Genomic DNA, 72,089 nt, shown 5'->3' on the forward strand with positions numbered 1-72,089 from the left:
GAATCTTCGTTATCAAGTTGTTCGATTATCCGATCAATTGACATGGTTACAAAGGATTCTGAATACCCTTCTGATTACGTACAACTTCTGAAAACTGTCCGAATAAGATATGATCCTGATAATTCACATTCTGAATAACTGATGATTCTGTCAGTTAATGAACTCTTCCAATAGTGATTCTAAATTTCAACATTCTATCGGTAAACTAAAGACTTATGTTTCTATGCCCGATAAGATTATCCTGTATCTCTAAATAATATTTGAAAACTCTAGTGTGTCCCTTACTTATATGAATATTTTATCTGATTTCTGATTTGAATTATGTTTTGACATCTGATCTGAAATCTGTTCTGATTCCTAACCTGGATTCTGTTATGATATCTGATCTGAATTATGTTTTGATTTCTGATATCTCCGTTTACCGACGGAGAAATGTTTTTATCTGGGGGTTTATTGTTGGAGGAAGATTATCTGCAGACTCCTCGGCTTTGTGCTCAGGGTCTAAATGGCATGTGCGGTTGGGTGTATGGTTCTGGGGAACCTACACATTTATGATGTGAACGGATGGGGGTATATATATATATATATGTTTTAAAAGATCTGTATCTTTTTACTGAATTTTTCGGGAACACACTAGAAAACCTATTCTGAACTCCTGAACTCAATCATCCGAATTATTTATCTGAACTGAAAGCTCATTGTCCGTTAGCACCTGAAATATCAGTAGAATCCCTGCTCAGTATAAAAATCTGTAAATATCTGAACCAATAAGGAAAATATGTTTATCTGTATCTGCACGTTTTCCAGCATCATATGGTAGTTCTGTATTGCTGAGCTTTTCGAAGCTCATTCTATTACTCACCTTTTCAGGTTAAAAGAATTGTACCAGTGCATCTATCGACTTCTGTAAGGGAGTTTTTCCGGCGTTGTAGCAGAGTATGGTACATGTGATTAGGGGGCATGTAATTGTATTTTGATTTATATACGAGTCTGGAAATATGTTTTATTTTTAAATAGTGACAAATGATTTTATAAGTTTACATGTTCGGATAAAAAAAGATTTAAATTTTCCGCTATTTTTACAGTGGGTCGCTCCGGTGGCCCTAATGTGACTTCCTGGATCAGATCGGGCTACCTGCATCGGTCTGGGGGGTTTCATTTAGTGGTATCAGAGCTATGGTTTGAGTCAAAAATTTTCAAGTTAGACCGGCCGGTCGAATGCCAAAATATGTCTGATCAGTACATGCCCCTAGACTGCAATCGTACCTCTCTGAGCCGGAATTCCAGGGCTGAGTCCCTATCTGTATTGAGTAAACCAAAGTTTCTATCTGCTAAGGCTATACTTGTACAAAAAGGAATACCAGTAACATATGTCTAAACGTTGTAAAGTATCTCATAAGCCGTGTGTGAGTTATTCATCTGAGAAATTCTGACTCGACTCCAGAAATAAAATTGAGATATGTTGCTGCTCTACGAGCCTATTCACGTAACCAAGGCTGAATTGATTTCACAAGGATAAAGTTGTTTTGATTATTTACTTGGACTGAGGGAGAATTCTGAAGAGATTGATTACTCGAGAAAATTTTAGTTCAGATTCTTTTATTGAAATGAGGAAAAGTTCTGATAAGAATGTATACTCAAATGGTTTAGGATTAGTGAAGGATTTGTGTTTCTATAAAAGCTATATGAAAGAACTGATGGAAGTTTCATTTCTGCAATTATGTGACATTAATGAATTTCGAGGACGAAATTCTTTTAACGAGGGGAGAATTGTAACACCCCAATTTAGGGGCTAAATTTTAAGAAATTATAACGTGGTAAATTTAATTGGTATTTGGAAGAAAATGAGGATTAAATTGCAAAATTTCAAAGTTGAAAGACCGTGTCATAAAGTGCAGAAAATTCAGTGGCTAAACTCATGGTTTACCCATTTTTCTTTTTGAGATATTATAAACCCCATCAGACGCATATTTTTCTGGAAAATTCCAGTTTTCCTCTTCCCCTCAACCCTTTTTTCAACTCCGATCTACTCGCCGTCTGACCTCCAAACGACGAGCCGAAACAACCATCGTGTTCGTTGTCAACCGAGGAACAAAACCCCACAAACCTTTCGTCGTGAATCATCACCGTTCGTCGTGAATTTCAGTCGGAAGTATCGTCGGTAATAACTCAGTTTTAGTTGGTTTTTCATCGATTCACAACGATCGGGTCATCCGTTTACGACACCTCCCGCATCATCGTGTTCCTTGTGCCGTTCCGAGTCCACCGGTGTTCTCCTTTTTCTCCGGCGGCGGCGGCGCGTTGGGAGGTGAACCGGTAAAACTTCCCGATTTGTTGAAATCGAGCTCTCCGCCGTTCAAAATTGTGAACCGAGCTTTGTAAGTATCTCGAAATCGCTCAAAATAATTTTTAGAAAATTTTCCGGGATTTTATCACTGTTCACGCGCCCCCACGCGCCGCCACTGCGCGTGGGGAAGGGAAAAGTGACCGGTTTGACCGGTTTTGGAACTGTTTTGACCGGTTTGACCGGTCACAACCCGACCCGACCCGTTGACCCGACCCGTTTACCCGACCCGTTGACCCGACACGACCAGTTGACCCGACCCTTGACCGTTGACCCGTTGACCGGAGTTGACCACTGTTGACCAAACTTTGACTGGCTTTGATCGGGCATTAAACGACCTTTGACTTCGACCGAGTATACCTATCCTGACATTTTTCGACGTTCCAAATCCGATTCCGCTGTCCGTTTTTCGAAATTCGAACCCGAAGGCCTCGAAATTGTCAGTCAAACCCGTTGACTTTGATTTTGACCAAAAATTCCAAATTTCCGAAAAGTCATATTTTATGCTTTCGACGTCCTGAATCCGAATCCGAAGTCCGTTTCGCCAAATTCGAACTCGGTAAGCCGTCTTTCACTGATTTATCACCCGATTCGATCCGTTTATCGTAATTAAGCTCCGTTTCTGATATAATTTATGTTGATATGTATCTGAGGAATTATTGGAAGTTGAATTGAAGATCAAAGGCGTTCGAATGGAATTTTTATGGTCGATCAGTATTGCACGGAAATCGAGGTAATACTTTACTACCTCTTTATGCTTTATAGAACATGTTGGTATTGGTAAATGCATGAATGTAAATGTTTGGTCTCATATGTGTAATTAATGAAGTTCTACACTCGATCTAATACGGTAAAAAGGTTCAGTAATTGATTATGGTTCAGATGACTTTTATAAGAAATTAAGGGATTGCTAGAATTAAATTACAAGTTATGTGCTTAGTGGTAAAGAAATCAACCTGGATCTGTAACTTATAATTTATTTCATCAAGGTTAAATGTTAAAGGCATTTGGATGTGAATTTATGAAAATACTCCGGTAGGGTAAAATTACGAAAATACCCTTGTGTTATAAAAAGACAAGATTAGAATATGGAAGTTAGATAAGAGGATTTTACAGACATATTGATCTGATAAAAATATTGATGTGCATAAGAAATGATAGTTATACGTAGACATTATGGATAACCGGTTTTAACCCCAAGAGGTTTATGCAAGATACTAGAAGTGTGTTAAGGGAATTATTTCAAGATCAGAGATTGTTCAAGAAAGCAATTAATCATAGGATCTCTAAATTATATTATTTTCGTTAAGAGCTAATATCGAACTTATCTGGTTAAGAAATTACGGAAATGCCCTTAAGAGGTAGAATAGTCTGAGATGACTCTGAATGAGAAAATACTTAGAGGATTCGTACTTAACTCGATTAAGTACGGATTTAATTGTTAAGATCCCGACTTAGTGCAGGAAAATTTATGATATTCCGTTTGTAAAGTCTGAGAAGACACTTGACCTGAAAATATTCGAATAATGAGTAAATACTGGAAGAGTAATTTATCGGGGGTATTCTGCTGTCAGAATTGTTCGAAAGGACTGAAGTAAATGATAAGATTGAATTAAATAATAAGATCGGATGGAAGGAAAAGATTGAAATACCGTGAATCTGTAAAATGACCAAAATACCCCTGTAATAGAAATGACCCAAGAATATCACCAAGCTCAGGAATGATTGAATATCCTCGAGCTCTGAAATGAATGGAATAAAACTGAACATCAAAATTACCAAAATACCCTTATGGCCTAAATTAAGTAAATGTCTTGGATTAATTAAGGAATCCAAGTAAGATAAGTATTGGACTACCTTTAAAGGTAAAGGAAAACAATTAGATCAACCCTAAATCTATGTCAATACCTGAATGATATAGATATTACTGGAATGCGTGTTCGTCTTCTTAAGTTTGGCTCGATGATAATTTTGGAAGTATTCAACTCAACTCAACTCTAGATCGCATTCAGTACTATGAATTGGACGTTTGTTAGTCAAATCAACCATGAAGACCAAATCGAATAGAATGGAAGTACAACATGTATCTAAAATTCAGTAACGTCTAAATTACTCTGAAAAACCCTGAAGTAACTGGAATGGATTTGACTGCTAAATAAGCTAAGTAACCTCAATGATCGAGGATTAAGTAAGTGAATTGGATAAGTCTGGAAATTCTGATGAGTTTATAAGATGTACTGTCCTTATGGAACATGAACTACAAATCAAGCACGTCAGTATTTCATGATATCGTGGAAGCTTGGAAATGAAATAAAGATCATTGGAAGATCTATTCAGCGATGATTCTGAAGGTGATCTATGAATAAGAATTTGTGGTATTAAAAAGTAACTACCCTGGAAGGGAAATGAATTGACCAGTGGATATAAATTGTTAAGGTTCTGAATCTTCGTTATCAAGTTGTTCGATTATCCGATCAATTGACATGGATACAAAGGATTCTGAATACCCTTCTGATTACGTACAACTTCTGAAAACTGTCCGAATAAGATATGATCCTGATAATTCACATTCTGAATAACTGATGATTCTGTCAGTTAATGAACTCTTCCAATAGTGATTCTAAATTTCAACATTCTATCGGTAAACTAAAGACTTATGTTTCTATGCCCGATAAGATTATCCTGTATCTCTAAATAATATTTGAAAACTCTAGTGTGTCCCTTACTTATATGAATATTTTATCTGATTTCTGATTTGAATTATGTTTTGACATCTGATCTGAAATCTGTTCTGATTCCTAACCTGGATTCTGTTATGATATCTGATCTGAATTATGTTTTGATTTCTGATATCTCCGTTTACCGACGGAGAAATGTTTTATCTGGGGTTTATTGTTGGAGGAAGATTATCTGCAGACTCCTCGGCTTTGTGCTCAGGGTCTAAATGGCATGTGCGGTTGGGTGTATGGTTCTGGGGAACCTACACATTTATGATGTGAACGGATGGGGGTATATATATATATGTTTTAAAAGATCTGTATCTTTTACTGAATTTTTCGGGAACACACTAGAAAACCTATTCTGAACTCCTGAACTCAATCATCCGAATTATTTATCTGAACTGAAAGCTCATTGTCCGTTAGCACCTGAAATATCAGTAGAATCCCTGCTCAGTATAAAAATCTGTAAATATCTGAACCAATAAGGAAAATATGTTTATCTGTATCTGCACGTTTTCCAGCATCATATGGTAGTTCTGTATTGCTGAGCTTTTCGAAGCTCATTCTATTACTCACCTTTTCAGGTTAAAAGAATTGTACCAGTGCATCTATCGACTTCTGTAAGGGAATTTTTCCGGCGTTGTAGCAGAGTATGGTACATGTGATTAGGGGGCATGTAATTGTATTTTGATTTATATACGAGTCTGGAAATATGTTTTATTTTTAAATAGTGACAAATGATTTTATAAGTTTACATGTTCGGATAAAAAAAGATTTAAATTTTCCGCTATTTTTACAGTGGGTTGCTCCGGTGGCCCTAATGTGACTTCCTGGATCAGATCGGGCTACCTGCATCGGTCTGGGGGGTTTCAAATAACTTGAGCTAATTTAATGAACCCAAAATTCAGTTTTCCTTTAGGGGTGTATCGATGCACTATGGGTGCATCGATACACAGAATAGCTTCGAAATTCCCATGCATCGATGCCTACCTGTGTGCATCGATGCATACCTGTGTGCATCGATGCACACTGAATAATTTATGGAAATTTACCCTTGATGCATCGGTACATGTTGAATGTGTACCGATGCACACTAGTTCAAAATTCTCATTTATTCTCGTAAATTACTTCCTTCTAATTTAATTGTGCCGTATATCAACCCCTTTCATATCCTTAACTCACATACACATTCTTAAACTCATTCATATCCATTTATCTCATCTTAAATCTCAAAATTACATATTTCATATGGAAATCAATAAGCATACCAAATTTTCAAGATGTTCTACATCAAATTCTATCACTTCATATCTCTTAATTAAGTTGATGACAAGTCAAATTTAGTTTCAAATTCAACTTATCATCTCTTTTCCAAAAATTCACTTAAAAAGCCATTTTCTTTAATCTTTCTTAACTTCTTCATCGTTTGATTTTAAGATGACTCAAGCTTTCCTTAAGCTTAGTTATCATCTAATGATCAAAACCCAACTTAAAATTCAGCTAATAATAAAAAATTAAGAAATCTTACCTTTGCTCTTGAAGTCCACGGTGGAGAAAAAGAAAGCAAGAAGAAGAAGAAGTAGATAACTCTTCCCCTCCCCCCCCCCCACATGATTCATTCATATAATAGGAAAAAAATATCTTTCTTGTCAAATGATCATTTTGTCCTTTAATTCATTTGATAATTACTAACAACTTTCATGAAATATTCTTAAATAATTCATTGAACTATTCAACTTTTCCACTTTAATCACCAAATTCTGAAATTTTATAATTTAATCACTAACCCGTAGTTTGTGATGTTACATCACCCCACTCTGTGATGTAAAGAAACATCCAATATTCACATCCAACAAAAATATTATTGTATTACAGGGATGGACCAGGAGATATTGAAGTACAGTCATATTCTTGAAAACTTCAAATCCCTATATAGGAAATGTATTTTTTTTGTCTATTGATGATTTCATTTCGTATTCTCGAAATTTTTAATATAACGTTCTAAGTTTACATTTCTAGTATAAAGTCCTGCGTTGTATCTTATTTTAGAAATATATTGCATTAGCAAGTAATTGCAAAACAAGGAATTGTTGGTAAGGTGGTTGCAGTAGTTGTGCGGTTGGCCTTTCATTTCGGTTAGTCTACTCCTCCTAATTAAAGTTCCGTTTAGTTCCTTAAAATATTTTTATTTTAAAAATTTTTATTTTTTATTTTTTAAAATGAAAAACATAGGGTTAAATAGAAGTAAAATTCTATTTTCTGAAAATGTGTTTAGTTATTTATTTTCTTATAATAAAAATATGATAATTTAAACTAAAAATTTTCTTACATTTGTATGAACTTGAACTAAGTGAGGTTTAATGTATAAAACCATTTCAACGGATTCAAAACATTTTCATTGTTGCTGTAATTTTGAATAATGGAAGTTATTACCGACGGTGGCTTTGCCGGGCCACTTCCCTGTCCTTTTTTTTTATGTTTGATGTTGTTTGATTTTGTTGTTTTCAAGTTATATTTTTCTATATTTTATAATAATATTTTTTTTAATCCTTTCTCTAGTGAAAAGTATTAAGTCTATCGATGCTTTCGGATTTTCGGTGTAAGTTTCTTTCATTAATTTTTTTCTAGATACGTGGTTTTATAGGATTCCTTGATAGGTATTGAATTTTTTCGTTCGCCATGAGTTTATTGCATGGACTGGATATTTCATTGTTTATAAATTTTTGATCTTGTTCTTCCTACGATGCCATCCCTTTGTCATGTTTTACTTTGTCTGCGCCACTATTTCTTTTTGACGATCTGTCCTTTATCCTCTCTCAATTCTTCTCGTTATGGTCGGATAAAATTACAGTTAAGAGGAGATTGATTTTTCATGAGTTTACTTTGGATATTTTTTCTGTTTTCCTCCTTTATGTCTGATATTTGGGATGTCGGAATAATTCGTCTTTGAGTATCGCTGCTTTAATTATTTACGTTGTTATTCATCAGGTTGTCACTAGTCGTTCACCGTTTTATTTTACTTATGTGCCCTGAATATATATCCGATATTATTTTCAGTGATGTCATTTATGGCTAATGCAATCTACATACCATTCAAAAAACATATATAAAAATTATTAAGAAAATATTTTGTGTTTACATATATTTGAACCCGTTTTAGTTCATTAAGTTAAAAAAACCCCTAGTTTTCAACATCTTCAAATTTACAAAATATTTTTAGTGTAATTTTTTTATTCTTTTCTAATTTTTCATATTTTTATTTTCTAAAAAATATTTTAATTTTTTTTAGCTAAACAAGTTTTATTTTATAAGAAAATGAAAACAAGAGTGGACTTTATCTTCTGAAACTAAACAACTAAACGAAAGTCTCTAAAATTTTAAAGACATTAAGTTTATGCACTATTTTTATTTGACAATCTGTCCTTTGTCCACTCTCAATTCTTCTCGTTATGGTTGGATGAAATTGCAGTTAAGAGGAGATTGATTTTTCATGCGTTCACTTTAAATACTCTCTAAACAACTAAACCAAAGTCTCTAAAATTTTAAAGACATTAAGTTTATGCAATATTTTTATTTGTAAATTTCAAATTTTCTTTTAATTTTATATGTTATTGTTGAAAGGACAATAATAAAAGAGGTAAAATAACTTTTTAGTCTTTATATTTATAGTTTATATCAATTTGACCTTTAATCTCTAGAAATAACAATTTTCAACATAGGATTAAAAAGTTATTTTGTATTTTCAGCTGTTAGGTCAGCAATAAACTGAATAGGAATAAGCGGAGGAACTAAGATTTTCATTAAAATTAGAATTAATTGCATCATATGTATTTAATCTATAATTTTTATTTTAAATAGATCCTTAAACTTTTGAACATTTCAACTTTATCTTCAAACTATAACTCTTATTCTAAATTAGTCCTTAACCTTTTGAACATTATAATTTCATCCCTAAACTATGACACTCTTTCTAAATTAGTCCCCAGACTTTTGAATATTCAAATTTCATCCCTGAATTCATCCAAATATGTAATTAGTTTCAATCATACTTAGATCTTGTTTTTTCAAACATATAATAATATAATTTGACCTAACGATTTTATTAACAAGAGATGTGATTAATTTATACATACAACTGATGATAAAATTAGAATGTTCAAAAAGTTTGGGGATCAATTTAAAATAAAGGTTATAGTTTGGGGATAAAATTGAAATATTCAAAAGTTTAAGGACTAATTTAGAATTATAATCATAGTTTATTGATGAAATTGAAACATTTAAAAGTTTATGGACCAATTTAAAATAAGAATTATACTTTGAGGACATGTGATGCAATTAACTCTTAAAAATAATATACTAACTCAATGTTACAAAACTAAAATATAAAGATTAAATTGTAAATAGGATATAAATCTTTACCATATTTAAACCTTTTTCTAAGGTATAAGTCTTACCATATAAATCGATGTTTTATTTTTTATTTTTTATAAATGTATAAATAAAGCATAACCTAGATTAAGGAAAACTCAAGATAGAATTTTCATAAAATAAGATATAAGTCTAAAAAATCCATAGATGTCTAGATGAGAGTGTAATATAGATATTAGAGATCATAGGACCCAATATTGTATGTTTATTGTATTTGTTAAATTTGTGTGTTTATATTGGCAAAAGTGCGCAAATAATGATGTGATAAATTTTAATTCCAAAACTAATGCACTCATCTAATTAATTCTTGATATAAGGTGTTTTTATAGTGTTTTGGGATTTTTCGGCGTCTTTAGGGGTGTTGGATTGTTTCTTGGATCTCTAGGTGTCTTTAATTGAGTTTCAGAAGAAAAAAAATTGACGTTTTTACACAAATATCATCTTAAAATAAATTAATTACTTGTTAGACACTGTTTAAGAATATTTTACAAATTTAGCAAAATTTTAAATATTTTCTATAAAATTATTCTTGCATTAAATTACACAATACAATTATATCTACCAATTACCACTTGACACTTTTTGATGCGTTTTTTATCCTTTCAAAATCATATACGTATAGTATATTCTAGGAAAACTTTGAGGGTAAGTAATTTAAAATATAAATAATTTTATAAAATATTACGGATCATCATCATCATCCATCCCACCGACCCAAATGACTGTTCACACCATCCATCACATCCTATAAATACCCCACTCTCAACTATTTTCACCACACCAAATCCTCTCAAATTCTCTCAAAAACCAAATCTCATTCAAATTTTATTTATAAGGTATATTTTATTATATTTAATATTTTGTTAGTATTTTATTTAATTTTTGTATTATTTAATTTTTGTATTATTTTATTTAAATATTTATTTTTTTACAGTTATAAAATGGAAAGCGGTCCGCTTCGTTATATTTAATATTTTGTTAGTATTTTATTTAATTATTGTATTATTTAATTTTTTATTATTTTATTTAAATATTTTATTTTTTTACAGTTATAAAATGGAAAGCGGTCTGCTTCGTTATATTTAATATTTTGTTAGTATTTTATTTAATTATTGTATTATTTAATTTTTTATTATTTTATTTAAATATTTTTTTACAGTTATAAAATGGAAAGCGGTCTGCTTCGTTTGGATGAAAATATATATAAGTTAACGGAAACAATGATGTTGAATATCTGTACTGAAGCGACGACATTCTCCTAGTTGAGATGATTGCTGTGAATGTTTACGGGTTGAGAGTATATTTATAGCCGAGAAAAAGTTTAAAAGTCGAGAAATACATATATAATTATTCAAGGCACGACCCATGCACCGTGCTTATCTGGTGCGTGTGTCAAAGGGTGTTAGATCGGGAATATTATCTCGAAAGGTGTCTGAAACGTAAATATTTAAGGAAAATATGATTTTTTAGTAAAATATCCAAAAATGCACAGTAAAAAGGAAAAAATTAACTAAAATGTCGAGTAATCTATGAAAATTTTAGTCTGCCGATATATCCTGGGGTCTTTAGGTGATTATTGTAAAAAATACATTAAATAAAAAAATAATATTAAAAATACGTTAATTTGAGAATTAAACACTCCGTGTAACACTAAAGGATACTTTTGCCGTTTATATTAGATAATGGTGTGATGTTTCCACTATTGACAAGTAGTTGAGCGTGGGAACATGAAGAAAAGGGGCACTAGAATGAGTGATAATGTGTAAAAGAGCAACCGACGAACGATCGAGAGTGCCAATGGCCACGGAGAATGATTGGAGGGATCATCATCTTTATCAAAAAATGCGCACTAACTCACAAAAATCTCATCACCCTTTTTGAAAATCTTTGAGCTAAATTCAATCCAATACCCATAACCAACCGGACAACACTCTTCTACTCTCCCTTTTTTTCATCTTCGTGGTCCCATCTCCACCATTTCCATGGCCAAGCAGGCAAGCACTAGCCCCCACCATACTACTTCTCTCACTCTCTCTCCGTTTTCATGATAGGAGAGTCTTTTTCTTCTTCATCGGGTTTTTAGTTTTGTTCTTTGAGGCTACTTTTTTTTCGTGATGGGGAATTGCTTGTGTAAATGGGAGCCTTCCATTTACAAAGTTTCATCAAATCCCAAATCAGGTTTGAAATATGAATTCAGGTGTAGTCATATACTCTGTTTTCTTGTTTTTCTTTTTTGAAAACGTATGTTGGTTTTTCAGATTCATCGAAAGAGCAAGCGAAAGTAAAGAGGGAAGACAGTAAGCTGCCGTCGAATCCGGAAGAAGTAGAAGACCTCCGCGGAGGCGATTCGGCGACGAATCCATTGGTAGCATTCACATTCGAAGAGTTGAAGCTCATCACCGCGAATTTCAGGCAAGACCGGCTATTGGGTGGAGGGGGTTTCGGGAACGTTTATAAAGGCTTCATTACGGAGGACTTGAGGGAAGGTCTTCAGATTCAGTCTCTTGCAGTTGCTGTAAAAGTTCACGATGGTGATAATAGTTATCAAGGTCACCGGGAATGGCTGGTAATTTTCCTTTTTTCTCTTTTTGAGCTTATTTTCCGGGAAAATGGTATCCGATGAGTAAAAGTGCTAGTTTGTTTTGTCGAGGGTTAGGCGGAGGTGATATTTCTGGGGCAGCTTTCGCATCCGAATTTGGTGAAATTAATTGGATACTGCTGTGAAGATGATCATCGAGTGCTTATATACGAGTATATGGCTCGTGGTAGCGTCGAAAATAACCTATTTTCAAGTAAGTTTCTTCTTCCATTATCTGTTATTCGTATCAAAACAATCGCTCTATATTCCGCCTCATATAGTTCGGATACCAACAAATCCAATATTCGCAAAATCTAAATACTCACTAGTTCGAATAAACGGATACCTTTTACCCACATTTTTTAATCAAATTAACATATCAACGAGTCAAGTACCAAAGATGTAATATTTTTGAACACCCTAACCACCTAGTACCTACTCTTTAAACATTTTGCTTTTCTTTCACGTAAAGACTCCATTAATATTAATGAAGTTTATTCCTACTACCACATAGTACCTACTCTTTTTAGAATCCACTAGTTTCTTTTTCTAAAGGAAATTTTCTTTACTAGAACTTAATGAGTGGGACTACTTTAAATGTTTTATGTGTTTATAGTTTTATATATTATAATAAATTTGATAATAATATATCATTATAAAATTTTAATATTATATTCATTTTTAATAGTGTATCATCATATGTTTCATTAACAATATTTAAAATTATGTGTTATTGAGTCAATAATCTTTAGAGCAAATAGTTAAAAACTCTCGTTTGACATTTTTCTTCTTCCCTAAGTTGTGGATTCAACACCTATTATGAACAAATTCTCCTTTTCCCTAAATAGAAATTGTTCAAAAAAAAAATTATGCATCATTGATGGATCAAATATTCACCAATAATATTATATTATATTATATATACGTCATATGTTGTTAATTATATGATTGTGTCTCGTCTAAAAATTCTACATATGCATGTCATTATGTCCTCTCATGACATGTGCATTTATAATTATTATTTACGTTAGATTTTGTTAAATACACGACAATATTATTTTAGACATTTTGAACGAAAACTAAAAATGGATCCTATAAACAATATTCGCACTATCTCGTAAGATATCGTTATTCTTATTTCAAAGGGTGTAGTAATTGGAAAAAGAATCCATTGTGTCAGGAGTATTACTTCCTCTTCCGTGGTCAACTAGAATGAAAATTGCATTGGGTGCTGCCAAAGGACTGGCCTTCCTGCATGAAGCAGACAAGCCCGTGATCTTCCGCGATTTCAAGACTTCTAATATTCTACTTGACCTGGTTCATCACTTGTACCTATTCCCCTTTAATCACATCATTTTGCTTAAATTTATGGATTCCTTTACTGGTTTTGTTTCCAATCAAATAGGATTACAATGCCAAGCTCTCTGATTTTGGCTTAGCCAAAGATGGACCCGAGGGAGACAAATCTCACGTTTCCACTCGAATAATGGGTACATATGGTTATGCAGCTCCCGAGTACATCATGACCGGTATCTTCTTCGATTCTCTGTTGACTGAATCATAGGTACAGTGGTGAAGGACTTGTTTATATTTCGTTTTTATGCAGGACATTTGAGTCCTCGTAGCGATGTGTACAGCTTCGGCATTGTCCTTCTCGAACTTCTCACCGGAAGAAAATCACTCGACAAATCACGGCCGGCTCGCGAACAAAACCTCACTGATTGGGCGCTTCCTCTTCTCAAAGAGAAGAAATTGGACAACATAGTAGACCCCAGATTACAAGGAGATTTCCCCATCAAAGCCTTCCACAAAGCCGCCATGCTAGCTTATCACTGCCTCAACCGCAACCCGAAAGCGAGGCCTCTCATGCGAGACATAGTCGATTCCTTGGACCCTCTTCAGCTTTCTCCCCACCCACTTCCAACGGAAATAACTGTAATCACCGTCTCCACCGAGGTAAAGGATCAGTTGAATGTCAAGACAGTTGCAGGATTTGGTGCTCCTCTATAATAACCTTCTTGTTCCAACATACACATACACATACACATACACACACACATACACATACACATACATATATGTATATGCATATGCATATGTATATGTATATATGTATGTATATGGAGGCAGGTGGTTATTCATTTGTTGCTGACATGGATGAATGTAGTGAGCATATTGTTTGTGGGAAGCCATCTGATGGATACAATAAACTATAATTCTTTTTGATGGTTCTAAATTTCTAATTTGTTGAGTAGTAAACTGAATCAACGATCGAGGAATGTTTAACTTTAGCTCAAGAGTTGGATTTCTTGACACGAGTACTAAATACTGTTTCTAAAGATATTTCATAAAATATTTTTAACGTTGAATATACAATTATTTTCGCAAGACTCATCAGGTATAATTGCTGAAAATTATAGAACCCCTTTAATTTAAAAGATTATTTTTAAATTTTTTATTGACATTTCACCTAAAAAATTATTCATAATTTTTAAATCTCTTTTCATTTTATTCACGCGTCATAAAAATAAAAAAACTTCAAAAATAACTTTTACAAACCCATGTACGATAATCTTACATCTCACAAACCTTAATGATAATAATATTAACACCTTCATTTATTAAAATAAATAAATTCTGAATTTTATTTTCGTGACTAAAGTTTGTAAGACTGAGAGATTATAGATTATCGAAAATAATTAATCTAACAGGGAGAACCTTTCACTTGTTAATTATTTATATCAATTATCTTAATGTATTAAATCATTTCAGCGGACTATCTAAACTACATTAAAACATCTATAAATTAATAATGTTGGGGTCACGTGATTTTATTAATTTAAAGAGATATTAATTAATCGATAAATTAATAATTTAAAGAGACTTTTTTATTCAACAAACCTCTATTATTATTCATGAATAGAATATATACATTGTATTAACTAATTGAATGATGTTCATGTACAATGGATGTCAATCACCTGTTGGGTTATTCAGGTGAAAATTATACATGTTCAGAGGTTCAAAGTTTAGAAGAAATTGTAGCTAGTGTTATCAAAAAATCATATTGAAGATGAAACTGAATATGATACAATGTCTTTGCAACCAATTACGAGGAAGGAAAGTTAGAGATGAAACACAACTATATTTAAATTTTAAGAAGTAAACAACAATAAAATCATTTTTTACTAAGTTGTCCTAGTTATATTTGTAATTTTATAAAATTATTAATTTATAATATTGAAGGGACCATAAGTTTATATATGTAACACCCCTAACCCGTATCCGACCCGAATATGAGTCCGAGGTGTCACATTGACTTTTCAAACTTTGTCACTTAAAGAAAAATAGGGAAATTTTAAACTTTCATTAAAACAAAATACGTTAATTTACATAAAAGAGATCAAGAAATACAAAATCGATCAGAGCATTCGTAATTAACAACTTATTACATGCTAACACTCTATACACAACCCAAAATACCTACTTTGCCAATTACTTCTGATCTGATCTTTTAGTAGTGATGCTATTCTTGCCACTTCTAGTACTGCTCTTCTTGTTTCTTGGTACCTACGTGTAAATCACTTACACGCTAAGTCATAGACTTAGTGAGGCAATAAGTAAACATGTAGCTATAGATTCATGAATATGCATTCTTACAATTTGATCATGACATTTCAATATGCATATATATATTTCACTATAACCGATATAATCATGTCATGTACATATGAAACTTATCTTCTTGTATCACTTTCACCTTAATTTATCTTTCAATTGCCCATGTACATTATTGAGACCAGAGGTATTTGAGTACATTGAGGTTGTGCACTAATACTGTCACCACAGCTCAATAAATTCCCTCGTGGGGCACTGAACATTTGTTCAATATTTGTCCCGAAGGACCACTGGATACGTCCCGAAGGACTAATATACCCTCGACTCTTGGCATGTCAACTATACCTATAGCTCTCGTATCATATAACATGGGCTTTAATATGAATACATTTCTCATTTCATATCTCTTTCATCACTTTTCATATAAACCCATAATCTTTTCCATTATTTCATATACCTGGATTATATTCTCTGGCAATGATATTCGTTCCTTCAATGTCATATGAACATATAATGAATTATGCATGCAATCACTATTACAATAATATATGTATGCATATACATGGGTATGGAATCATTAATTCAACTATCAGAGATAGACTTATCACAAGTCTTGTCTCTATACACTTTAACTATAAAATGCACTCACCTTAGCCTTGCTTTGATTCGATTCTAATCCTTCGATTGTTCTGGAATAAGATTACGCTCTAAATCTACATAGTAATATATTGATACTTATCAGCATACGAATTGATATATTCCAAACTATTAATCCTTAGGCTAAAAGAAAGCTATTTCCATCTCTTACTACTGAAGGTATGCATCGATGCACTACATCATGTATCGATGTATCCCTTGACGGGTGCATCGATGCACTACCCATGCATCGGTGCATAAATCCTATTCAATGTTTGTATTTTAAGCAGGTGCATGCACTAATGGCATTCGATGTTCATTTATTTTAAATGAGTGCATCGATACACTCCATGTGCATCGATTCACTTTCAACAAATTCTGGGATTTTCTCTTGATGCATCGGTACACGTTGAATGTGCACCGATGCACTCTGCCCAAAATTCATTTCTTGAACCCGAAAACTTATCTATTTCAGCTTAAATCTTTCATGTTTCATCCCCTTTTATATTCTTAACTCCATTACACATACTTAAACCAATCTATACTCATTTATTTAATCTTAAACCTCATAATCCTATCCTCCTTGTGAAATCCAAGAATTATACCAACTTTGCAACATGATTTAATTCCACTTTTAACCCTTAATATATCTTAACTAGATTGATGACAAGTCAAATTTAACTTCCAATTCTAGATATGAACTCTATTCCAAGATTTCATTCAAGAACCTCTAATCTTTAATATCTTCTAACTCCATCATCCTTTGATTTTAAGATAACCTAAGATTTCCTTAAGCTTAGTTATCATCTAATAATCAAAAACCAATCTTAAATTTAACAAGAAACTCAATAATCAGAAAACTCACCTTTGTTTTGCTTTACACGTACAATGAAGAAAGAAGAAGAAAAGAACTCTGAAAGCCTTTGTGTTCTCCCCTCTTCAACCCACGTGGATACATATATAACCCTTTTTTTCTTATTTCCTTGTAAATGACCTCTTTGCCCTTCTATTCATTCTTCCTTTCAATTCAATTCTATACAATAATTTACAAATAAATCTTTATATTATTCAATCATTCTATTTTAGATCACCAAATTATGAGACTTTACAATTTAGTCACTAACCCGATATTGAGGATGTTATAAATCTCCCCCTTAAGAAAATTCATCCTCGAATTTTCATTACAAAAAGAGATAGGGGTATTTAATCCTCATGTCCTCTTCAGGCTCTCATGTTGCGTCCTCTACTTTTTGATTCCTCCACAAGACTTTAACCAATGGAATAGTCTTGTTTCTTAGTTGTTTAACCTCATGAGCTAGTATTTGAATAGGTTCCTCTTCATAAGTCAAATTTGGTTGAACCTCGATCTCTTCAGTATTCACGATATGGGATAGATCAGATCTATACTTCTGAAGCATTGAGACATGAAAGACATTGTGTATCTTTTCCATTTTAGATGGCAAAGCTAGCTGATATGCTACTGGTCCTACTCTCTTAATAATCTCATAGGGTCCAATGAACCGAGAACTCAGTTTTCCTTTACGTCCAAATCTCAAAACCTTCTTCCAAGGAGAAACTTTGAGAAACACTTTGTCTCCAACTTGATATTTTATTTCCTTTCTCTTTAAATATGCATACGATTTCTGTCTATCAGCTGTTGTTTTGATGTTACTCTGAATCACTTGAACTTTTTCTTCCATTTCTTAAATCAACTCGAGACCAATAATTTCTTTATCAATAAGCTCAAACCAATTCAAGGGCGTACGATATCTTCTTCCATAAAGAGCTTCATAGGGAGTCATTTTGATGCTTGACTGATAACTATTGTTATATGAAAATTTAGCAAGTGGCAAATACCTTTCCCACGATCCTTTGAATTCGATTACACAAGCTCTAAGCATATCATCCAGAATTTGGATAGTTCGTTCGGATTTTCCATCGGTCTAAGGATGAAATGATGTACTAAAGTTCAACCGAGTTCCCAACGCTCTATGTAATGATTTCCAAAATCGCGATGTGAATCTAGGATCCCGATCAGAAATTATGGAAACAGGTATACCATGTAAATATATAATTTCTCTATCATATAGTTCGGTATATTTATCCATGGAGAAATCAGTTCGTACCGGGATAAAATGGGCTAACTTAGTTAATCTATCTACAATCACCCAGATTGAATCCCTTTTGTTCGGAGTTAAAGGTAACCCTGTCACAAAATCCATTGTTACATTCTCTCATTTCTACTGAGGAATTGATACTGATTGTAATAGTCCAGACGGAACCTGATGCTCAGCTTTGACTTGTTAACAAGTCATACACTTTGATACAAATTCCGCAATCTCTTTCTTCATTCCAGGCCACCAATTTCGACTCTTGAGATCCATATACATTTTGTTTCCTCCTGGATGCAGCGTTAATGGACTACAGTGAGCTTCCGTTAATGGACTACAGTGAGCTTCCGTTAATAGATCAGTCTTTAATTCATTATCATCTGGAATCACTAGCCTCCCTTGATAATATAGGTTCCCATCCATTTTTATCTCATAATTTGTACACTCTTCATTCCTTATTTGATGTAGCTTCTTTGAACACTTTTCATCTCTAGCCTACAATACTCTAATTCGATCTAGCCATGATGGTTTGAGAGCCAATTCCACACATATGTCAATGTCTCCTCTTAACGATAGTCTAGCATCTAAAGCTCATAAGGCTGCAAACGTCTTTCGACTTAAGGCATCTGCTAACACATTCGCTTTCCCTGGATGAAAATCGATCACTACGTCATAATCCTTGAGAAATTCCACCCACATTCTCTGTCTTAAATTCAACTCTTTCTGAGTCATCAAGTACTTTAAACTCTTATGATCTGTATACAAGTAGCACTTTTCACCATACAAATAGTGACGCCAGATCTTAAGAGCAAACACTACTGCCGCCATCTCCAGATCGTGTGTAGGATAATTCTTTTCGTGTGGTTTTAGTTGCCTCGAAGCATAGACCACTACTTTGCCTTCTTGCATTAACACGCATCCCAAACCGTTATGAGACGCATCACTGTACACTATAAAGTTCTTGCTAGACTCGGGTTGAATCAACACTGGAGCTTCTGTCAAAATCTTCTTTAACCTTTCAAAACTCCCTTGACATTCGTGGGTCCATGAAAATTTTATCTCCTTTCTCAACAACTTAGTTAGGGGTAATGCTATTATGGAAAAGTTTTTAACGAACCTTCGATAGTAACCAGCTAATCCCAGAAAACTTCTAACTTTCGATATATTCTTTGGAACTTCCCACTCCAGAATAGCTTTAATCTTTTGAGGATCCACTTGAACTCATTCTGTAGAAATTACATGTCCAAGGAATGTCACTTCACTCAACCAGAATTCACATTTAGACAATTTAGCATAAAGTTTCTCATCTCGTAAAAACTGCAAGACAATTTTCAAATGCGAACTATGCTCTTCCTCTGACTTTGAATATATTAGAATATCATTAATGAAAACCACCATGAACTGATCTAAATAGGGTTGGAATATTCTCTTCATTAAATCCATGAAAGCAGCTGGTGCATCGTAACTCCAAACGACATCACGATAAACTCATAATGACCATACCTCATTCTAAACGTCGTCTTTGGAACATCTTTCTTTTGAATCTTCAATTGGTGATAACCCCAACGTAAATCAACTTTCGAGAATACTGAAACACCCTTTAATTGATCAAATAAGTCGTCGATTCGAGGAAGTGGATATTTATTCTTGATAGTCACTTTATTGAGTTGCATGTAGTCAATGCAGAGACGCATTGAACCATCTTTCTTATTAACAAACAAAACTGGAGCTCCCCATGGTGAGACACTCGGTCTGATAAAACCTTTATCCAATAATTCTTGTAATTGAATCTTTAATTCTTGCAACTCTTTTGGAGCCATTCTGTATGGTGCCATTGCAATAGGTGAAGTTCCCGACATTATTTCAATCTAGAATTTCACTTCTCTATCTGGAGGCAAACCCGGTAACTCTGCAGGAAAAACGTCAGAAAACTCTCTGACTATAGGAATTTTGTCAATCCCTTTCTTCTTGGTTCTAACATCCAATACATTAGCAATAAACTATTGACATCCCTGTAACATTAACTTCTTCGCCGACATTACTGAAATTACATTTGCCAATGGATTCCATCATTCACTAAATACCAGTCAACGTTACTCTTTTCATTCTACATTCAACATTAGCATAATAACGATATAACCAGTCCATTCCCAGTATCACATCGAATTCGTCAAAAGGTAATTCCATCAGATTAGTAGGAAATTCAATTCCCTGAATCCGTATGAGACATCCTCGACTCACCATATTTACATGAGCACTGTGCCTTAATGGATTCGTCACTATCACCTCATTGCTAGTAGTTTCTAACGGAATGTTCAATTCTCTCACTAACTTACTAGTAATGTATGAATATGTAGACCCCGTATCAATCAATACCATAACATATTTATCAAATAATAGAAAGGTACCTATTACAAATCTCTGGGTCATCCCGATCCTCATTGGTCTTGAGATTATACACTCGAGCTGTGGAGTGTATCTCTTGTTGAGCAGAGTACTCTGACTGATTTCTTCCTCTGCCTCTACCACTTCCCCTTTGACCTGCAGAAATAGACCTCTCTAGTTGTGCAGAATCATCGGCTACCATGGGAAAATCCCGAACAAAATATCCGGTCTCCCCACATCTAAAACAAGTTCCATAAATTATCCTACATATCCCTGAATTATTCTTTCCACAATGTGTGTGCATTGTCTGACTTGACTCTGATTAGCTCTCCCAGCTCCAGATCCCACTGACTGAGTTTGCATACCTCTCATTGGATTCGATCCTCTAGCGGAGGATACCACTGACTCTGATCTCCCTTGGGGTCGAGAACCAGTATCTTTGCCCCTTTTTGATGGTGCATAACTTGAAGAAGCACCCGTTCTTTTAACCGTCTGAGCTCTTAAGTGTTCAAATCTCTCATTCTGAGCTCTTTTCAAAGCTTTGGTATGATTGACTACCTCTTAAAATGAGGATAGATTCAATACAATCAGCATTTCCTTCAACCGAGGATGTAGCCCCTATACGAACCATTCACAAGCATCATTCTCTGTAGGAACAAGCTCGGCAGCAAAACGACTCAACTTATTGAATTCACACTCGTACTCATATATAGTGTGATTTCATTGCTTTAAATTCATGAACTCTTGTTTCATCTGTCGAACAAATTGATCTCCGATGTACTTATGCTTGAATTCTTCTGAAAAACAATGACCAAGTTACTGGATTACTAGACATCCTCAATGTAACATTGGTCCACCAAATCCTTGCTTGCCCTCTTAACAAGGAAATTACTCCATCTAGCTTCTCAGCATCGGAACAATGAAGTCCCTCAAGCATGACTTTCACGTCATTAAGCCAAAGGTCCGCTGACCTTCCTTAGCTTCCTCTCTAAACTCGGGAGATCCTAAACCCTTCAACTCTTTCGCAACATTCATTTTCGGAGTTGAAATAGTATGAGGTTGGAAACGCGTCAATACCACGTCTAACATTCTAAAGAATGCATCTTGACCATTCACAGGAACTCCAGAGGGTGTATTCTCTTCACTCTGCCTGGCCAGGGCAGGTGAATTGCTACTTACAGCGGGTCTATCATCTCCCGCTTCATTTCTAGAACTACCATGTCCGGACATCTATTAAGACACAATAATATCATTCTATTAGCAAAACAACATACTTACTATTCTATCAGATCAGAAGTTTTCACTATTTTGTTGGCATGTATACATTATAAGACACTCTAGACTTCAGTTTATACCGAGAATTACTAAACCGTAGCTCTGATACCATTAAATATAACACCTCTAACCCGTATCCGACCCAAATATGAGTCCAATGTGTCACATTGACTTTTCAAACTTTGTCACTTAAAGAAAAACAGGGAAATTTTAAACTTTCATTAAAACAAAATACGTTAATTTACATAAAAGAGATCATGAAATACAAAATCGATTAGATCATTCGTAATTAATAACTTATTACATGCCAATACTCTATACACAACACAAAATACCTACTTTTCCAATTACTTCTGATCTGATCTTTTAGTAATGATGATATTCTTGCCACTTCTAGTACTGCTCTTCTTGTTTCCTGGTACCTACGTATAAATCACTTACACGCTAAGTCATAGACTTAGTGAGGCAATAAGTAAACATGTAGCTATAGATTCATGAATATGCATTCTTACCATTTGATCATGACATTTCAATATGCATGTATATATTTCACTATAACCGATATAATCATGTCATGTACATATGAAACTTATCTTCTTGTATCACTTTCACCTTAATTTATCTTTCAATTGCCCATGTACATTATTGAGAACATAGGTATTTGAGTACATTGAGGTTGTGCACTAATGTTGTCACCACAGCTCAATAAATTCCCTCATGGGGCACTGAACATTTGTTCAGTATTTGTCCCGAATGACTAATGGATACGTCCTGAATGACTAATATACCCTCGACTCTTGGCATGCCAACTATATCTATAGCTCTCGTATCATATAACATGGGCTTTAATATGAATATATTTCTCATTTCATATCTCTTTCATCACTTTTCATATAAACCCATAATCTTTTCCATTATTTCACATACCTGGATTATATTCTCTGGCAATGATATTCGTTCCTTCAATGTCATATGAATATATAATGAATTATGCATGCAATCACTATTACAATAGTATATGTATGCATATACATGGGTATGGAATCATTAATTCAACTATCAGAGATAGGCTTATTAAAAGTCTTGTCTCTATACACTTTAACTATAAAATGCACTCACCTTAGCCTTTCTTTGATTCAATTCTAATCATTCGATTGTTTTGGAATAAGATTACGCTCTAAATCTACATAGTAATACATTGATACTTATCAGCATGCGAATTGATATATTCCAAACTATTAATCCTTAGGCTAAAAGAAAGCTATTTCCATCTCTTACTGAAGGTATGCATCGATGCACTACATCATGTATCGATGCATCCCTTGACGGGTGCTTCGATGCACTACACATGCATCGGTGCATAAATCCTATTCGATGTTTGTATTTTAAGCAGGTGTATCGATGCACTAATGTCATTCGATGTTCATTTATTTTAAATGAGTGCGTCGATACACTCCATGTGCATCGATGCACCTTCAACAAATTCTGGGATTTTCTCTTGATGCATCGGTACACGTTGAATGTGCACCGATGCACTCTGCCCAGAATTCATTTCTTGAACCCAAAAACTTATCCATTTCAGCTTAAATCTTTCATGTTTCATCCTCTTTTATATTCTTAACTCCAGTACACATACTTAAACCAATCTATACTCATTTATTTCATCTTAAACATCATAATCCTATCCTCCTTGTGAAATCCAAGAATTATACCAACTTTGCAACATGATTTAATTCCACTTCTAACCCTTAATATGTCTTAACTAGATTGATGACAAATCAAATTTAACATTCAATTCTAGATATGAACTCTATTTCAAGATTTCATTCAAGAACCTCTAATCTTTAATCTCTTCTAACTCCATCATCCTTTGATTTTAAGACAACCTAAGCTTACCTTAAGCTTAGTTATCATCTAATAATCAAAAACCAATTTTAAATTTAACAAGAAACTCAATAATCAGAAAACTCACCTTTGTTTTGCTTTACACGTACAAGGAAGAAAGAAGAAGAAAAGAACTCTAGAAGCCTTTGTGTTCTCCCCTCTTCAACCCACGTGTATACATATATAACCCTTCTTTTCTTATTTTATTGTAAATAACCTCTTTGCCCTTCTATTCCTTCTTCCTTTCAATTCAATTCCATATAATAATTTACAAATAAATCTTTATACTATTCAATCATTCTATTTTAAATCACCAAATTATGAGACTTTACAATTTAGTCACTAACCCGGTATTGAGAATGTTACAATATAAGGGTATTCCGAAAAATTATTATGTTATTAATTTATCGAAATTATTAATTTATACCTTGGGTCCAAATCGGGACCGAGAAAAAATATTATTTTAAAGAGGTTATTAATTTATCGAGTATTAATTTATATAGATTATACTGTATTTTACAAAAACAAAATCGTTTGAGACAATTTATTTACAAATATTTTAAGGCTAATTTCTGAATGACATATAACATCGTAAAAATTACTACAAAAATTCATATAAGAATAGACATACAATCGAGGTTAAAATAGACATTTAAAGTACTTTTTTCTCAAAATAGGTAACTAAAGTATTTAATATTTATCATCTAAATTTTAAAATGTCGACTCGTTTTATTAATTAAAAAATATATTAAGTACTTAGATGAAAAACTATTTATAATTCACTCAACATTTATTTAAAGATTAAATCGGATCATATATCAATATATTGCGATAGTCATGACACTTTAATATTAAGTATGTACAAGATATTAATTTCTTTTGATAAATTTATATTTTAATCGTTTAACAATGAGTAAATTAAAATCTTTTACACATTTAATAATAAAATGATTTAATTGTTTTAAATGATAAATAAAACAACTCTCTCTCTCGATTTTCTTTTTTTATAAGTTGAGTATATAGTGAACGTTATATACCGATGTATATAAATAAAAAATAAGATAAAATTTACAAATAATTATTAAATTATGATAAAATAATATTTTAATATAATATAATCATTTTAAAAATTATCCTATAAAATTAATAATATATATATCGATGTGTAACATCTATTCTAAAATTTGCTCATCTTCCACTTCTAAGCAATATGTAGTTTACTCGATAAACCATCCTCAACCACATAAATAAGTTAATACAAGGATTTTTTTTAGAAAATATCATTATATTAACCTATATGTTTATATTTTTTTACGAACTTAACGATCCTAATGCAGATATTATATACATAAGTTTATGTAACAAAATGTTAACTTTATGTTTTGACCACCTTAAACTGTAATTCCCTTATTAGCAATAACCAATAATAGAAAAAAATCAAAAGGAAAATAATAATAATTAAAAAAAAGGTTAAAATAGGGCGTAGAAAGAAGAGAGAAACGGGTGTGTTTGGTGAGAAGAAAACATAAAAGCGCCGTATTAGATAAGAGTATTGGACTTGAAAGTTTTGAAGAGCGAGAGATAGTTGCTGCACACAATCACAAATCTCGTGCGTTAAACGTTACGAATGCTTTTGCTGAAGCCATTGTTAAGTTGTATATTCGTTGGCAGATCTTGAGGAAGAGGGAAATGGAAATGCAAGGAGGGGAAATGGAGAAAGATTTCGTGTTGCAATGGGGAAACAGAAAGAGGCTAAGATGTTTCAACAAACTCAAAAAACAGCATCAGCGCCACTTTATCAAAACCAGCAGCGGCGTCGGTGCTGGCGGTGGAGGCGGCAGCAGCTTGACAACGCCACAGTCCTCTCCTTTGGCCAACAAGAAAATGGGCTCCTCGCCTGTTGTCAATCGTCACAAAATGTAAGATAAAAAAGGGGGGAAAACAATTTCTTCACTTTTTTATTTTGTTTATTGATTACCTATAACTACTAAATGAGTTTTGAGTGTAACCATAGATCTGGGATTTGGGGTTTTTTTGGCCAGGAATTCGGATTTGGGAACGAATAAGCCAAGATCGGCATTGACATCACCGGAGAAGGAAGATAGGTACTATGCAACAAGGGGATCGGGTTCCTTGATGTTGGATGATAATAACAATAACACAAAGGGTTTGATGGATCAACAAGTTAAGGAAGATAAGAAGATTGTGTGGCCAAGATTGTTCACCACATTATCTAACAAAGAAAAAGAGCAAGATTTCATGGCTATGAAGGGATGTAAGCTTCCTCAAAGGCCTAAGAAAAGAGCTAAGTTGATCCAAAGAAGCATTCTCGTGAGTTCAAATCTACCCTTTAAATTCCTTTTTGCGGAGATTTAGATCTTCATTTTCGTTTACTCGTTTATGGGGTTTGGTCTTGTGTAGTTGGTGAGTCCAGGGACATGGCTATCAGACCTCTGCCAAGAGAGGTATCAAGTGAGGGAGAAGAAGACTTCAAAGAAGGTATAAATTATTTAGTTTTGGCATTTTGAACAAATCATTTCTGGGTTTTGATGGATGAATTGCTTTTTGTTATAATGCAGAAACCAAGAGGATTGAAGGCCATGGGAGGTATGGAAAGTGATTCTGAAAGAGATTGACTGATAAATTTACAGAAGAATGAATGAATCAAACTCTGTTGCTTTTTGGGCATGAAGAGAGATTATAGCTTTTATTTTTCATCTTTTTTTGTAATATTTTTCTTTCTTTTCTTATATGGTGCCATTGTAGAAAAGAGAAAAGGGGAGAAATAGGGTTTGTTGTTTGTACTTGTTCTTTGTAGGTGGCAAAAATTATGATCAAATTTGGAACTAATTAATTACTCCATTGCAGTTTTTATACAAACCCAAAGGCACAGATTCTATTACTCATGATACTGTCACAGTGATCAATCTATAACTATTTTAAAATTTTATGATTATTTTGTAAAAAGTAATAAAAACGATAAATTTTAACATAACAATTCAGTAACTTATGGTCTACTTTTATCTTAGACTGAAATCATACAAAAGATGGAACATTAAATTATATGAGAAAAAGGATTATAAATAAATAACAAAAGGACTTCAAAACTGCAGCTGAAACTGTCAAAGCACACTCTTCACAGCCGCTATGCTCTTCTACTTCCCTAATTAGTAATTCTTTTATATATGCCTTCTAACTTCATTTATTTACATGAATGGTCCCCTGTACTCCTCAACTCACTCACTCACAAATACTACCTACAATGTATATAGTTAATAATCAATCTGTCATGACTATGAGACCCTCGCCCAATCTCACCATTCTCCAGCGGGAAAATAATCCAAACATTATGCTTCCGGTATTCGAGAATGAATGAACATATTGCTTTCAGTTGTCAAAATTCAAATCAACTGCTAACTCCCAGCATCCTTGCAGCTGAGAGCTCCCGTGGTACGTTTAACTGCTACACAAGACACTTCAATATCAGCTTTGTCTGACTAAGAAAAACACTGGCAAGTCGTTAGCCGAGAAGTCAGGGAAAAAAAGTGTGTTGAATTACCTACCATCTTTAGCTTGATTTGGTCCATTGAGACCTGCCCCACAGGCGCACACAGCTTCATGGACAACACAAGCACCCAAAAGCTTTAGCAGCATGGCCTCAGCCCGAGAGACAAGCAGACTAGAGAAGCCACCACCAATAACTACAAAGGTTCCAAGAATACCGACGCTTTTGTGAATACAGAAACAACAAATGGTGCCTCTTCCCCTGCATGTATGGTTGTAGGAACTATTGTGTAACCCTTGGGTTCAGGCTCTAAAACCATTTCACACGATATATCTCGAGAATTCACATAATCTGTGCCTCCAACAGATTCATGTAGGTAAATATTGTAAGCAGCACGATGGCCGCAGGTTTTGAGTATCCTCATTCCAATATAGAACATCTGTGAGTCATGACTAGATTGATAGTTTCTAAAACCGGCTGCAGTTCTTGAGAAGCTAATGCCCTGAACAATTAATGCCACTGAAGGTCAGAAATTTCTTGAAAGTAGAGAAAAGGTAATAAACTCGATGAAGATCCATTATGTTGTATACCTGAGTTAAGGTGATGAACACGTGAATTGGATAAGAAGCATCTGGACCAGTTGCCCTCAATCGGAACTGGGGATTTTGATGCCACGAATTATAATCCTGACATCCACCAGCACTGTAACCACGCCATTGTCCATGGACAGAATAGCGCATCTCAGGAGGGTAGACCCGACATACATAAATTGATCTGAAGTGAATTTGAAAGTCTTGCCATGACATCCAGAATATACCATCTTTTGACTGTTCAACAGGAATCAATTAAGTCATATAAAAATGAAACTCAGTTGAAGAAAACACGGCCTAAATAAATGCATTTATCAAATATTCAAGCCAGAGCAAAAGGCACCAACCTGAGGAACATGCTTCAGCTTAAGCCTCATCCTATCCATCCATTCTGAAGATGAATCAGACCAGGGACCATTCCATTCAACTAAGTTAGCCCAAGGGTTTCGAATTTGAACAAGCTTGTGTCCATCCACCTCTCTTACCTGGATAATTAATACGAATCATAATCTCTATCAACAGTTCTTTAACAGTTACTTCACTATGCAGAGCAAATTAAGAGGTTGCATTCTAGCATACCTGAAGTAATGAGTATGCATGTCCTTGCACAATGCCACTGGAAGAAACATGCACATCAGAGGACTTCCAGCACCAAGAAGAAATCCTTGTTTAAACCGCAACAATTGAGACCATAGTCTATCACTAGCAAGATCTAACTGGGCCTGAGGACTTCTCATGTCAATCTCCTCGCCAGCACCTTCAGTAAGATCAACAAGTGCATCCTGAACAAGCCCACCTTCTAGGGCTTCATAAGAACCATGGAACTTTGCATATGCCTTCTCCAATATAGAAACCCACAGTTCAATACCCTTCCTGCTGGTTGCAAATGCTGGTTTGCCAGGTGATTCACATGGAACCCAATCATTGACGACAACAGGGACCCACTCACCCTGTAGAGTGCTCATAATCAGAGTATGCCCGATGATCAATATGCTATTTATGTTGACAAGACATAAATACAATACAGTAAACATCAGCAGTGACTAAATTAAAGAATCTGGAAGCAGAAACCCAATAGTGTACAAGATCTGATTAAGAGGTTAATCTTTGGTGTTCTACAATTACATTAATGTTTGGTATTGTTCTTTTTGCTTAGCATATTAAGTCTTGCTTTAAGGTCAAGTTTATTGCTATAAAATTCTATGCCTTTAAACTGTACTGCTTCAAGAATATTTGATAATGTAATTGAAACCAATTGTGCCAGGGTGACACTCCAGTTCCTTTACCATCTGATAGTTTTGTCAATAAAGCTAAAGTACTTCAATTATTTTTAAGACACAATCCCAATAGTTTTATTCCAATTTTCAACTACACATGCATTGCAAGTGTGCACAAATTCAATAATGGAATATGACCTGCAAGAACATTACCAGAATACAGAAGCGAACAGTGTAGATGCCCTCCTCATTGTACTCCGGAGTAATTATCACTTCTGATACTTGTGAAACCTCTGTCAAAACAGCAACAGCACTCAAAAACCAACAATCGCCCAATCGACCCTATTAAATTGGCAGGCAAAGACAAATTACAAAGACTTGAACCACTAAAATAACTCTCAACAGAATTCAGCAGAAAAATGGGACAGAAGAAAACAGTGTGGAATATTAAGCTCATAAAGGATAAACCTGACAAACATCAGAAGGATTTGCGGCCCCAGAAAACAAGCATGGACGAGAATCTGAATGACCTTTAACAATTTCACCGGGTCTCATCCATTCCGAAACAACCTAGGTCAGAAAGCAAAGATAAGTTACTAATAATGAAATAACCATAAGAAACAGCAATGACTTAGTTGGGAAAATACCTGCAATTTTGGTGGTGGTGGACAGTTTATGAAACATAAGACTTACAACGAACCTTCTATCAATGGGGTGTCAGGTTCTTTGGAAAATGGAAAAAATCTCAAATGGGATTTTGCGGGTCTTTTCAGCCCAATCGGATGGCAATTGAGATTCTTTTTCTCTAATTAAAAAAATCTTTGGGTCTACTTTTAATTTCAAGTGGGTTGGTTCTGATAATCAATGTAAGTTTCAGTTAATTCTTAAAAAAACAGCTGGAAGTGATTAGATTGCAGAGGAATCTGTTATAGTTCAAGATAATTAGAGAAGAGTTTGAGAATGAGAAATAGAGAAGAAAGGATTTTAGGAAATGAGAAAACGATTCATTCATAATATGAGGAATCAATCCTTACAGCCAGTCTTATTTTGTTACAAGGATAGAAATGTAAATAGCAAATAATGCCAGTTGGCGTTACAGTTATAACAAACTGATTCTATCTTTCTCTTTCATGTTATTGGGCCACCATTCTTGGGCTGCTTCAACTCTGTTTGGGTCTGGAACTCCACTAAATCCAATGCCTCCTGAACCGGTTCAGCTGTACGCATCATTTGAAAGGGTAAATGCATCCTTCCCTCTTCTTCAATTGCAATCCCTAATTCCCCTCCTCCCATTCTTTCTCTCGCTTCGAATCCCAATTCACCATCCTCAATCCCTAACCCTAGGCCTCATCTTTCCCCAATTCCTTCGTTCTCTTCGCCCTCCTCGTTCTCTTCCCTCTCATCTCCACCAACTGTAACAATACCCGCCGCTGGAATTGATCCTTGTCCCCAAGGATCAAACTCTGGAAACTGTCTTCGAAGAACAATATAGTCCTCCCACGAATCACTGGTTTCATCAAGGTTTCTCCATCGTACCAGCAACTGAGATACAGGTTTGTTATGTCTATTTATTATTCTTCTGCCTATAACCTTATATGGCTCAACGCGAATCTGACCATCATCATCCATTGCAGGAGGTTCCGTAGAAGAAATGACCAAGTCACCCACATGTTTCTTGAGGAGACTGACATGAAAAACTGGATGCATTCTAGAAGAATCGGGTAAGTCCAGTTTATATGCAACTTCACCAATTTTCTCAATAATTTTATAAGGACCATAATACTTTGCTGCTAACTTTAAATTTTTTCTTAGGGCCAGTGAAGTTTGGTGATAGGGTTGCAACTTCAGGTAAACACTATCCCCTACTGCAAATATCCTCTCTGTCCTCTTTTTATCTGATTGTTGTTTCATTCTGCTGCTGGCTTGTTCTAACTGCCACTTTACCAACTGTCTAAGACTCTCTCTGCTAGTCGTTAACTCATTAACAGACTGCACTGTAGTTTCTGTCTGCCAAACTATAGTAGGAGGTTTATAACCATATAAAGCTTGAAATGGTGTCATCTTTAGGGCAGAGTGATATGTAGTGTTATACCACCATTCTGCATGTGGCAACCATTTAGCCCACTACTTTGGTTGAAAAAAACATAGGCCCCTCAAATATTGTTCTAAACACTGATTCACCCTTTCTGTTTGACCATCAGTCTCTGGATGGTAAGCAGTGCTAAACAATGTCTTAGTCCCTAACTGCTTCATCAGTTCTCTCCAGAAGAGACTAGTGAATGTTTTGTCCCTGTCAGAAATGGCCATTTTAGGCTGGCCATGAAGTTTATAAACAGTATCCAAATATAATTTGGCTACATCAGCAGCAGCATAGGGATGTGACAATGCTAGAAAATGACTGTATTTTGTAAATTTGTCAACAACTACCAAAATGCAATTTTTCCTCAAAGATGTAGGTAATCCCTCAATAAAATCCATAGTAATGACCTCCCAAGCTTGGTGAGGAATAGGAATTGGTTGTAAAAGTCCTGGTTTAGCAATATGCTCCACCTTTGTTTGTTGACACACTGTACAAGCCTTAATATAAACTGTGACCATAACTTTCAATCTAGGCCAGTAAAAATAAGCCTTAATTCTCTGATAAGTGGCATGTATACCAGAATGACCCCCATGGGGTGAATCATGTAAGATTTGAATAATCTGCACCCTTGGAGTTCCATTAGCACCAATATAAACTCTATTTTGAAATCTAAGGATGCCCTTAGAATATTTCCACCTAGTATCAACACTAGGAGTAACTGTTAAAATAGATATCCATTCTGCAGCCATTTTATCCTCTTTATAAGTCTCTTCCACATCTTGCACCCAACTAGGAATGATAAGTAGTACTCAAAGATAACCATTGACCTTGATCTTCCCATTGTCTAGAAAGGGCATCAGCAACTACATTTGACTTTCCCTTTCTGTACTGAATAGTGTAATCCAATCCCAGCAGTTTAGTCAAGCCCTTCTTTTGAATAGCAGTAGTTAATTTCTGCTCCAATAAATACTTAAGAGTTTCATGGTCTGTTTTAATAACAAAAGGACTGCCTTCTAAATAATGTCTCAATTTAGAAGCGGCCATTAAAATAGCAAGGTACTCCCTTTCATATATAGAAAGAGCAGCATGTCTAGGACTAAGTGCCTTGCTAAGGTAAGCAATAGGCCTTCCCTCCTGAGATAATACAACCCCTATTCCCCCTGAACTTGCTTCTGTCTCCAAATAAAAACATTTACCAAAGTCTGGTAATGCTAAAACAGGGGCCTCACACATAGCAGACTTTAATTTCTCAAAAGCCAATAAAGCCACCTCAGTCCACTTAAAACTGTCATTCTTGAGCAGTTGTGTCAAGGGTTTACTGATTGTACCATAACCCTTTATAAATCGTCAGTAATAGCCTGTTAATCCCAAAAATCCACGCAAAGAGTTTAGTGATTTTGGCACAGGCCAATCCTTCATAGCTGTAACTTTAGATGGGTCATTAGATACTCCATAAGCTGATATAATATGGCCCAAGTATTCCACTTGAGTCTGCCCAAAGAAGCATTTGGATCTCTTGGTAAATAATTGATTAGTTTTCAAAATTTTCAAAACTAATTGAAGATGAACAACATGATCTGTCATAGAGGTACTGTAAACTAGGATATCATCAAAAAAACCAAGACAAATTTTCTAAGAAATGAAGTAAATAATTCATTCATTAGAGCTTGGAATGTAGCAGGGGCATTAGTAAGCCCAAAGGGCATTACCTTAAATTCATAGTGGCCTTGATGAGTTCTGAATGCTGTCTTGTAGATATCCTCAGGTTTAATTCTGATTTGCCAATAACCAGACCTCAAATCAATTTTGGAAAAATATACTGCTCCATGTAACTCATCCAATAGATCCTCCACCACAGGAATTGGGAATTTATCTTTCAATGTCATGCTGTTTAACTTCCTGTAGTCTACACAAAACCTCCAAGTACCATCCTTCTTTTTTATTAAAAGACATGGAGAAGCAAATAGACTTTTGCTTGGCTGAATAATAGAGGATGATAGCATATTAGCAATATGCTTTTCCACTTCAACTTTCTGATTATGTGGAAATCTATAAGGTCTTAAATTGATAGGAGCAGCTTCAAGCTTAAGGGTAATAGCATGATCATGATTCCTTGTAGGTGGCAGACCTGTAGGCTCAGTAAAAACACAGTGATATTGGTCTAAGATAGATTGAATAGCTGTAGGAACATACTTGGATCCTTCAAACATAGTAAATAGGACTACATGTCCCAAAATAGATGAGTTAGAAGCTGTCATCTTCAATAGAGTAGCTCCTGAAATCTGCTGCAGAGAATTAGATTGTTGCTGACCTTGTATAATAATCTGCTCCCCTTTATGCACAAAACTCAATGTCATATTATTGAAGTCCATCAAAATTGGATTGAACAATTTCATCCAATCCACACCTAATACCATATCACTGCCCCCCAACTGAAGTAGTCTAAAGTCATATATAAAAGAGTGCTCTTGCATCTTCCATTCCACCTCATTACACCTTGTTGAACTATAGAGTTGTTGTCCATTAGCTACTGTAATAGTTAAAGGATAGGGAGTATTAACCTGTTTACCCGCATCAGCCCACTGAGGTGTTAAAAAACTGTGGGTGTTACAACTGTCAATCAATATACTTAGTGGTCTCCCTTGAATTGTTCCTTGTATCCTCAATGTATTATGTCCAATACATCCATTAATAACATTCATTGATATTTCTAAGCTCTCTTCTTTTTGCATACTTGTTTGCTCAAAATCTGCTGGTGAATTTTCTGAAGGTAAAACAGTGTCATCCTCCATCATGTTTAACTGCTTCACTTTACATTGATGACCTGGAAGGAATTTTTCTCCACATTTAAAACAGAGGTTATTCTGCCTTCTGTGCTCAATAAGATTCTGCTTAGAGTTTTGCACTGCTGTAGGTCTTGTATTTACTGGCAATGAAACTGATTTAGAAACAGTAATGGGGTTTGGGTAGGGTGGGAATTTAAAAGAAGGCCTCAACCTTCTGTTCTCAAACTCCACAGACAATTCATAGAGCTTAGCTTGCTTACATGCTTCAAACAAATTCTTAGGATCCAAAGCTTTGACCCTATGCTTAATATCATCCCTGAGTCCACTAATAAAGAGTGACACAAAAAACTCCTCAGTTAAAGTAGGATTCTGCAGCAACATATGGGGTTGTAACTCCTCAAATTTCTCTTGATATTCGTTCACAGACCCTTTCTGAGTCAGTTTAGTAAATTCCTCAACAATATCAGAAAAATTTCTGTCACTGAATCTGTGACAGAGATCAGCCTCAAATTCATGCCAGGTAACATGGTGCTTTTGCATGATATACCCATCAAACCATATTTCAGCCTTGCCTGTTAAATACATAGTAGCTACCTCCATTCTCTGCTCAACAAGAACACCACAAATAGAAAAATACTTATGGCATTTCTGAATCCACCCCTCGGATTAACTCATTCGAAAAAAAAGCAGTTCAATTTTAGGCCTATGCCACATATTCCCTGTACTGCTAAATGAACCCCCTGGTCCCTTATTTTCAGCTACCAACCCCATCATATTAGGTCTAGTGTTACTGTTTTCACCTATCAAATTCACAGACCTAGAATTGTTCTTAATGGCCAAACAATCATCCATATTATCTTTCAAAATCCCAGGTTCATCTGTTTTATAAGTGAATCTTGATTTATCTTTCACTACAGTCACCAAAACTAGATTTTTCTCCCCATCTTTAGATTTACTAGGAGTTTGTACCTGTTCCCCTACAGTCTGCTCTTGTTCACCATTTCTGCCAGTTAAGATCTTCAGTATATCTTCCACATAACTGTGATTCGTGGTCATCCTTGCCTCTAATGCAATAATCATGTTTTCCTGAGCCTCCCACCATTTAGGTGGATTAGTCTCATCTTGGCCTCATTTCACCAAGGCAGCAAGGTCTGCAATTTATTTCTGAATTCCAGCTAAATCATTTTCTACCATAGATTGATTTTTCTTTGGCATGCCCTCAAAAAAACTTTTGCCAGAATCGTAGCTCTGATTACCAAATTGTTATAGTTCAAGAGAATTAGAGAAGAGTTTGAGAATGAGGAAATAGAGAAGAAATGATTTTAGGAAATGAGAAAATGATTCATTCATAATCTAAGGAATCAATCCTTACAGCCAGTCTTATTTTGTTCCAAGGCTAGAAATGTAAATAGCAAATAATGCCGTTGGCGTTACAGTTATAACAAACTGATTCTATCTTTCTCTTTCAGGTTACTGGGCCACCATTCTTGGGCTGCTTCAACTCTGCTTGGGTCTGGAACTCCACTAAATCCAATGCCTCCTGAACCGGTTCAACTGCACGCATCATTTGAAAGGGTAAATGCATCATTCCCTCTTCTTCAATTGCAATCCCTAATTCCCCTCCTCCCATTCTTTCTCTCGCTTCGATTCCCAATTCACCATCCTCAATCCCTAACCCTAGGCCTCCTCTTTCCCCAATTCCTTCGTTCTCTTCACCCTCCTCGATCTCTTCCCTCTTATCTCCACCAACTGTAACAGAATCATGTGAGGGAATTAACGAAGTACAAACATAATTTTCTGAGATAGAAGAAAGAAGAAAAGGGATGAATGAGGATGATTATGAAGGTAATTCAGAAGGTTCTCAGAGAAGGAACCCGTGGAACCATTTCTCTAGTCGTCTATTAATTAGGAGTGCACCTGAAGGAAGAAAAGAGAAAAGAATGTATGCTAGAGTGTACAGTAGGTCCAGAGAAAGGCAAGTATGGTTTCGATCGGGTAATGAAGTAGTTCAGAATCAACCAGAGGTTTCAATGGTACAAGATAAGGAGTTGAGAGGTTTTAAAATTAATCAAATGACCATTACAGCAGATCCGGGTGAAGGTCACGAATTAGTTAAAAATGGGTGTGTCAATTCTCATAATAACACGATAGTTCCTATTCACTCCAGCTTGATGGAAGAGAGTATGTCAGCAGATTGTTATGATGTTTAAGAGTCTGGAAAAAACATCAGAAGGAGGAGAAAAACTTTGATTAGTGAAACTCTTAACTTGGTTAGTAATTCTACAGTTTCTTAATCTCATTTCTCAACATTTTTTTAAGAAACTTTAACAACATGGGAAGTATGTCAGATGTTGGGAATCTCTTTTAAGGAAGAGAAAAAAGCTTTTATAGACAAAATTGTTAAATTGAAGGAAGAACTGGGGGTTACTAGGGAATGATGAAAAGTTGGAAAAAGTGGTTTTTTAGATTCTGGTTTTTTGAGTTTGGAGTTAATTTTTTCCAATGTCTAAACTAAGAATTATATCATGGAATAAAAGAGGCTTAGGAAGAAGAGGGAAGTCCAGAGCAGTGGCAAGGCTTGTCAAGAATATTAAACCGGTCATACTTTTCTTATAAGAAACTAAGCTAAACCAATGCCATTTGATGATTAAAAGGAAGATATAAGGAAATTTACTAAAGGGAGTGAGTCATTCTTTTGTTTGTGGAATGAAAACATGTATCAAGTTACAGGCCATGAGATTAACAGTAGGTTTATAGCAATATTTGGGAATTTTAAGGAGTTCAAAATGAAACGTGCCTTTGTAAATGTATATGATCCTTCAATAGAAGATGATAAAGAAGAGTTTTTCAGGGAGTTGCTAAATTATGTAACTACTGTGAATTTGTCAGTTTGCATAGGGGGTGATTTTAGTGCATATTTAGGTCCAGAAGAAAAATTAGGGAAAACACAAAATTGGCATGCCATTGATTTTTTTCGGTCTTTTGTACAACAAGTTGAGCTCATTGATCTTCCTTTGTCGGGAGGAAATTACACATGGTGCAGTAATAGAGTTTCTTCAACATGGGTTAGACTAGATCAGTTTCTAAATTCTGGTAGTTTCCTAAAAAGTTTTCCTAATATTTTGTAGCGTCTTCTACCGAAATCAATTTTTTATCATAACCCGATAGTGTTGGAGGATAGTAGTTTAAATTGGAGCCCTAAACCGTTTCAATTTTTAATTATCTTTTAGAGGAAGAAGGTTTCGATGAGACAGTGGAATCATTTTTGGCAGATTCGAAGAAGAAGAATATTACTGGTGGAATTTTCACTACGTTACAAGGTACTAAGAAGATGACTAGAAACTGGTCTGGCAGATTTCATCTTGGGTTGGCAGATTCAATTTCAGAGTTGGAAGGTAAAATTAATGCTTTGGATATTAAGTCAGAAGGAGGAATTCTAACTGGGTAGGAGTAGGATCAATTGATACAATTCAAAAAGGATATTTGGAGACTGATGAGGATTTACGAGAGCATTTGGTTTCAGAAGTCGAGAGCGAAATGGATCAAAGATGGAGACAGAAACACGAGGTTTTTCCATCTTAATGCTCTCCATAGGAATAAAGTTAATGCTATTTATTCCTTGAAATTCGAAGGGAAGGTAATTTCCAATCATGAGGAGATTAAATCCAATGTTTATAACTTTTTCAAGGAGGCTTTTAGTACCAAGTCAACGCTGGAAGTAGAGCTTATGAATTTTGATTTTGCACAATTATTAGCTTCTAAAAGTGTTTCTCTTGAAGAGCTTTTTTCAGAACATGAAGTGTGGGAAATAATCTCATCATCTGATAGTGCTAAAGCCTCTGGGTTTCTACAAGAAATATTGGTCGAGCCTAAAGGAGCAAATTATGAAGTTTTTTCTAGACTTCTATAAGGGAAGGAAGTGGAGTCATGGGGTTAATCACGTTTTTATTACATTGATTCAAAAGATAAGTAATCCAGAGAGTTTAGAAGATTATAGACTGATAATTCTTGTGGGTAGTCTTTATAAAATTCTCTTAAAAGTTCTTTCTAAAAGATTACAATCTTATGTAAAAGATGTTATTAGCCATTCCCAATTCGCTTTCATCTCGGGAAGGCAGTTGTTGGATTGTGCATGTACGGCTAATGAAGGCATTGATTTTTGGAGGAAAAAAGGCCTTAAAGGGGTTATTTTCAAAGAGGACTTCCGTAGAGCTTTTTTTTGATAGAAAGTGGAGGCCTCGTTAAAAACCCCCTTCATGATTAACGGAACACCAATCTGTGTTCCTTAATTAGCATAATGAGGAAAAGAGTGCCTCAAAATTCATTAAAAAGTAAAAGATTACATAAAGTTTAAGACAAACAATCCCCTTACAATAACAACCCGAAACACACCAAACAACACATCTTTCACTCAATTAAACAACATCTTAATCCAACAAACAATAACTGCCCAATACCAACCTTAGTTAAGCTATCAACATCAAAATTAGCTATTCAGTCAACCCTTTAGATAGCACCCTCCAAAAGTCTTAACAACAACAATATATATCACTAGATGAAGAAAAAACACCTGGACATCTATCTAAATTCTTAACCCAATCCATAGTAAGATGCTATCCGAAGCAACGATCCACTGATTCTCAAACCTTTGAAGAAAGGCTCAAAAGAAGTACACCCCTCTTGATAGCAATAAGCTCCAGCAAAGTTGGAGGGTCTGGATCTGCAGATACTATGAAAGAACCCATTAATTTGTCAGCCTCAAAATCAACTGATTCATTCCATAAAAACCAAATTCTAACACAAAAGTCATGAGCTTCCACACTATAAGAGTACAAAAAGCAAGCTACGGAATGACCTATCCTCATTAGATTAATGAAAGAGATGGATTTCAGTGAGAGATGGTGTTCGTGGATTTCTTATTGTTTATCATCAGCTTCAATTTCCGTTTTAGTAATGGCTCCCCTACAGAAGAGTTTCTTATGGCTAAAGGGTTAAGACAACGTTGCAATCTTTCTCCTCTTTTGTTCAATGTGGTTGGTGAATTGCTTCATTTGATGTTATCTAAAGCAGTTGAATGGATTCTTTTTAAAGGGTTTTCTATTGATAAACCTGAGAATCCATTTACACTGTCTCATCTCCAATTTACTGATGACCTTATTATCTTCTGCCAAGCATCTCTTACTCAAATTAAAAATATCAGAAGAGTTTTGAGGATTTTTAGCTTAATGGTGGGGCTTCATCTAAACTTATATAAGAGTAAGCTTTATGGTATAAATGTGGACAATGCCATCCTTCAAGAATGGGCTCGGCCATTGGTTGTTCAATTTGTTCGTTTCCTTCGATTTATCTAGGCCTTCCTCTTGGGGCCAAAAAGAATTTTGAGTCTCTATGGGAATATGTTCTTGAGAATTTCAACAAAAAGTTAGCAGGTTGGAAATCCTCTTCTCTATTTATGGCTGGCAAAGTGGTCCTTTTGAAATCAGTTCTGTCTTCCTTACCCATGTTCTTCTTATCTAATTTTAAGATGCCTTGTAAAATAAGTTAGAAGATTAATTCTCTGATGGCTAATTTTCTTTGGAGATCGGGAGTTGAAAAAAATAGAATTCACTGGGTGAGTTGGAAGAATATTTGCAAACTGTTGAGTAATGGAGGACTAGGAGTTCTTGATCTGAATCTTATCAATCGTGCTTTGTTGGGAAAATGGGTTTGGAAGTTTGCTAATGAAAAGGAATCACTATGAAAAAAAATGTTGTGTTGTAAATATAATGTTAGTTATAATACCATGGCAATTAACCAAGTTTTCTCTTCTCAGGACTCTTGGATATGGAGAGGAATTGTCAATAACTTCTTGAAGGATGATTTTGTGGGGGCTTGTCTTAGATCTCAAGCGAAGTTTCAAGTTGGAAATAATAAATCTATTCTTTTTTTGGAATGATGTTTGGATTGGGGACTCCCCTCTAAAATCTCAATTTCCTAGGATTTATGCTCTTTTAGGATTTATGCTCTTTCAACAAATCAAAGGGGTTATGTGGCTGATTTTGGTAGTTTCGATTCAAATGGTTGAGATTGAAATGTACAAACGAGGAGAAACTTATGTGATTGGGAATTGACACAGTGGTTAGATTTAATAGAAAAGCTGAGCAACTTTAGATTATCTAATTCAGTAGACGATTTCTTAATGTGGAATGGGAGGGGTGATGGGTTGTTCTCAGTTAAATCTTGTAGGATGTCTATATCTTTGCTTCATGGGGATAATTTTTTGTGGAAGAAATGGGTTTGGTTGGGTTTAGTTCCTCCAAGAGTTAAGACTTTCCTTTGGAAACTTTCTCATCAGAAATTAGCAGTTAGATTGAGTTGAAGAAAAAGGGGGTTCCATTAGGAGAAGATAGTCTTTGCCCGTTTTGTAATCAGTTTGATGAAACTGTCCAGCATCTTTTCATCTCCTGTTCTTTTTAGTGGAAACTTTGGAACAAAATTATCAGCTTCTGGGATCTTTCTTTAGCTCTGCCAAGTAATCCTCCATCCCTTCTTAGTTTGGTTTCTAGCGAAATTTTCTCATGTTTATATTCAGGCTGATTTGTTGATTGCAGACCCTTCACTGGCAGATAAATATTTTGTTTCTAAGGTTCAGTATTCGCCTTTGCTTTGTTGGACTCCCCATCCAGTTGATTTCTTTAAGATGAATGTTGATGGGGCTGTTAGTGGTAATGGGATGATAGGAGGTATAGGGGGTATTTTAAGAGATTGGAATCATTTTATTCTTCTATCTTTTTCAGAGAATGTTGGTCCTAGCCCTCCCCCTCTAGCAGAATTGAAAGCTATCGAAAAAGGCTTAGAGGTTTTTTTATCTTTAAAATAGGGTTCGAAGGGTAGGCTGATTGTTGAATCCGATTGTAAGTCGGTAGTGGACTGGATTAAATCTCCTTTTTCAACGCCTGTTTTCTTTTCAAATATTGTAAAAGAGATTGTGTCTATTGTTTCAAATAAGGAATGTATTCTTAGATTGATACCTAGGGGTTGTAATTGTGAGGCAGATAAGTTAGCAAATGAGGGGATTGGGTGATTGTAAGATTTATTAAATTTCTGTTTTGTGTATTTGTAGGGAACAATGGTTTTGCTTTTTGTTTAAGTCTTATGTAATATGTTTTATTCAATAATATTTGAGGTATTCTTTTTCTCCTTCTGCTAGTTGGTTCTTTCCTTAGGGAATAGGACTACTATGAGGGATGTTTTTCATGAGGCCTCCTATTTTTATAAAAAAAATTACTCATTGACACTATAGATGCCCTTACCCAGACAAATGAATTAGTGATGGAAGATGATACTGAAGAAGAGGAAACTAAAATAAATAAATCAATCCTATACTATTGAAAAAAGAATCATGCATTACATAACAATTCCAGCACATTACAACTGAATGCAAGATATGCACACAGAATCTCCACATTAGCAAATATACGGCAATGATAACTCTAAAGCAACGTATATTCACACTTATTGAATTGTTAAAAACATGTACATGAATCAGGGCACAATCAAATAAAATAAGCAACATCCCAGAAAAGGAAAGGCCCACTCACTTGCTGATGTGTAGCATTTATAATTTTGATTGTCTTTGGACGAAAAACTGCCACAATGATTGTTTCTATGATAAAGACAAAACTAAATAGCACCCATGCACGCTCCGGAATACTTGCTATATGATGCAAAACAAGTCTGGAGAACTTCAGCCACTTTTCAAGCCCTTGGAGTCTCAATTCTTCTGACAGAGATTTGATTGAGCATAGCATTATCAACACTATTGGAATCGACAATTGTGATATCAGTATTGTCTCGATGATCCCTATCTGCATCCAAGCTACTCCTTTGCAGTAAAGCAAGTATAGTTGGATCCAAGCTCCTCTTTCAACATCATGGCAAAATTAGGATCCAATCCTATCTTGCAATAAACTAGTCTGTTCTCGATCACCATGCCTTGCTCTCCTTTTCAACATTGATGTAATTCTAGGATCACTCAACCTTTCTTGAAATGCAAGAGCTAAATTCAAATCTAACATTAGCTGATTTGCTGAAGTCGATGTAGTAGACTCACAACCTTGGCTATAAAGACCACTACTGGAGCAAACCACAAGAGAGTCATTGGGGTCAACATTTTTCTGTAATGTTCTCATTTCATGCTCTTGGACCGAGCGATGAGAACTGCTATGCAATGCTAAACTTGGTCTTCCACTGTCTACACTCTTATCACTATTTAGCCCCTCTTGAAAGCTAGTTGGATACATAACAAGACTATTCCAATTATTAGCATCAACAGAGAATTGTAACATACTCTGGCTATTATCTTCAATAATATTGGTGAAATGGCCTGCTTCAGCACTACTGCTGCGTTTCACTCTTGAGCCACAACCATCAGATGACCCAGAAGAACTATTTTACTCCTTCATACGAAAACTTTCCCGCAGACAAATCACTGTGCTCTGCAAGGCATCTCTTCGGGCAGCTAATGGGTTTTAGCTGAAAAATGGATAGATAACGCAGCACCTAATAAGACTGAAGCAACAACTACTAATACAGTGCCCCAAGTACCTGAAGAAATTTTAAAAGGACCAAAAAAGAGAGAGATGAACTATCACAATTCAATACTAACAGAACCAGCAATAATAGAATCGCGTGGGGATCTAGAACAAACCAATAATGTACTCCAAAGCAAATGAGAAAAACTCGTGAAGTTCCAGCAACAAAGAGTGCAACAACACGACTTTTAAGAAGTTGACGCCCATACAAGCATGCTCCCATATTCCAATCTACAGGACAAAAAAATTAAAAGGAACTGAATTTGCAAGACAGAGATATGAATGTTGTACCATGATATCAATGTAAACAGCTAAAATAATTTTTTTTAATAAGAATTGAAGGCCTCATTAAAAACCCCCTTCATGATTAAAAAATTCAAAATGATTTCTTTAATCAGAGGAAAGAAGGAAAGAGTGCCTTATACTTCGTTAATAATAAAGAAACATATAAGATTTACAACATCAAGATAAAACCCTTACAAACAACCCGAAAACCCAAAATAAAATACCTCTACGAATTAGCACGCTAATTAATAAAATACCGAGAATTATAACTGCAACCGAAGTGATGTCCCCCAGCCAATGTGCATCCTTTGTTGTCAGGCCATATAGAATAGATTAGACAAGAAGAACAAGAAGGGAGCCAAGGTAAAGAAGTCCAAGATGTGAAGCCCTACAAAGAAAAAGAAAAAAAATCTAAGGAACACGGTATGGTGCAAAAGTAAGTTCTTGCAGAACATAAAACTTTTCCGGTAAACAGTTTGAGGAGGCAAAAAACAGATATAGTAAGATTCGAAACTGTACAAGCAATAAGCTCATGATGCATTCTTAGTCTAACAATGAAAAAAGTGAGAACTTGAACAATTACACCATCTCTTCTTACAAAAGAGAAATCAAGAAAAACCTTAAAAATTTGAAAGCGTACAAGCATACTGGGAGGTATACTATAACCTGCTATATGAAAAATATTTTACTACACAAAGGTATCTACAAAGATTTTTTAGAATCATGTATATTCAAGACTAGACTATCCCAGAGCATGGTATATAACAAGAGATGTTAAGTACTCAGCACTCAAAGTCTCAAACACAAAAAATGTACCATCTGGCAATATTTCATACAATTCCAAATATGAAGATTTATTTTTAGAATGATACACTTAATAAAATAAATAAATAATTAAATAAAATTTTAATTTTAAAATAAACAATATCAATTCTAAAAATAAATTGCATCCGCCGCTGCATGTTTGGTAACAATAATTCTGAAGAAATTGGGTTTAACAATCATAGAGAAGCTCCTTGATCCGCCTGGCAGATCCATATTGTTATTCGATTTTTAGGGGTGTCCAATGTGTAACCTGGCCTGCTACTCTTATACTCCCTCCCCACTTGGACCTTTCATAGCAATAGTGGCATACTGTGTCTATCATATTGTTCGAGTAAGAATATGATCACAATGACCAGCAAGGGAGAAAAATAATAAAAAAGTTACACTAATATTTATTTTTTATTAAATTTAAATATAGAAAATAGTTTTATTATCAAAATTTTAATTTCATGCACAAAATAAAATTAATCGTGGACAACACTTTAATCTTAGAATAATCGTGGATCGCTACCTTTTTCTTTTTATTTGTTCCTCTCTTTCTTTTATAGATTGAGATGTGTTATTTATTTATTAATCTTTCTTTTTCATATGAAAAATGATAGATGATCTTGTCTGCTCTTGTAATACATTATGTTTCTTATAACGTGTTTTTTATTCTTATGATTGAATTTAACGTCATATCTCTATATTTATATGATGTTTATTTGGTTATTCTATTAATCTATTTATGCTTTGAAAACTCTATCTAAATACCGATAAACACTCACAATTGCTGAAAGTATGTCAAATCGATCAATGAGTCATCGTTGTCTTAACCTTTTCCTTGTGTACTCTTTTTTATTCTTAAGTGTTTAATTTATGTACTTTAATGGTTTTAAAGGAAATGTTTAATTATACGATTAGTTTACTCTTAATTTTTTTAGTTTCTTTAGGTAACTACTTTTTTATTTTTTAAGGAAGGTATTTACTTTTTATCTGATAAAATTAACAATTATTGTTAAAAACAATGTCGATCTCTCACGTTCAAAGTTGGATTCTCTCCCTAAAAAGAATGCCTTAACATTATACGTTCCACTTATTGATATACAAACGTAAAGTTTTTATTAACTCGTCATGCAATAAGATTCGACTTCTGACTGTACAAGTATAATTATTATTTATCAAATCTACAGTATAATGACGAAATATATTTTATTTTAGTTTTCATTCACGTTAAATTTTGAATCTAATTCCTAATAATTCATCCCATTTTTTATATAATAATAATTACTTACCCTTCAAAACTTGTAACCAGAATTGACACATATGCCTTCATATAAAAATTTTGAGTCTATGCGGGACACATATGCCTTCATAATTTCTTTCTGAAGCAATGTTTTTTTACCAGGCAAATGATAAATGAAGTATGTTTTGTGCCCAACCTATCTACTTAGGCAAAGTTAAATGGCAAACAGATAAGAAGCCTGTAGAGCCCAAATAATGCAAACACGTTCGAGCCGAAATCTCAACCAATGCTCCTTTTACACATACGCACTTCTCATCTTTAGAATTTTGTTTAATGTCATGTATCCTATACCTAATCTTCCCTACTATTATTATTATTATTTTATTTTTCATATGGGAATTGCAGTGTTTTTTCATTATCGGCTATTTGGCATGATTATATTGGATCCGAATTAGAAAATTCAAAAAAAATTATCAGAATTTAACAAATAATGGTTTTTTAAGTGGATGGAACTAAACAGTTAGTGTTAATTTTACTTAAAAGTTATTTATTAAAATAATATAAAAATAATATGAATGTGCGACATCGTTATTCTTTAGATATACAAAATTAAAGAAATGCATACCGCATTGCAAGCTAAGTCGGGGATCAATCATTTAATTTTATAAGATATGCAGATTCTGTATCACATGGACAAAATCTTCATCTAGGGGTATGCTCTAGATCTCTATAGTTGTCTTTTTCATTTCTGTATTATCATCATCCCATTCAATAATATGGGCAAACCATATATTATTTTATAAACCATAATATGAATTAGAATATTTTTTTCTTAAAATTTTTGAATTTAAGTAAATGTGTTCCTATGATATGCATCATCAATTTATTAAGAAAATAAAGTGATAAAAACATGTTGCATAATTATAAAAAAAATAAAAGAATAATAATTTTTATTATTAAAAATAATAAAAATATATATATAATTTTAAAAAAAATGAATACAAAATGTAAAAGTGGGCGTATCCAATGTTGCAGATCACACTCTCTAGGTGCCACATACCGTTTAGGAAAGCTACAAAAGAAATGTTTACCGATGCAAACGTGATAGAGGGCATGCGATTGACACTTGTTTTTGGGTATTTTAAAATAATACATGCCTGTCTCGTAAATGGCATGCAAGTATGTGCTGCCGTTGCTAAAATTATCCTTTTCCTTTTGCAGTAGCTTGAATTTGATTCAGATTTAGGGGTTGTTTGTATGGCTCTGAATTAAATCTTTTAGCGTTGAATGATGAACCGTTAAACATTCAGACTATTTGTTTCTCACTTCTGAATGATTCAGTGTTGATTGATTCAGCAAAACAGTACTAAATGATTCAGCATAAAAGTACGTTCTGAATGATTTAGCACAGAAGTACGTTCTGAATGATTTAGCACAGAAGTACATTCTGAATGATTCAGAGCTATTATCAAATATCATGTCACATTTAGAGTTAATTTATACAGAACCTCTGAATCATTCAATATTTAAATCAGTCAACACTTAATCATTCTGAAGTAAACACAAACATCCCTTAATCTCTAACTGATCCAAATTCTGCTGTGAAAATTTGTTTGATGAATTTGTTCTCTGCAAACATAAATAATTGGACCAAACAGAATAACCACTCTCTTCACCTTTACTTTATTATTCACTTATCACACTTGTCGAATCCACTGTTTTATTAGTTCAACAAAACCAGATATTTTACTTCCCTTCTTTTTTTCTAGTTTTTCTGGTGATAAATTCATCGGTTTTTTAGTCTAATTTCTAATTATTTTAAGGGATTATAAATTATTATATGTCCAAAATATTATTTAATTATTGCTAATACATTCTACAAACATGGTTATTGAAATCTGAGTTCTCTAGTGAGAGAAAAAAAAATTCATTTTTACCATTGAGATAATTTAGTCTCCACATCTATAATATCATCGGAATTATTAGGGATGAGTATGGGTTGGGTCGGATTTTCAGTCTATTCGACTTGACCCAAAATTTATACATCCTCCACTCGATCCAACCCGACCTTAAAAAATATACATCCTAATCCCGATCCGAACCTGACCCAATTTTTTGAGATAAAATCCAAACCCGATTTGACATGAACTAGAACTGAACCATATTTTTTTTAAAAAATCCGACTCAATTAAATCGAATCGAGTCAAAACCCGTCAGATTCAAGTCTCATGTCATCCCTAATAATTATCAACTTTATTGTATCACCATGAACTATATCATACACAAAGCATACCAATTTTATTCTTAGTTGCCCATAATATTTTAGCCTCGTTAAATATCTACATAAGTTCAGGTTCTTTTCTATGCCTATTATCGGTAGTAGAATATTGTGCAAAAAAGGATGATTCCCTTATGATTCTATATTGAAAAGTGAAATTTATTTTCAAATCTATTATACTCGTATAATTGAATTTTCTACTTCTCAAACCCGTTATGTTCATATAATCAAAATCTCTTTTTGCTTCTCAAATTTGTTATGTCATAGTTATTTTGTTAAACCATTATGTCATAGTTATTTTGTTAAATACAAAATTCTCATTTACTTGATTCAATCAAGACGTGTTTACTAATAACATCATCATCTGACACAAAGAGAAAAAATAATCTCATATTCTGTAATTGTTGGAACATGTAAAACATAAAATTTGTCAGTATTTCTCTGTCTTTTCATCATAATAAGATAATTCTTACCAATTGTCATATTTCTACTTATCACAACGTTAATTTGATGTTACAATCCAACAACAAAATCTTATATCACTATCGTGATCAAAACAAACAATATGATGCTAAAAAAATTCAATTTATTATAATAAAAGCATGATAATAACGAATATAAAACAATTGCAAAAGAAAGAAATAACACTAAGATTTACATTAAAAAATTCAAGAAAAATTATAGACAAAATAAGAAAATTTTAACTAGAAGAAGAATACAAGAGGGTTTAAAGGAGTAAAATTTAACAACTAAACCTAACCCTTGGTATATATTTAAATATATTCAAAGTAAGATAAGTTTTTACGAAATATAATTTTTTTTGTTCTTTTATTCAAACTTGATATCATTTTTTTAATTATTTTTAATCAATATATAGTATATTAAATTTGAATCAAACTCTAACAAGAATTAGAGCAGTTTTCAATACCCACCTTATCGCCAAGCTTCTTTCAACAAAATTGTTAGTGAGAAAAAATAAATTTATGTGGAAAATATGTACAGCAATCGCAGCTTAAAAGTAGCTTCAATGATTCTATTTCTTGTTACCGAGCAGGTTTAAATCCGGAGCGTAGTAGAAATGGTGTGAAATGGTAAGTGTGTTGCGGAGGATGAAAGGTGAGAGTGAGGCAGTACTTGTCTTTTACTGGCAACACTCCTTGACCAATGAGTGTAGTCAAAAAGGAAAGCAAAAATAATATTAAAGGAAAAGTTTTATTTGGGAAAATATCACGTACAACACTTTTAATATAATATTAATGTAAAATATTATCGATTTTGTTAGTATTTTTTAATAAAATTGATAAAAAATTATCAAAAATATTATTATTTCTATCATTTTTATTATTATTGAGTATTTTATCGGTTTTGTTAACATATATGATAAAACGCTACTGATTTTATTATTTTTTACTGATTTTATTATTATTAGACACTTTACTAAAAATATTAATAATTTATGTAGAAATAATAATATTTTAATAATATTTTATTAATTTTATTAAAAAAATAATAACTTAACCTTATATTAAAGTACCGTAAAATTTCCAATTTTATTTATCGTCGACACAAAAACTAAAAAGGAAAAACACATACACGCGGCAATTGCCGGGACCAATTATAAATTTGTAATCATGACAGAAATTGAGAAAAAAGAGAAAATATATGAGAAATCCGTCACTTTATTTTTCTTTTTTTTTATTTTATTTATATAGTCAGATTTAATTTGACCTATTTTTCGTTTGAATTTTAAATTTATTTTTTAATATTTTTCATGTACGATATTTATATGATATAAATTAACTAATTTCAATGTTTTACAACCTTTATTGTAATTTAAGTATTTTCTTAATAAAACTAACAGTTCTATTAAAAAAATAGTTGTTAACTGAAATATGGTTATTGTTAAAATATTTAAATATATTTATTGAAACATTATTATGTAAAAAAACTTAGACATGAATGGATATAATTATACAAATATATTTAAATGTTGTGAAAGAGAATATTGTTCTCTTTAGAGATCCTAAATTAGAATAATTGTGTCTACATGATATTTATGTTATTAATCGGTTAAGAAAATTCTAGACATAAACTTATTAATCGGTTAAGAAAATTCTAGACATAAACTATCTTTTAATAATCACATACTATTTTAAAAAGTATAATAGATTTTTTTTTATATAATTTTGTGGTTGTAATTGTTATAATTATAATTGCATTTTTATACAATATAATTACATTATGATATTTTTAGTATAATTATTAGTATTTGATCTATTAATTAATTAATTCATATATTATATAAGTCTATTAATGAGATGACTCTCCTAATTTAATTTGCTCAATTCATAACACTATGATTTAAATTAATGGTATTGTCTAAAAAATCTAATATTTCGTCTAGATCAATTAATTATTGGTAAATTAAATTATGATATCTAAGGTATTCTTATATGTCTTTTCTTGTGTTTCATTCATAAACTTTTTTAAATGTTATAAAATATGGTAGGATTAATAATTAAAAATAAATTAATATTTAAAGTAAAATACATCTAAAATTAATTAATACAACATAAAATAAAATAAAAAAATATAAGAACACATACATAAAATAATAACTGGTTAAGTAAAAAACAAAAGACTTTTCAACAGATCAAGAACTGCAAATCAACTTCTCACGTCTATAAAGGAGCAAGTTCAAATTAAACTCAATGATAATAATACTAATAAGCTAGATTATGTTAATTCTAAACTTTATAATTATTGAGATATAAACTAAGCCTTTTGTTTGTAAATATGAGTTTATACTCTTAATTGGGATGACTGTTGTACTATGAACCATTCTTATTTGGTAATAAAATCTACTTATTCAAAAAAAAAAAAAACTGGTTAAGTAACAGAGGTCGACGTAGAAGGATGAAGGAAGAGAGAAAGACCGCCGAATGAACCTACGGAAAGGCTTCCACTTGCTCATCTTCTTCTTGAATCAACTATGAAATTAAATTTGTGTTATCCCACCCTCATAAACAGACAACCTCGATGCTCGTGCGACCTCTTTTACTTCGCATTAACCTCTCTCTCTTTTCCTTTTTGTTGCTTTAATTAATTTTAGCTCATTCATTCAAACTCCTCTATATATGTGTCTGCCTCTCGCTCTTCATTTCACTGCTTCTCTTTTGCTAAATCCAACTGTTACCGCCGGTAATTTGTTCCGTCTTCACCACCCACCTTCTGGTTAAGCTAAACCCAAGGTTTCTTTTTCTTAATTATGGATATTAACATGGGGAACAACAACACCGATTCTTTTTCCACTCGGAATTGGCTTGATTTCTCTCTTTCCAACTTGCCCTCCTCTTCCTCTCATCTTTGTTTATTTGAAGCTTTCTCCCCTTCTACCACGGCCGCCGTCCAGTCTACAGCAGCAGAAGAAGATGAAGGTGCAGGTGCAGTTACCACTGCGTTTAATGAAGGCCCGAGACTCGAGGATTTTCTCGGCGCTGGTACTGCAACCAAACAACAGCATCATTTCTCAGCTGGAATACGACCCGTGACCGTCTCCGACAACGATATATACGACTCCGATCTTAAAACCATAGCCGCTAGCTTTCTTCGAGGGTTTTCCTCTGAAAACAAACAACAACAGGCGGTGCCTAAGGCTGAACCGGCACCGAGAAAAGCCGCTGATAGCTTTGGCCAACGTACCTCTATTTACCGAGGAGTCACCAGGTAAAATATATAAATGATACTACGATATAAACCTATAGAATATGGATTACGAAATTTATTAAATTTCAGTTTCATTCTGTTTCGGTTGAATTTTTAGGCATAGATGGACTGGAAGATATGAGGCTCACTTGTGGGACAATAGTTGCAGAAGAGAGGGCCAAAGTAGGAAAGGAAGGCAAGGTAAACGATTACAAAAAGTTCCGATGATCTTTGCCTTACTGATTGTGCATGCATTGGTACTCATTACTGAACAGAAATATAAGTACTATATATGTTATTATGAATGACTGATGATTCTAATATGTTGGTTCTTTATGTGGCATCTTTCACGACGATTAACGAATGATTGCTGCCATGGATGGATGCTCAAATCGTTTCATCATTGTTTTTATTTTAGTTTATTTGGGTGAGTTTCCAGTTCTAACCACGCTATAATTAAATATCATCATTTTTCTTTTCTTTTTTACGCATAAATTCTCATATTCATCACTTTGGTTCCTATTTATAATTAGGTGGGTATGATAAGGAAGATAAAGCAGCAAGAGCTTATGATCTTGCAGCTCTAAAGTACTGGGGTGCGACCACCACCACCACTAACTTTCCGGTAAACTCTACAGTTTCTCCGATTCCGTCTTCCACTTCATTGCCTTCTTTTATTCGAACTTGTTGCAAAAAAGATTATCCTTTTCTTTCATCGATCAGATTTCTAACTACGAGAAAGAACTAGAAGAGATGAAGAACATGACTCGGCAAGAGTTCATCGCTTCACTACGAAGGTAAAACATTAACTTATATATACATATATTTAAATAATAATTGCAAAGACTAAGCTTTCTTTTATGGTTGAACTTGCCCCCCCCCCCCAGGAAAAGTAGTGGATTTTCAAGGGGTGCATCGATCTACAGAGGGGTCACAAGGCATCATCAACATGGGAGGTGGCAGGCAAGAATTGGAAGAGTTGCAGGCAACAAAGATCTTTATCTGGGAACATTTAGTGAGTGAATTTTTCTCTTCCTTTTTATTAATTAATTTATGTTATTTTTTTAACCAGGAATCTTTGTTTTGCAGGCACCCAAGAAGAAGCAGCTGAGGCGTATGACATTGCTGCAATAAAATTTAGAGGCCTAAACGCAGTGACGAACTTCGACATGAGCCGATACGACGTGAATAGCATCGCCAACAGTAATCTTCCCATCGGCGGACTTAGCGGCGGCAAATCCAGAAACTGGTCAGATTCAGCTTCTGTTACTAAGCGCACTGCTGTCACCGAGGACGAGAACTCAGCAGCATTTTCCGTCACCTTTGCATCTAAGCCTTCTGCTGCTGCAGGCTCCAATCTCAGCAGCTTTGCAATTCCCATCAAGCAGGACACATCTGATTATTGGTCTAACATCTTCGGATATAACAACAGTACAGCAAAGAACCCAAGTGTTGCAGTTGCAGCAGCTACCATGTTACAAACTCCGACCTCCTTCGGCATGGATTTCGGTGTAAATTCCAATGATTACAATGTTAGTACTTCAACACCTTCGATTTCACCGATCGCCTTGAACAACAGCGGTATAAACAACGAGGGCTCAACTGGCTATCACCATAGCTGGAACATTGCACAAACATTGCATTCTTATCAGACTGCAAAGCAAAGCCTCTCAGTATTGCAGACACCGATTTTTGGCATGGAATGAGCTGAGGGACAAGAATTACTGTGGGGGGTAATTTTTTTTTACTTGAATAGACTGACAAAGCATAGTATTTCCCAGGAGCTGACACTACTAACTGGGGATTATTTTTGTTTAAGGCACTTGCTTCCTTCATGTATCTTTTTTCTTTGTTTAGCTTTTTGTGCTTTACTGACATGAGTTCTATATATATATATATATATATGGGTATAAAAGAAAAAGGGTAGCCTTTTTATCTACCGTTCGTATCAAATAATCAATGTGAAATGCACCATTAAATTTGTAGCAAAGGATGTGATTGGAATATGGGAATGAAATGAACCACAAAAGGAAAATCTTTTCAGACTCCTGAAACTTTTGACAAAATCTGTAAAAAACTTAAAGAACATCAATGCATATGGATTACAGAAACACTAAGATATTGAAGCTTTAATCTGCAATGGTGCAAAGTAATGCACCCAACGCGGCATCAAACATGCTAAAAAACAAAGAAAAGGAAAACAAAAAGAGAAGAAAGATCCAGCCAACAGAGTGGTGTCGCTGCTTAACCCTTACACCGCCGCTTCAAACGCCACCAATCAGCTATCGGAGATCCCTCAGCGACAGTGAACCCGCTGGTTCCGCGTCTGAAGGTGAAAATCGAACTACGTCTGTAACCCCCCAGACCGATGCGGGTACCCCGATCCGATCCGGGAAGTCACATTAGGGCAACCGGAGCGACCCACTATAAAAATAGCGGAAAATTTAAAACTTTTATTGAAACATGTAACTTATAAAATCAGTTGTCACTATTTAAAAATAAAACAGATTTCCAGACTCGTATATAAATCAAAATACAATTACATGCCCCCTAATCACATGTACCATACTCTGCAACAACACCGGAAGAACTCCCTTACTGAAGTCGATGGATGCACTGGTACAATTCTTTTAACCTGAAAAGGTGAGTAATAGAGTGAGCTTTGGAAAGCTCAGTAATACAGAACTACCAGATGATGCTGAAAAACGTGCAGATACAGATAAACATATTTTCCTTATTGGTTCAGATATTTACAGATTTTTATGTTAAGCAGAGATCCTACTGATATTTCAGATGGTAACGGACAATGAGCTTTTGTTTCAGAGAAATATTTCGGATGACTGAGTTCAGGAGATCAGAATAGGTTTTCTAGTGTGTTCCCAAAAACCATGTAACTTTTCAGATCTTTTAAAACATATATATATACCCCCATCCGTCACGAACAAAATGTATAGGTTCCCCAGAACCATACAACCCCGTCACTAACAGTAAGGCCCTGAGCACACAGCCGAGGAACCGGTAAGTAAGGCCCTGAGCACACAGCCGAGGAACCTCCAAGTAATCTTCCTCCAACAATACCCCCCAATAAAACATGTTCCGTCCGTAAACGGATATATCAAAAATCAAAACATAATTCAAGTCAAGTATCATATCAGAATCCAGGTCATGTATCAGATCAGAATCCATGTCAATATCATATCAGAATCCAGGTCAGGATCATAACAGAATTCAAGTCGGAAATCAGATAAAATATTATATGATTAGGAAACACACCAGAGTTTACAGATATTATTCAGAGGTATTGGATAATCTTAACAGGTAGAGAAACATGAATATTCAGTATACCGATAGGATATCAGAATTTAGAATCACTATTTGAAAGAGTTCATTAACTGACAGAATCATCAGTTATTCAGAATGTGAATTATCAGGATATATCTTATTCGGACAGTTTTCAGAAGCTGTACGTAATCAGAAGGGTATTCAGATCCTTTACATCCATGTCGATTGATCGGATAATCGAACAACTTGAGAACGAAGATTCAGAACCTTAACAATCTATGTCGACTGGTCAATTCATTTTCCTTCTAGGGTATTTACTCTTTAATACCACAAATTCTTGTCCGTAGATCATTTTCGGAATTATCGTTGAATAAATCTTCCAATGACTTTATTTCATTTCCACGCTTCCACAATATCATGAAATGTTGACGTACTTGATTAATTGTTCATAACCCAATGTAATTGTACACTACGTAAACTCATCAGAGTTTCCAGACTTATCCAAATCACTTACTAAATCCTCAGTCATTGAGGTTACCTATTTCATTTAGCAGTCATCTCCATTCCAGTTACTTCAGAATTTTCCAGAGTAATTCAAACGTTCCTGAATTTCAGATACATGTTGTACTTCCATCCCATTCAATTTGGTCTTCGTGGTTGATTGTTGAACAAACGTCCAATTCTTAGTACTGAATACAATCTAGAGCTGAGTTGAATACTTCCAAAATTTATCATCGAGCCAAACTTGAAGATTAACACATGTTCCAGTAATATCTATGTCATTCAGGTATTGACATAGCTTTAGGGTTGATCTATTCACTTGAATTGTTTTCCATTACCTTTAAAGGTAGTCCAATACTTATCTTACTTGGATTCCTTAATTAATCCAAGACATTTACTTAATTTAGGCCATAAGGGTATTTTGGTAATTTTGATGTTCAGTTTTATTCCATTCATTTCAGAGCTCGAGGATATTCAATCATTCCTGAGCTTGGTGATATTCTTGGGTCATTTCTATTACAGGGTATTTTCATTTTACAGATTCAGCGTATTTCAATCATTTTCCTCCATCCAGTCTTATTATTTAATTCCAATTTATCATCTATTCCAGTCCGTTCGAACAATTCTGATAAAAGAGCACCCTCCGATAAATTGTTCTTCAGATATTTACTCATAACTCGGATATTTTCGGGTCAAGTGCCTTCTCAGATTTTACAAACGCAATACTATGAATTTTTCTTTACAAAGACAGAATATTAATAATTAAATTTGTACTTAATCGAGTTAAGTACAAATCCTCAAAGTACTTTCTCCTTCAGGGTCAACTCGGACTATTTACCACTCAAGGGCATTTACGTAATTTCTTAACCAGATAATTTCAATATTAGCTCTTAACGAAAATAATAAAATTTAGAGATCCTATGATTAATTGATTTCCCGAACCTTCTCTGATCTTGAAGTGATTCCTTAACATACTTCTAGTATCTTGCATAAACACTCTTGGTGTTAAAAACTGGTTATCCATAATTTCCAAGTAAAACTAACATTTCTTATGCACATCAATAGTTTTAGCAGATCAATAATTCTTTTCAGATTTATTAATCCACTTCCAGGGACAATTCTTGTCATTTTCCAACATAAGTGTAATTTCGTAATTTTACCTAATCGAAATATTCTCATAATTTATCATCTAAGTACCTTTAATGAGATAAATTATAATCTACAATCCATGGTTGATTCTTTTATCACTTAATTCCAGAACTTATAATTTAATTCCAACTGTCCTCCAATTTCTTATAATAGTCATCTGAGCCATATTCAGTTATCTACTTTCTACCGTATTCGTATCTAGTGTAGATCTTCATTAATTACACATATAAGACCAAACATTTCCATTCATGCATTTTATCAATACCAACATGTTCTATAAAGCATAAAGAGGTAGTAAAGTATTACCTCGATTTCCGTGTAATACTGATCGACCATAAAAATTCCATTCGAACGCCTTTGATCTTCAATTCAACTTCCAATAATTCCTCAGATACATATCAACATAAATTATATCAGAAACGGAGCTTAATTACGATAAACGGATCGAATCGGGTGATAAATCAGTGAAAGACGGCTTACCGGGTTTGAATTTGGCGAAACGGACTTCGGATTCGGATTCAGGACGTCGAAAGCATAAAATATGACTTTTCGGAAATTTGGAATTTTCGGTCAAATCAAAGTCAACGGGTTTGACTGACAATTACGAGGCCTTCGGGTTCGAATTTCGAAAAACGGACAGCGGAATCGGATTTGGAACGTCGAAAAATGTCAGGATAGGTATACTCAATCGAAGTCAAAGGTCGTTTAATGCCCGATCAAAGCCGGTCAAAGTTTTGGTCAACAGTGGTCAACTCCGGTCAACGGGTCAATGGTCAACGGGTCGGGTCAACGGGTCGGGTCGGGTCAACGGGTCGGGTCGGGTTGTGACCGGTCAAACCGGCCAAAACAGTTCCAAAACCGGTCAAACCGGTCACTTTTTCCTTCCCCACGCGCAGTGGCGGCGCGTGGGGGCGCGTGAACAGTGATAAAATCCCGGAAAATTTTCTAAAAATTATTTTGAGCGATTTCGAGATACTTACAAAGCTCGGTTCACAATTTTGAACGGCGGAGAGCTCGATTTCAACAAATCGGGAAGTTTGACCGGTTCACCTCCCAACGCGCCGCCGCCGCCGGAGAAAAACAAGAACACCGCTGGACTCGGAACGGCACAAGGAACACGATGGTGCGGGAGGTGTCGTAAACGGATGACCCGATCGTCGTGAATCGATGAAAAACCAACTAAAACCGAGTTATTACCGACGATACTTCCGACTGAAATTCACGACGAACGGTTATGATTCACGACGAAAGGTTTTAGGGGTTTTGTTCCTCGGTTGGCAACGAACACGATGGTGGTTTCGGCTCGTCGATCGGAGGTCGGACGGCGAGTAGATCGGAGTTCGAAGTAGGGAGAACGGGAGAGGAAAACTGGAAAATTTTCCAGAAACATACGGGAGTCTGGGGGGTTTATAACATCTCATAATTAAAAATGGCTAAACCAAGAGTTTAGCCATTGAACTTCCTGCACTTCTTAAAACGGTCTGTCAACTTTGAAATCTTACAATTTAATCCCTTATTTCTTTCAAAATACCAAATTAAATCCATCAATTTATATTTTCTTAAATTTAGCCCCTAAATTGGGGTGTTACAATTCTCCCTCCTTAAAAAATTCGTCCTCGAAATTCATTCATGTCACATAATTGCATAAATAAAACTTCCATCAGTTCTTTCAAATCTATCAATAGCTTTTATAAAAGTACGATTCCTCCACTTATCCTTAACTAGCTGAGCATACATTCTTATCATAAATTTTCCTTATTTCAATAAAAGAATTTAAAATTTTCGCGAGTAATCAATCTCTTCAGAATTCTCCCTCAGTCCAAGTAAATAATCAGAACAACTTTATTCTTGTGAAATCAATTCAGCATTGGATACGTGAATAGGATCGTAGAGCAGCAACATATCTCAATTTCATTTCCGGAGTCGAGTCAGAAATTCTCAGATGAATAACTCTCACATGGCTCATGAGATACTTTACAGCGTTTAGACAGATGTTACTGATATTCCTTTTTGTACAAGTATAGCCTTAGCAGATAGAAACTTTGGTTTACTCAATACAGATAGGGACTCAGCCCTGGAGTTCCGGCTCAGAGAGGTACGATTGCAGTCTAGGGGCATGTACTGATCATATATTTTGACATTCGACCGGCCAGTCTAACTTAAAAATTTTGACTCAAACCATAGCTCTGATACCAATAAATGTAACCCCCCAGACCGATGCGGGTACCCCGATCCGATCCGGGAAGTCACATTAGGGCAACCGGAGCGACCCACTATAAAAATAGCGGAAAATTTAAAACTTTTATTGAAACATGTAACTTATAAAATCAGTTGTCACTATTTAAAAATAAAACAGATTTCCAGACTCGTATATAAATCAAAATACAATTACATGCCCCCTAATCACATGTACCATACTCTGCAACAACACCGGAAGAACTCCCTTACTGAAGTCGATGGATGCACTGGTACAATTCTTTTAACCTGAAAAGGTGAGTAATAGAGTGAGCTTTGGAATCAGTAATACAGAACTACCAGATGATGCTGAAAAACGTGCAGATACAGATAAACATATTTTCCTTATTGGTTCAGATATTTACAGATTTTTATGTTAAGCAGAGATCCTACTGATATTTCAGATGGTAACGGACAATGAGCTTTTGTTTCAGAGAAATATTTCGGATGACTGAGTTCAGGAGATCAGAATAGGTTTTCTAGTGTGTTCCCAAAAAACCATGTAACTTTTCAGATCTTTTTAAAACATATATATATACCCCCATCCGTCACGAACAAAATGTATAGGTTCCCCAGAACCATACAACCCCGTCACTAACAGTAAGGCCCTGAGCACACAGCCGAGGAACCGGTAAGTAAGGCCCTGAGCACACAGCCGAGGAACCTCCAAGTAATCTTCCTCCAACAATACCCCCCAATAAAACATGTTCCGTCCGTAAACGGATATATCAAAAATCAAAACATAATTCAAGTCAAGTATCATATCAGAATCCAGGTCATGTATCAGATCAGAATCCATGTCAATATCATATCAGAATCCAGGTCAGGATCATAACAGAATTCAAGTCGGAAATCAGATAAAATATTTATATGATTAGGAAACACACCAGAGTTTACAGATATTATTCGAGGTATTGGATAATCTTAACAGGTAGAGAAACATGAATATTCAGTATACCGATAGGATATCAGAATTTAGAATCACTATTTGAAAGAGTTCATTAACTGACAGAATCATCAGTTATTCAGAATGTGAATTATCAGGATATTATCTTATTCGGATAGTTTTCAGAAGCTGTACGTAATCAGAAGGGTATTCAGAATCCTTTACATCCATGTCGATTGATCGGATAATCGAACAACTTGAGAACGAAGATTCAGAACCTTAACAATCTATGTCGACTGGTCAATTCATTTTCCTTCTAGGGTATTTACTCTTTAATACCACAAATTCTTGTCCGTAGATCATTTTCGGAATTATCGTTGAATAAATCTTCCAATGACTTTATTTCATTTCCACGCTTCCACAATATCATGAAATGTTGACGTACTTGATTAATTTGTTCATAACCCAATGTAATTGTACACTACGTAAACTCATCAGAGTTTCCAGACTTATCCAAATCACTTACTAAATCCTCAGTCATTGAGGTTACCTATTTCATTTAGCAGTCATCTCCATTCCAGTTACTTCAGAATTTTCCAGAGTAATTCAAACGTTCCTGAATTTCAGATACATGTTGTACTTCCATCCCATTCAATTTGGTCTTCGTGGTTGATTGAACAAACGTCCAATTCTTAGTACTGAATACAATCTAGAGCTGAGTTGAATACTTCCAAAATTTATCATCGAGCCAAACTTGAGAAGATTAACACATGTTCCAGTAATATCTATGTCATTCAGGTATTGACATAGCTTTAGGGTTGATCTATTCACTTGAATTGTTTTCCATTACCTTTAAAGGTAGTCCAATACTTATCTTACTTGGATTCCTTAATTAATCCAAGACATTTACTTAATTTAGGCCATAAGGGTATTTTGGTAATTTTGATGTTCAGTTTTATTCCATTCATTTCAGAGCTCGAGGATATTCAATCATTCCTGAGCTTGGTGATATTCTTGGGTCATTTCTATTACAGGGTATTTTGGTCATTTTACAGATTCAGCGTATTTCATTTTTTTTCCATCCAGTCTTATTATTTAATTCCAATTTATCATCTATTCCAGTCCGTTCGAACAATTCTGATAAAAGAGCACCCTCCGATAAATTGTTCTTCAGGTATTTACTCATAACTCGGATATTTTCGGGTCAAGTGCCTTCTCAGATTTTACAAACGCAATACTATGAATTTTTCTTTACAAAGACAGAATATTAATAATTAAATTTGTACTTAATCGAGTTAAGTACAAATCCTCAAAGTACTTTCTCCTTCAGGGTCAACTCGGACTATTTTACCACTCAAGGGCATTTACGTAATTTCTTAACCAGATAATTTCAATATTAGCTCTTAACGAAAATAATAAAATTTAGAGATCCTATGATTAATTGATTTCCCGAACCTTCTCTGATCTTGAAGTGATTCCTTAACATACTTCTAGTATCTTGCATAAACACTCTTTGTGTTAAAAACTGGTTATCCATAATTTCCAAGTAAAACTAACATTTCTTATGCACATCAATAGTTTTAGCAGATCAATAATTCTTTTCAGATTTATTAATCCACTTCCAGGGACAATTCTTGTCATTTTCCAACATAAGTGTAATTTCGTAATTTTACCTAATCGAAATATTCTCATAATTTATCATCTAAGTACCTTTAATGAGATAAATTATAATCTACAATCCATGGTTGATTCTTTTATCACTTAATTCCAGAACTTATAATTTAATTCCAACTGTCCTCCAATTTCTTATAATAGTCATCTGAGCCATATTCAGTTATCTACTTTCTACCGTATTCGTATCTAGTGTAGATCTTCATTAATTACACATATAAGACCAAACATTTCCATTCATGCATTTATCAATACCAACATGTTCTATAAAGCATAAAGAGGTAGTAAAGTATTACCTCGATTTCCGTGTAATACTGATCGACCATAAAAATTCCATTCGAACGCCTTTGATCTTCAATTCAACTTCCAATAATTCCTCAGATATATCAACATAAATTATCAGAAACGGAGCTTAATTACGATAAACGGATCGAATCGGGTGATAAATCAGTGAAAGACGGCTTACCGGGTTTGAATTTGGCGAAACACTTCGGATTCGGATTCAGGACGTCGAAAGCATAAATATGACTTTTCGGAAATTTGGAATTTTCGGTCAAAATCAAAGTCAACGGGTTTGACTGACAATTACGAGGCCTTCGGGTTCGAATTTCGAAAAACGGACAGCGGAATCGGATTTGGAACGTCGAAAAATGTCAGGATAGGTATACTCAATCGAAGTCAAAGGTCGTTTAATGCCCGATCAAAGCCGGTCAAAGTTTTGGTCAACAGTGGTCAACTCCGGTCAACGGGTCAATGGTCAACGGGTCGGGTCAACGGGTCGGGTCGGGTCAACGGGTCGGGTCGGGTTGTGACCGGTCAAACCGGTCAAAACAGTTCCAAAACCGGTCAAACCGGTCACTTTTTCCTTCCCCACGCGCAGTGGCGGCGCGTGGGGGCGCGTGAACAGTGATAAAATCCCGGAAAATTTTCTAAAAATTATTTTGAGCGATTTCGAGATACTTACAAAGCTCGGTTCACAATTTTGAACGGCGGAGAGCTCGATTTCAACAAATCGGGAAGTTTGACCGGTTCACCTCCCAACGCGCCGCCGCCGCCGGAGAAAAACAAGAACACCGCTGGACTCGGAACGGCACAAGGAACACGATGGTGCGGGAGGTGTCGTAAACGGATGACCCGATCGTCGTGAATCGATGAAAAACCAACTAAAACCGAGTTATTACCGACGATACTTCCGACTGAAATTCACGACGAACGGTTATGATTCACGACGAAAGGTTTTAGGGGTTTTGTTCCTCGGTTGGCAACGAACACGATGGTGGTTTCGGCTCGTCGATCGGAGGTCGGACGGCGAGTAGATCGGAGTTCGAAGTAGGGAGAACGGGAGAGGAAAACTGGAAAATTTTCCAGAAACATACGGGAGTCTGGGGGGTTTATAACATCTCATAATTAAAAATGGCTAAACCAAGAGTTTAGCCATTGAACTTCCTGCACTTCTTAAAACGGTCTGTCAACTTTGAAATCTTACAATTTAATCCCTTATTTCTTTCAAAATACCAAATTAAATCCATCAATTTATATTTTCTTAAATTTAGCCCCTAAATTGGGGTGTTACAACGTCAGTATAAGCCGGTATGACATCAAAATCCAAGTACGCTATTGACGTTGTCGACTTTTACTTCGAGAATAACTAAATGTAAAATTACGATAATAAAAAATTACTAAAGAATATGATTAGTGGGAATGTTGTATTTGTGTTTGGTTGGTTTAGCATGAATGTAAGACTACCATATTTGGTTAAATGAATAAAAGATTATTGGAATGTATATTTGACCAAATTGTTCTTATTATATATTTGTATAATATTACAAGTTGGAAAATATTTATATATTTTCTTTAAAAAATGTAAATTCATAAAATTTATATAATTTATTTACAAAATTAAAAATATAAAAAATGTTTAATAAAAGGGTAAAATTTTATTTTAACCCCTTACCTTCATATAAAATTTTAATTATAGATTTTTTTTGTAAATCTAAAATAGTTTAAGGATAAATTTGTAATTAACCTTCGTAGAATTTTTATTATTCAATAATAGAAGAAGGATATTTTTGAAAAAAATAAAAAATTTAAGGGCATTTTAGTCCAAAACACCGGTAATGTTACAATACCTAAGGGAAGTAGGTAATGATATTCCCGGTAATATACATAAAAAAATCTACTATTGGTAATAGGGATGGCAACGAGCCGAGTATTGGTCCCCCCGTCCCCGTTTAAAAAACTACGGGGATTTAAATGGAGATTCCCATCAGGTAATCGGGGAAAATCGCGGGAAAACGGGTATCCCCGTTTAGCATAAACGGGTATTGGGTCAGGTATATATATTTAAATTAAATATATTAATATTATATATATATATATAATAATTATTTTTAATATTTATCGGGGCGGGTAATCGGGGCGGGGATTACTAAACCCGTCCCCGTCCCCGTCCCCGTCCCCGTTTAACATAAACGATTTTTCCCCGTCCCCGTCTAGCATAAACGATTTTTCCCCATCCCCGTTTAATTTTGTTTTCCCCGTTGGATTCGAGTTTTTTTGCCATCCCTAATTGGTAATATCACATTATCGGGAATGACATTCTCGGTAATGTAAGATTACATTCCTTATTATATATATATATATTTTAACAAGTTGGAAAATATTTAATATTTTCTTTAAAAAAATTAAAATTCAATAAATTTATATAATTTTTTTACAAAATTGAAAATATAAAAAGGTTTAATGAAAGGGTAAAATTTTATTTTAACCCCTGAACTTCATATAAAATTTTAATTATAGACTTTTTTTTGTAAATCTAAAATAGTTTAAGGATAAATTTGTAATTTAACCTTCGTAGAATTTTTATTATTCAATGACAAAATAAGGATAATTTTGGAAGAAAAATTAAGGGCATTTTAGTCCAAAACATCAGTAATCCAACAATACCTAAAGAAAGGGAGGTAATGACATTCCCGGTAATATACTACAAAAAATTCACTATTAGTAATGTAAGATTACTGGGAATGACATTCCCGGCCAACCAAACGGGGAATGTGGATTTCATTCCCATGGGAATCTCACATTCCTCCCAACTAAACGCACCCTTAGGGTGCGTTTGGTTCACGGAATGTAAGATTACCAGTGGGAATAAAAGATTACCAGTGGAAATAAAAGATTACCAGAGAATAGGATTACTGAGAATGTTGTATTTTGTGTTTGGTTGATTTAGCAAGAATGTAAGATTACCGTGTTTGGTTAAAGGAATAAAAGATTATTAGAATGTATATTTGACCAAATTGTCCTTATTATAATTTTTTTTAACAAGTTGGAAAATATTTATATATTTTCTTAAAAAAATTTAAATTCATAAAATTTATATAATTTGTTTACAAAATTGAAAATATAAAAAGGTTTAATGAAAGGATAAAATTTTATTTTAATCCTTGAACTTCATATAAAATTTAAATTATAGACTCTTTTTTTATAAATCTAAAATTGTTTAAGGATAAATTTGTAATTTAACCTTCGTAGAATTTTTATTATTCAATGATAGAATAAGGATATTTTTGGGGAAAAAATTAAGGGTATTTTAGTCCAAAACGCCGGTAATCTAACAATACCTAAGGAAAGAGAAGTAATGACATTCCCGGTAATATACACACAAAAATCCACTATTGGTAATGTAAGATTATCGAGAATGACATTCTCGGCCAACCAAACGAGAGAATGTGGATTTCATTCCCATGAGAATCTCACATTCCCAAACCAAACACACTCTTAGGGTAAATAATAGTTTTAATAATAATATATCAATTTAATATATATATATATATATATATATATCATTTAATTAAACCAAAAGAAAATGTAGTCCTTAGACTCAAGTGATATCACGAAATATAATATTACCATTGAGAATAGGATTATTGGCGGGAGTAAGATTACTGAGAATGTTATATTTTGTGTTTGGTTCGTTTAGCTGGAATGTAAGATTACAGTGTTTGGTTAAAGGAACAAAATATTATTGGAATGTATATTTTATCAAATTATCCTTATTATATATTTTTTTAACAAGTTGAATTCTATTGTAATATTACTATAATTAATTTATATATTTTCTTTAAAAAATTTAAATTCATAAAATTTTAAAATTTTATTTTAACCTTGAACTTCATATAAAATTCTAATTGACTTTTTCTGTAAACCTAAAATATTTTTGAAGAATTTTTTTAAGGGTATTTTAGTCAAAAACGCCGGTAATCCAACAATACCTAAGAGAAGAGGGTATTCACATTCTCGATAATATACCACAAACACTACTGTTGATAATAAAAAATTATCGAAGAATATGATTAATAGCCAACCAAACGGGAGAATGATATTTCATTCTTCCGATAATCTAATATGACCTTAGGGTGTTAAATTTATAACTGTTTTTTAAAAAGTGCAGCTAAAGAAAATGTATTCCCTAGACTCAAGCCTACAAATGAAAGCAACCTATTCTTTGTAGACAATCTATTTAAAAATGTCATCATCGAAGAGAAGACCAAATACTTTAAAATATAAGAACTGTTAGGTATGGCTCATAAATATACCAGTAAAGAGGACAGGAGATGGAGTGAGCGAAGCGAACATCAACTGTCCTTACAAAGAAAGTCTCGTTGTGGGGTTACAAATTATGTGGGTTGGGGGTGCGGGGGCGTAGCCCGCGGTACGGTACAGGGTTGATTTTGTAATTATGTACCAGGGTTTTCTATTATAAATAGAGATGTAACCTAGACCTAAAATATCATTGAATAAAAACTTCTAGCGCCGCCTAGGCACCGAGGACGTAAGCACATTGCCGAACCTCGTAAAATTCTCGTGTTCTTTTGTTTTCTTTACCCGTTTTCGTCAACAATTGGTATCAGATGTCAGGAGCAAAATTCGAAGTCGCGAAATTCGATGGTCATGGTAACTTCGGATTATGGCAAACGAGGGTGAAGGATCTATTGGCGCAGCAAGGGATCTTGAAGGCTTTGCGACCTACAAAGCCGGTGTCGATGGATGAGGAAGATTGGGAAGAATTGCAGCAGCGAGCGGCAGGAACCATACGATTATGCTTGGCGGACGAGGTCATGTATCACGTCATGCATCTATCGTCTCCAGACGAAATTTGGAGGAAGTTGGAAAGTCAGTTTATGTCCAAATCCTTAACGACAAAACTGTATCTGAAGCAGCGGCTGTATGGGCTGAAGATGCAGGATCACGATTTGGCGCAACACGTGAATGTCTTCAATCAAATCATTTCTGATCTGGCTCGGCTTGATGTGAAAATTGAGGATGAAGACAGAGCGATGATTCTGTTGTGTTCGTTGCCTTCCTCTTACGAACACATGGTGACTACTCTTACATATGGGAAAGAGACTATCAACGTTGAGGAGATTACTGCAGCCTTGTTGGCTCACAACCAGCGGAAGCAGAATGCAGGGGAAAGCTCTCAAGCCGATAGCTTATATGTCAAGGGTAATCGAGATCGTGGACGGAAGCCAGAGAAGGCAGGGTCCGGGAAGCGGAATTCCAGATCCAAATCCAGGGATAAGAAGACGATTCACTGTTACAAGTGCAAGGAGGCGGGACATATGAAGCGAGACTGTCCGAAGTTGAAAAAGCAGACTGATGAGAAGCGTGATGGCTCATCCAAGTCTGTGAACGTGGTCGAGGATGATACTTCTGATTGCAGTGAGGGTGATATGCTTTCTATTTCAACGACACAATTGACAGATGCTTGGATTCTTGATTCTGGATGTTCTTATCACATCACGCCAAATAGGGAATGGTTTTTGACATACAGGCCGGTTAATTCTGGTTCGGTTTATTTGGGTGATGATCGATGTTGCAATATTGTTGGTATTGGTGATGTCAAATTAAGATGCACGATGGCTCCGTTCGGACGTTGAGTGGTGTTCGACATATCCCAGACTTGAAGAAGAATTGATTTCCTTGGGCACTTTGCACAAGAATGGTTTTATCCCTAAGGCTGACGAGGATAGGGAAACCATTCGGATTGTTAAAGGAGCATTGACTGTGATGAAAGGCAAGACTGCAGGGAATATCTACAGATTGTTAGGGAGTACCGTTGCAGGTGGAGTTCACTCTGTTGAGTCCTGTGATGATACGACAAAATTGTGGCATATGCGCCTTGCTCATCTTAGTGAACGTGGTATGGCAGAATTACACAAGAGAAACTTGTTGCATGGTGTCAAAAGCTTTAAGCTCGATTTTTGCAAGTATTGTGTTCTTGGTAAACAGACTAAAGTCCGTTTCAAGACTGCGAAGCAACTCAAGGGATTCTTGATTATGTGCATTCTGATGTATGGGGGCCTTCCACGACATCGTCTTTGGGTGGATCTAGGTACTATGTTACTTTTATTGATGATTTTTCACGGAAAGTTTGGGTGTATTTTTTGAAACAGAAATCTGAAGTTTTTGAGAAGTTCAAGCTGTGGAAAGCTGAGGTAGAAAACCAAACAAGACGAAAAATCAAGTGTTTGCGGTCTGACAATGGTACGAAGTACACAGATTCACAGTTCCTACAATTCTGTAAGGAGCATGGGATTCAGAGGCATTTTACAGTGCGCAAGACACCACAACAATGGTGTTGCGGAACGAATGAACAGGTCGTTGAATGAAAGAGCCAGATGTTTGCGGTTGAATGCGGGGCTTCCCAAACACTTCTGGGCTGAGGCTGTTAACATGGCGTGTTACCTTATCAACAGATCGCCAAGGGCATCGCTGGCTGGGAAAGTTGCAGAAGAGGTATGGACTGGTCATGATGTTAGTTTTGATAACTTACGGATTTTTGGTTGTCCTGCTTATGTGCATGTACCTGTTGATGAGAGATCCAAACTTGATGCAAAATCGAAGGAGTGCATTTTTCTGGGTTACAAGAAAGGTCAAAGGATTCAAGTTCTGGGATCCAGTTGCGAAGAAAGTTGTGATTAGTAGAGATGTCGTTTTTGATGAACAGTCTATGTTGCAGCAGAAGCAAGACACGACAGTGGTAGATTTCGAGCAGTTTCCAGTTGAGAAACCAGAAACTTCTCAACCGACTTCTGGTGGTTCCACTACGGATGATTTGCATAGTCTCGCCAGAGACATGGTGAGACGGACGAATATAAAGCCTCCGAACAGATTGGGTTTTGAAGACTTGGTATCTTTTGCACTTACTGTTAGCAATGATGATCCAGTTACTTTTCATGATGCCGTTACTAGTCAGGAAAACGACAAGTGGATGGCAGCCATGGTTGAGGAGATGGAGTCTTTGAATCACAATCGCACATGGGAGCTAGTTCCCCTTCCTGAGGGTAAGAAGCCGATTGGTTGCAAATGGGTGTATAAGAAGAAACCAGCAGTAACAGAAAAAGAGGGGGAGAAGTTCAAGGCTCGTTTGGTAGCGAAGGGTTTTTCACAGCAGAAAGGAGTTGATTATGATGAAATCTTTTCTCCTGTGGTCAGGCACACTTCAATCCGAGCAGTACTTGCATTGGTGGCTAGTTGGGATTTGCATTTAGAGCATATGGATGTTAAAACTGCTTTTTTGCATGGTGATTTAGAGGAGCAGATCTACATGCGGCAACCTGAAGGTTTCACTCAACCTGGAAACGAGCATTTAGTTTGCAGATTGAAGAAATCTTTGTACGGGTTAAAACAGTCTCCGAGACAGTGGTATAAACGGTTTGACTCCTATATGATCAAGATTGGCTACAACCGATGTGAGTATGATTGTTGTGTCTATGTTAAGAGCCTTGATGATGGTTCTTTTATTTTTCTATTACTGTATGTTGATGATATGTTGATTGCTGCGAAGAACATGGATGATGTTATCGGTTTGAAAACTTTATTGAGTCAGGAATTTGATATGAAAGATTTAGGTGCTGCAAAGAAAATTCTTGGAATGGAAATTTGCAGGGACAGAGACTCAAGGAAACTACGGCTATCTCAACGGGGTTATGTTGAGAAAATGCTAGAAAGGTTTGCGATGAGCAGCGCAAAACCAGTTAGCACTCCATTGGCGAATCACTTTAAGCTCTCATCAGAACAGTGCCCTAAGACAGATAAGGAAGCTGAAAATATGGCAAAGGTTCCGTATTCTAATGCTGTTGGCTGCTTGATGTATGCGATGGTATGTACTCGTCCTGATTTAGCTCATGCTGTTAGTCAAGTTTGTAAGTACATGTCTAAACCTGGTAAGCAATATTGGGATGCAGTCAAGTGGAACTTTCGGTACTTAAAGGGTACTGTGGGACATGGAATTGTTTTTGGGAGTCAGCGGGATAATCCTTTGGTTGTAGGATATGTGGATTCAGATTATGCAGGTGACTTGGATAATAGAAGATCTACGACAGGGTATGTGTTTACTCTTGGTGGAGGGCCTATTTGTTGGAAGTCTACTGTTCAATCTGTCGTGGCACTATCTACAACTGAAGCTGAATACATGGCAGCGGCTGAAGCTGCAAAAGAAGCTTTATGGCTTACTGGTTTAGTGAAGGAGTTGGGTGTTCAACAAGGTAGAGTTCAGTTGCTTTGTGATAATCAAAGTGCTATTCACTTGGCTAAGAATCAGGTGTATCGTGCTAGAACTAAACATATTGATGTAAGGTTCCACAAGATCAGAGAGTTGGTTGCATCTGGAGAGGTTTTGTTTCAGAAGGTACATACTGATGAGAATGCCGCTGATATGTTCACCAAGCCAGTTACGACAGACAAGTTCAAGCATTGCTTGGACTTGTTGAATGTTTCGAGTTGTTAAAGAAGCAAGGTAACCCAACCCACATTGAAGTTTCCAAGGGGCAGGATATTCGCCAAGGTGGAGATTTGTTAGGTATGGCTCATAAATATACCAGTTGATTTTGTAATTATGTACCAGGGTTTTCTATTATAAATAGAGATGTAACCTAGACCTAAAAATCATTGAATAAAACTTCTAGCGCCGCCTAGGCACCGAGGACGTAAGCACATTGCCGAACCTCGTAAAATTCTCGTGTTCTTTCGTTTTCTTTACCCGTTTTCGTCAACAAGAACGATGCCAAACCAATCTATGCCGCTCTACTTTGCCCATCCCCTGCCTTAAATCTCAACAATAGTGAGACTAGGATCAAGGATGTCCTGTGTTGTGTGCACCTTTCGGCGCATATTAGACCACCACCATTGTTGTCTAATATTTCTATATATGTAATTCTTAAGCAAATAATATATTAAGATTATAATTTACAAATAAAATAATTTAAATTGGGAAGATCGTTTTTATAATATCTAATCTAAATTTTTTGATTAATAAATTAAATATAGATATTTATATTAAAAAAGTACGTTTTGAAATACAATAAAGTATTGTTGGTCGAAGATATGACTGAAAAAGGATCATTCCCTGGAAAAAGGGGTTCCCTTTTTCTGATTAGTTTAGCCTCAATCATTCCTACCCTTTGCTCATCACTTTTGTTTTGACTGAAGACCCATCAGTTTCTGACCAAACAAAACTGCTTTTCTCTTTCTTTTTCTTTGATGAAAATGAATAGTGTTTTGCCCTTGCCTGAGCCAAACAACAATACGTGATTCAAGCAACAACAACAACAACAAAACCCAATTCCCATATGTATGGGGTAAGGGGGAGGTAGGGTAGTAGGCTACCCCCAACGTCAGGTTGAGAGTAACTTCCGTGGAAGACCTCCGGCAGTCAGAAAATTAAAAATTTAGATAAAATGCAATGCATGTATAAATAAATACATAAATACATAGCTAAACAGTATTCATATGCAGTCATTAAAATCATATGTGCGTCTGTAACGGGAATTAATCCCTGCATAATTATCCCTGCGAAAGAATCTCTTACGTGATTCAAGGAACTTCCATATATATAATAATCATTTGGTAATGACACCGCGCGTTCCGGTTAGCATTCCATACTCATAAGTGATTCACAGACAAAAATGATACAGTTTTTAAAATATCATCTGTTACAATCTAATTGTTGTTGCAATATTTCATCAATATCAACTTAAAGGGTTTTTCTTTTAAATTTATTAAATGATTTTAATAGTCGAAGGAAATATTATTCTCTCTAAAAGTTATAAATTCGAATAGTTACACCTCTGGAATGTGTGTGAATTGTAATTGATTAACAAAAATTATAAACACATACTACATTATAATCAACGCATACTATTAATTTTTTTCTTTCAAAATTAAATATCAATACAAGAATTCTTTTCTAATTCAGGTTTCAATCTCAAATAAAAGAAAATTAAGTATTTTTATTTTTCTTAAATACATACATTCTTATTATTTATGTTATGAGAGTGGTTATTATAAGAAAAATTTGTTTCTGGTTAAGTTTATATTATATTGATAACTCTTTACAATAGATTTTTTGTTTTATAAATAAGATAATTCTTTACCGCAAATTCTTCTGTTACATATAGAAGATAATTTCTTATCGGACGTATATGTAGACGTGGGATTCTCAGAAACTTATATATTTTTTATGATTCGATGAGGGTAGTGGTCATATTTTTCACATGTACTTGAAACAAATTTTCATGGTCTTTTAGCCTCAAATTTTCACATGTTATAAGAAACCTACATATTTATGATGATTGTATGTGTTTTTACACATTATGGAGTACATTGAGCTTCTTAGCTCAATCTTCTAGTTCTATATTCTGATATACTTATAGACCGTAGACTTTTGGAATTGTCATTTGAATGATCAATAATTGTTGTTTTTTGTATTTCTATATGCCTAACAGGAAAGATCACAAATAATGAAAAAATATTTAAAAAAAATATTGGATAAAATATATGACTAACGAGATATGATCGTAGTGTATGATTCGAGTATAGGAGGTTAATAATAATAATAATAATATAATAGTTAGAACTTAGAATTCTACCACGCAAAAGAAGACGGGGCAGCCAATGTCCCAGTTGAGTTTAACAGGAAAGACGCTAAGAATTGGGCCTTAAGAGTATCTCTTAAACAGTACATTCGAATTTTGGGCCCATATATTACTTTGGTTTTCCTTTCGATTCCCCACACATTGAGTGAAACAAAAATAAAATTGTTAATGATATGTGAAAAAAGATATAGCAGGAATTCCTAGATACCTTCCTCCAAATTAATGAGATATTCAAATGAAAGACAAGGGTTTTAACAATTTTATATATTATTATTATTATTATTATATGACATAAATTTAATTAAAATACCATATAATATGATTAAAATAATACGAACGAATGCGTATAAATTTATATAACACAGGTTATTAATATATTA

The 72,089-nt window shown here is 34.6% G+C and overlaps 4 protein-coding genes, 1 long non-coding RNA gene and 1 pseudogene across 9 annotated transcripts in view; 3 read left to right on the plus strand and 3 right to left on the minus strand.

Annotated features, from left to right (window-relative positions):
* The first annotated feature begins 11,540 nt into the window (after positions 1 to 11,540).
* Positions 11,541 to 14,306, plus strand: LOC120192707 (probable serine/threonine-protein kinase PBL16). Of its 3 annotated transcripts, none has more exons than XM_039195437.1 (7): positions 11,541 to 11,670; positions 11,751 to 12,058; positions 12,149 to 12,284; positions 13,251 to 13,387; positions 13,476 to 13,599; positions 13,677 to 14,116; positions 14,149 to 14,306. In XM_039195437.1, the coding sequence occupies exons 1-6, from the start codon at positions 11,607 to 11,609 to the stop codon at positions 14,078 to 14,080; spliced, it is 1,173 nt and encodes a 390-aa protein (XP_039051368.1). In that variant the 5' UTR covers positions 11,541 to 11,606; the 3' UTR covers positions 14,081 to 14,116; positions 14,149 to 14,306. The 3 variants fall into 3 exon arrangements, with proteins under 3 accessions (XP_039051368.1, XP_039051369.1, XP_039051370.1); XM_039195438.1 differs by having other exon boundaries at positions 13,677 to 14,110; positions 14,155 to 14,306; XM_039195439.1 differs by having other exon boundaries at positions 13,677 to 14,104; positions 14,155 to 14,306.
* On the minus strand, positions 12,853 to 26,061 carry LOC120192709. Its single transcript, XR_005522797.1, has 3 exons — positions 25,934 to 26,061; positions 24,068 to 24,077; positions 12,853 to 12,864 (listed from the first exon to the last, which is right to left on the minus strand). It is a non-coding gene; the product is annotated as an uncharacterized LOC120192709 (long non-coding RNA).
* Positions 25,486 to 26,856, plus strand: LOC120192708. Of its 2 annotated transcripts, none has more exons than XM_039195441.1 (5): positions 25,486 to 25,631; positions 25,665 to 25,898; positions 26,040 to 26,310; positions 26,401 to 26,478; positions 26,559 to 26,856. In XM_039195441.1, exons 2-5 carry the CDS (start codon positions 25,669 to 25,671, stop codon positions 26,613 to 26,615), a joined length of 636 nt encoding a protein of 211 aa, XP_039051372.1. In that variant the 5' UTR covers positions 25,486 to 25,631; positions 25,665 to 25,668; the 3' UTR covers positions 26,616 to 26,856. The 2 variants fall into 2 exon arrangements, with proteins under 2 accessions (XP_039051372.1, XP_039051371.1); XM_039195440.1 differs by having other exon boundaries at positions 25,493 to 25,631; positions 26,022 to 26,310.
* A 771-nt stretch (positions 26,857 to 27,627) lies between these two features.
* On the minus strand, positions 27,628 to 43,556 carry LOC120192703 (annotated as a pseudogene).
* A 7,017-nt stretch (positions 43,557 to 50,573) lies between these two features.
* Positions 50,574 to 52,824, plus strand: LOC120192610 (AP2-like ethylene-responsive transcription factor AIL5). 2 transcript variants are annotated; one of them, XM_039195363.1, is made up of 8 exons: positions 50,574 to 50,780; positions 50,814 to 51,069; positions 51,167 to 51,249; positions 51,467 to 51,475; positions 51,582 to 51,673; positions 51,772 to 51,845; positions 51,936 to 52,063; positions 52,138 to 52,824. In XM_039195363.1, exons 1-8 carry the CDS (start codon positions 50,612 to 50,614, stop codon positions 52,752 to 52,754), a joined length of 1,428 nt encoding a protein of 475 aa, XP_039051294.1. In that variant the 5' UTR covers positions 50,574 to 50,611; the 3' UTR covers positions 52,755 to 52,824. The 2 variants fall into 2 exon arrangements, with proteins under 2 accessions (XP_039051294.1, XP_039051293.1); XM_039195362.1 differs by having other exon boundaries at positions 50,574 to 51,069.
* Positions 52,825 to 63,470: 10,646 nt separating this feature from the next.
* The window catches only part of LOC120192612 (probable receptor-like serine/threonine-protein kinase At5g57670), a 15,064-nt gene continuing 6,445 nt past the window's right edge, over positions 63,471 to 72,089 (minus strand). Inside the window, exon 8 of the mRNA XM_039195367.1 lies at positions 63,471 to 63,488. Within this exon, the coding sequence (XP_039051298.1) occupies positions 63,486 to 63,488 (3 nt within the window). The 3' untranslated portion in view covers positions 63,471 to 63,485. The remainder of the gene's footprint in view (positions 63,489 to 72,089) is intronic.

This window comes from Hibiscus syriacus, unplaced genomic scaffold, assembly GCF_006381635.1.
Source record: "Hibiscus syriacus cultivar Baekdansim isolate YM2019G1 unplaced genomic scaffold, ASM638163v2 tig00116976_pilon, whole genome shotgun sequence".
NCBI classification, from domain to species: domain Eukaryota; kingdom Viridiplantae; phylum Streptophyta; class Magnoliopsida; order Malvales; family Malvaceae; genus Hibiscus; species Hibiscus syriacus.

Excerpts from the sequence above, each read along its gene's own strand:
- LOC120192707 (XM_039195437.1), top strand. The coding sequence starts at position 11,607 with ATGGGGAATTGCTTGTGTAAATGGGAGCCTTCCATTTACAAAGTTTCA. Across the intron at positions 13,388-13,475 it reads CTAATATTCTACTTGACCTG|GATTACAATGCCAAGCTCTC; the intron begins GTTCATCACTTG and ends CCAATCAAATAG. Across the intron at positions 13,600-13,676 it reads TCCCGAGTACATCATGACCG|GACATTTGAGTCCTCGTAGC; the intron begins GTATCTTCTTCG and ends GTTTTTATGCAG.
- LOC120192708 (XM_039195440.1), top strand. The coding sequence starts at position 25,669 with ATGGAAATGCAAGGAGGGGAAATGGAGAAAGATTTCGTGTTGCAATGG. Across the intron at positions 25,899-26,021 it reads GTTGTCAATCGTCACAAAAT|GAATTCGGATTTGGGAACGA; the intron begins GTAAGATAAAAA and ends TTTTTTGGCCAG. Across the intron at positions 26,311-26,400 it reads TGATCCAAAGAAGCATTCTC|TTGGTGAGTCCAGGGACATG; the intron begins GTGAGTTCAAAT and ends GGTCTTGTGTAG.
- LOC120192610 (XM_039195362.1), top strand. The coding sequence starts at position 50,612 with ATGGATATTAACATGGGGAACAACAACACCGATTCTTTTTCCACTCGG. Across the intron at positions 51,846-51,935 it reads TTCATCGCTTCACTACGAAG|GAAAAGTAGTGGATTTTCAA; the intron begins GTAAAACATTAA and ends CCCCCCCCCCAG. Across the intron at positions 52,064-52,137 it reads TCTTTATCTGGGAACATTTA|GCACCCAAGAAGAAGCAGCT; the intron begins GTGAGTGAATTT and ends TTTGTTTTGCAG.